The sequence below is a fragment of the Schistocerca piceifrons genome, unplaced genomic scaffold, assembly GCF_021461385.2.
Source record: "Schistocerca piceifrons isolate TAMUIC-IGC-003096 unplaced genomic scaffold, iqSchPice1.1 HiC_scaffold_2341, whole genome shotgun sequence".
Lineage (NCBI taxonomy): Eukaryota > Metazoa > Arthropoda > Insecta > Orthoptera > Acrididae > Schistocerca > Schistocerca piceifrons.
The window spans coordinates 896,679-967,596 of NW_025728275.1; the positions used below are offsets into that span (position 1 = coordinate 896,679).

The 70,918-nt window shown below is 49.7% G+C and overlaps 1 protein-coding gene across 1 annotated transcript; it reads right to left on the minus strand.

Moving 5' to 3' along the window:
- Positions 1–27,346: 27,346 nt before the first annotated feature.
- LOC124742878 (repetin-like) lies at positions 27,347–45,847 on the minus strand. The gene is made up of 3 exons (XM_047248819.1): positions 45,782–45,847; positions 30,802–32,866; positions 27,347–30,741 (listed from the first exon to the last, which is right to left on the minus strand). Exons 1-3 carry the CDS (start codon positions 45,845–45,847, stop codon positions 27,347–27,349), a joined length of 5,526 nt encoding a protein of 1,841 aa, XP_047104775.1.
- Positions 45,848–70,918: the final 25,071 nt, after the last annotated feature.

Consider the following 70,918-nt stretch of genomic DNA (forward strand, 5'->3'; position numbering starts at 1 on the left):
CTATTATTAATTTATTTATGGCTGTAACATAAAAGATGACCTGTAAATTCAGGAGACTCATTTCAAATTCGAGAAAGAAATACTACATGTAGTGGTGGTGCACATCATCTAATAAATACAACAGATGCATAAGAAATGAAGCATTTAACAGCTGTTAGAATTGGAACAAAAAGTCCCACACTTTGCTCTTCATAGCAGACGGCTAGGATATCGGTTGGACTTTTTATCACCTACAACAGTGAAGCAAGTAGAGTTTATGAATTAACGTCCATGAAATGTCGATATTTCAGTTTTTAGATTTCATTAGTATCGGAAATGAAACCTGAAACCAGAAATACAGAAGGCCGACAGACTTTACATCTTTCTATGTGCCATACGAAACCAGACGGATTCCTTAAGAAATGGAACAAGTGCTTCTTTTCTTGCATCTCTATTGCTATACTCCTCTCACGATGTGTTCCACTAACATCTGAATCCTTTAAATTCCTCTAAAAACTCCGCCCTTAAAGTTTCGTCCGCCACGCACCCTGTCATGTATATCAGAGCAGTATTTAATCTTGCGCGCAGTGACGAAACGCGAGCGGTTGCCACGAAAGCGCTACACACGACACGTTCGCTGAATCGGGTTAAAGAAAACGAGCGTACGGCATCGTGGGCCTGGTGTCCCCCATTCGGGGAAGCTCGGCCGCCGAGGGCAACTGCTTATTGCATTCGACTCCACATTGGACGACTTGCGCGTCGGAGATGGAGATGAAATGATGAGGACAACACAACACCCAGTCGGTGAGCAGAAAATTCTCCTGTACCAGCCAGGAATCGAACTCGCGCCCTTTCGTGTGGCATTCTGCCGCGCTGACCACTCAGCTATGCGCGGCCGCTGTGTCAGAGAGCCAGGGGGGTGGCTGTTGGCTGGCGCTACGCGCCCGACATCCTGGCGCTGCACGTTCGTCGGTCGGTCGGGCAGTCTACCGACATAGCTCCAATTAGATGGTCGGCCGCTTGGTGCGTATGTAGGGCCGTGAAGCGCCATGAGAGGCGCCGCTGGCGAGTCACGTGGTCTGGCTCACTGCCGCGACCTACGAAACAAAGGGTTGTGAGTCATTCCGCTTCCTGACAGTGACCGTTAACGTTTGCGCGATTTCTGAAGAATATAGTGGATCAGTGTGTGCTGTTATTGTGTGCATAGTGTTGTAGTTGTCTCAGTACAGTTGCTGCGTCAATACAGCAGTTTTTGTGGCAGTACAGTAGTTGGGTGTTAGTTGTTGTGGTGTCAGGGTGGTATCAGTACTGTAGCTCTAGTGTGTGTCAAGTAGCTCTAGTGTGTGTCAAGTAGCTCTAGTGTGTGTCAAGTAGCTCTAGTGTGTGTCAAGTAGCTCTAGTGTGTGTCAAGTAGCTCTAGTGTGTGTCAAGTAGCTCTAGTGTGTGTCAAGTAGCTCTAGTGTGTGTCAAGTAGCTCTAGTGTGTGTCAAGTAGCTCTAGTGTGTGTCAAGTAGCTCTAGTGTGTGTCAAGTAGCTCTAGTGTGTGTCAAGTAGCTCTAGTGTGTGTCAAGTAGCTCTAGTGTGTGTCAAGTAGCTCTAGTGTGTGTCAAGTAGCTCTAGTGTGTGTCAAGTAGCTCTAGTGTGTGTCAAGTAGCTCTAGTGTGTGTCAAGTAGCTCTAGTGTGTGTCAAGTAGCTCTAGTGTGTGTCAAGTAGCTCTAGTGTGTGTCAAGTAGCTCTAGTGTGTGTCAAGTAGCTCTAGTGTGTGTCAAGTAGCTCTAGTGTGTGTCAAGTAGCTCTAGTGTGTGTCAAGTAGCTCTAGTGTGTGTCAAGTAGCTCTAGTGTGTGTCAAGTAGCTCTAGTGTGTGTCAAGTAGCTCTAGTGTGTGTCAAGTAGCTCTAGTGTGTGTCAAGTAGCTCTAGTGTGTGTCAAGTAGCTCTAGTGCGTGTCAAGTAGCTCTAGTGCGTGTCAAGTAGCTCTAGTGTGTGCTGGTTTCTTTTTTGGCGTGTGTGTGTGTGCGAGAGAGAGTTGCTCTTCGTGTATATGTTTCATTTTGGTGTGCGTGGTTTTGCTATTTTTGTCAGTTTTTTGCCTCAGCACTAAAGTCTTTTTTTTCTGCAGAGGAGATACAAAATTTCAGGCACGACAGCCACAGTAAGTGAACTCCGTTATGTTTCTTGTAAATCGTATTTTGCAGTGCTATTAAGTTCTTGAACAAGTAAACCAATTGCTGAGTAAAGTGCTCATTCCGAATAATTTCTTTGAAAATTAATAGCAAAATGAATTTATATTTTTTGTTCCCCTGTTCAGATTTGTTAGATTGTTGAAATTTTTTAATCAGCAATGGTAGCACTGTTTATTTTTACTTTGTTTTATTGTGGTTGGTAGGTGTCGTGTATTCTGGTTTACCATCTTTGGATAGGTTGTTTTTGATATTAGTTATGTGGGAGACTTTTCGATATCGTACAGTGGACTTCGTGTTATATAAGTAAGGTTGCATGACTGATTTGAAGAGTTCAGTGTGTTGGTTTCTGGTACAGTGTGTGCTTCGTTTTAGCTGCCAAATGGGTCAAGTTTTAGTTTGGGTTATTCGTATCCTTTGCATCACGTAAGTGATAAGGGAACTGTCATACCATTCAGCATATGCACACCAGTTAGATACATAACTATAATAAAATTAACATTTTACAATATATTAAAAATCAGAAAGAACCATTGCATTGGCTTCACACATGCTCTGACGACTTGCATACATGCAGTGCACTTTGAGAAAGTTATCACGTCATTTGCAGTTAACAAAATATAAAATTAAGACTAGTAGCATGACAGAATGATGAAGAAAATAAGTGTTAGTGCCACCAGGATTGAAGTTCATGTATGTTATAAAAACGTTTAACGGTCATTTCTGGAAACTATTAAATTTTCTCTCGTCTTCAATTCCGTTGATGCAAATTGACAGAATTACACAGCTTTATTCCCTAATGGTTCAAATGTTTACGAGTTTTGGTATTTCTGGGTCTTTCTACATGCAGATTATTACTTCTACGTGCAGATTATCACTTCTATATTTATTGTAGTTACGTAAATCTGAATACAAACGTAAACTACTAAAGTGCGCTCTTGTATACAGTACACCTTTGAATATGTACAAAGATGGTACTGTGAGTATTTTTAACTGCATCTGCGTTCTTACTTAAATTGCTGGGAGTCGACGAGTTTCGTAATTATCTTATACGGGATGAACCATGCATGAGAGGAGCTGTAAGCTGCGAGGAAAGGCTGTCAACTGCATTATGATTCGTAGTTACTGGCAGAAGTTGAGGGCCTCAAATTCACTGCTGTTGCATCCCCCACAATTATTAACTCGTTTTCTGAAACCTGCCCTGTGATTTATAGCTCATGGAGGAATAAAATCATGGTTATGGAAAATAAATAAAACATTCATGTAAACGTTATCACAAGGGCGTCGCAAGGGGGAAAGGGGCTTTGAAATTCAATTTTTTTTTTTTTTTTAAATTCCTATTGGCCGCCCAGTTGGTGACACAGCTCAGATCTCCTGGTCATGGCTACATTCATTTGAAGAATAGTTGAAAATTAAAATTAAATACTTCTGTATCTCGAAGTCAAATCGCACTGCAAGCCAAGAAAGTAGACACATTTGAAAACGGGCCCTACCGGCGAGATGCACTGTTGCACTGTGTAGTGTGGGTTGTCCGCTTTCACTTAACCTTCGTTACCCTAAGTTACACTAATTTCGGTCGTTGAATGTTGTTTGTAGTATAATAGATGATCTTTCAGTTAAACTAATTTCTGATTATTCGAAGAAAACACATGGAGGTGGCGTGCATCATCTAATGAATACAACAGATATATAAGAAAAGCAACTGTCCGAATTGTAAAAAAAAAATCCAGCACTTCCCTACTCGTAGCAGAGAACATGGATATAGGTTGGACGTTTTAAAACTTATTACAATGAAGCAAGTATGTTTTATGAATTAACGTCCATTGAATGTCGATATTTCTGTTTTTAGAATTCGTGTGCGATAAGTATCGGAAATAAAACATTAAAAGAGAAATACTGAAGACCGTCGTAGTTTTATTCTATGTGCCTTACAAAACTATTAGCGATTCGTTAATAAAACTGACAGTGTCTCATTTCTTGCACCTGTGTCGCTGTACTTGTCGCACGACATTTACCACAAAGCATATGCAGTCTTTAAATTTCTCCAGCAACTCTGTCCTTAAAGCTCCCCTGTTATTGAATTATTGTGTGGTGGTGGGGCTCTGTCCACCCCACACCTCCATGTCGGTCGGTCGGTCGGTCGGTTAGTGCTGTGTACGGCCCTTCACTACTGACAAGCGAGTAGAACGTCTTTTCGATTGGCTTTCAAATTCTGACGTTCCTGTGGTCGCTTGCTAAGAGGCCAGATGGCGTGGTGGTACACTGGGACCACGTGTTATTTCCCTTCTCGTCGTTGAAGGGTTTCCTGTTTTCTGTCGTGAGCGATTATAGTATTTCGAGGAATTTGCTTGAAGAATGGAAAACGTGATGAACGTATTTGAAATTTGTAAGTTGTCAAGCATTGTTATTGTTTTAAATCTAGAATAACGCTTTTGGAGGTACGATAAATGAACTTCGTTTTTGCTTTTTTTCCAACAGTAGTTTGCTCAGGGCTCTCACTTGTTTCATTCTACGAGAATGTTGTTCCATGTGTCCAGTTCCTTATAGTTCGTATACTTTTGTCCCGAAAGCCTGCCTTTTCTCTTCATTCCTTAAGCAGTATAATAGGATACAGTACATCACGAGATTCACCGCAGTTTAACGTATCATACGTTTCTTCGAAAATCATTATTCGGTCACGTAGAAACGGTTGACATATAAGAACTCCTCGTCAGTAAGTTACTACATCGACAAGCGTTTCACCCCCGTCTCAATGGCTGAGTGGATAGACTGACGGTTTACGAACGTGAAGGACGGACTTTCAAATGTAGCTGGAGTCAACTGTCGTTTTTTATTTAAACATGTGCAGGTAATATTTTAAAACTTAATTCGCTACAAATTGTGCAATTCTAGGCTTTCCTAGGTTCCACATTTTTTCAAAAGAGTTAATGTCTGCTCTATTGTTGGCCTGTGGGTTGTACAACGTAGAGGAGTTTCTGATCATCGATGACTGTACTAGATCTCTTAAAGAAATTGCGGGACGTTGTCGGCAGAATTTTGCCACACTTACGTTTTACTTACTGTACATGGTCTCCTTCGAAATACTCCCGTCCACCATTGATACACCGCTCCCTACATAGATTCCACTTCCGGAAACTACTTGTCGGATCGCGCGAAGCGCAGTCCACGAATTTTCTTTTAACTCCTCTGTCGTTGCAAATCTTCGTCCTTGCAACGGGGTTTTCAGCTTTAGAAATAAAGGACCGGAAGGGCGTGGTCTGCAGAGTACGGAGGCTGAGGCAGCACCGTGGTATCATTTTGTGTGCAACAGTCAGGCAGTAACGGGGATGAATGTGCGGGTGCGTTATCGTAATACAAGAATCGTGAACTGTCTCGCTACATTTAAAGCCGTTTCCTCCTCACATTTTCACGCAGGCTTCGCAACGTCCCGGTAGTACCACTGATTAACAGTGTGGCCCTGTGGCACGAATTCGTGACGAACTAATCCTTCAGTGTCAGAGAAAACTAGGAGCATGGCTTTGATATTTGACCTGACGATAATTTTTTTTATTATTGGAGAATCTTTTCCGATACATTGTGAAGATTGAACCTTGGTCACAACATCATAACCGTAGACCCACGTCTCATCACCAGTTAAGATACTCTTAAGGAACATCTCGTTCTCATTCGCGCGATTATAAGCTCTTCATACATTGCAAGGTGAAGGTCTTTCTGGCCTTGAATCGTGAACCGTGGGATGAACTTGTTGGAAACACGATGCATTCCTAGGTGCTGTGTCAGGATTTCTTGACATGACCAAAGTGAAATATTACATTCCTCTGCAATCTCTCAGGCAGTCTGTCTTCGACTGACAATCACAGTTTCGTCGATGTTCCTGAAGTGAGCGTCGTCGGTAGACGTCAGAGTCCGTCGTGATCGTGTCAGATTTATCTTCCCTCCGGCCATTTTTAAACCGTGTGAATCATTCACAGCATGTATTGCGTCTTAAGCACTCATCACCGTAGGCTTCCTGCAACGTTTGGTGTGTCTGTAAAGGTTTTCTCGAGTTTCACCCAAAATGTAGTACAGACGCGTTGCTCCTCTAACTTTGCCATCACGAACTTCGCAAGCTGTGCGACACAGCGTTCTCTTCAGTACAGCACTGAACAATAACTGACATAAAACAATGAGTCTTCCTTTTTTAATTTCTTTTTAATAGAGGTGGCGCCCCCTCCACGCCCACACGGGCATGACGACCAACACAATAGGTCTACTGCCATCTCCGCATAAGGGTTAGTTTTCACTAAAGTGAGGTGTCGCAGGATGTGGGTACTGCGATGTTCGCGTACGTCTGGTTAAGGTTAACCATTAATACGCGCTCATCTGGAGACAGATTGGGTTGAAATCGAAGGAAGGGTAGCGGTTTGAAGGGCAGAGGAAAAAAAGTGCTAAGGCAGCGGCCAAGGGAAAAAAAAAAACCTCTGCGATAGTTAGGTCGGGTGGGAAGAGCAGTAGCGGATGTCTTGCTGCCTGCGATAGGTGGGTGTCATGCATGTCGACACCTTGACGTTGTGCGGTTGTGCTGCTTGGGGACTGGCGCTCGGTGCTGGTGCAGAGTCCGCGTTCAGCGTCAGCAACCTGCAATAGTTAAGTTTATTATAGTTTTTGTGTCCGATAGGTCATATATCGGAAGCACAGTGTAAGGTAATGTTGGCGGTTTGTTTGTGCGTCAGTGGGCGAGCTCGTCAGTGTCCCTGCTGTAGCCTGTTGGTCGGCTCTAGTAGCAGCTGGTAATTACCAGTCAGTGTTGCTGATATGCAGGGGCATGCCGACGGTTGTCGCTTGTTTGCATATGTTAGTTTACCATAGGTGGCTATGCCCTCGCTAGCAGTGTCTATGGCCTCTTGTACTTCCACCTATGGTTGTGATCGTATTTTCCCAGAGTGAGGATGAAAGGATTGTTAGTGTCTCGAGTTCCTGTATAGTCGTGTGGCGTGTTTTTTGACTACTTCCTTGAGGGTATCAAGGCGGTATTCATGGTGAAGATCCACAGTGCGTGTGTAGCGTGGAGCGTTGCTAATGTGTAGCACTTTGTTCTGTATGATCTGCAGGCGGCGCAGTCGTGTAGGAGCTGCATATCCCCAGACGGGAGCTGCATACGTCATCAGAGGTCTAATCAGTGTCATGCATATGGACCTCGACACCCTCCTATTCAGTGTGCTTTCCCTGTTGAGCATTGGGTACAGCTGTTCGGGCCTCGCGTGCTCTCGGTTGGCAACGTACTCGATATGGTACCCCCGCCCCCCCATGTAAGTTTCCGGTCCAGCCAGACACCTAGGTATCCGACTATCTCTCGGAAACGTGTTGGGCGTGTATGTAGTGTTATCGGTCTACAGTGTTTGTGCAGTAGTTTCGGTCTGCGTGTGAACAGATCTGCTTCGCACTTGCGACGTTTACTTTAATACGCCATGGCTCCAACCAAGGCTCAGCTGTTCTGAGTGCTGTCTGTATTCGTGAATTGATATTCTACGGTTTCCAATCTTGCACAAGGATGGCGGTGTCATCCGCGTAGATGGCTAACGTCGTGTTTTGCTTGCTGGGAAGTCATTAATGTACAGGTTAAACAAGATGGGCCCTAGGACGCTTCCTTGGGGTATTCCAGCTTGGATACCATGTTGTGTTGTTTATCCTGCACGTTAATGTTGAAACACCTGTTCGTGAGATATGAGTGTGTGAGACGTGAGAGTCCGTCCGGGAAACCAGCTTCGCTTAGTTTGCGTATGAGCCCGTTGTGCCAGAGACAGTCGAAAGCCTTTTCGATGTCCAGGAACACGGCCCCTGTGGCTTTGTTCATGTTGTAGCCGTGTCCTATATGTTAGACTACGCGGAGGAGTTGTGTTGTCGAGTGGCGATTCCTAAAGCCGAATTGCTCCGGTCTTAGGGTGTCACTGGTGATGCAATGCCTAGTGATACGTTTTAATATTACCTTCTCAACAATCTTGCTGAGGGAACACAGCAGACTCATGGGTCTGTAATTTTGTGGGAGGGAGTGGTCTTTCCCTGGCTTCTTGAACATCAGGACTTTGGCCGCCTTCCAAAAGCCAGGGACGTGTTAGTGTTTCAGGACTGCATTCGTTAAGTGTGTAAGGTATTCTACGGCTTTATCCGTGAACTCCTGGAGGACACGGTTTTGAATGCCATCAGGCCCAGGGGCTTTCCTAGCGTTGGTGTGATAGTCCTGGCAGTTGCGCATTAAATACAGGCGTGTGCAGAGATGCCAACCCCACTTCACTGCAACGCACTATTGGCGCGAAATTACGAATGTTCCGGAATTTTTTTGAACAGACCTTGTATTAGTGTGTTACCGTGAATAAATACACCATTTATGAGGTCTTAGTGATTAAAAGTCTAGTTGTAATCAAGGCTTGAATCAGGGTTACGATTCCAAAACTGTAGCTCACGATTTTTGTATATTTCGTTTCGTTTTATAAATAAAAAGTCTGTTTCCGAAGGCGAGTGGCTGGTGCGACAGACCCTTACGTGGAGGACCCAGGTCCGATTTATGGTGCTGCCAGAGATTTTTCCTCCGTGGGAGGACTGGACGGGGGTGCTCACAGCCTCGTGGTTACATTTGAGACGCTACATGATCGAGAGGCAGCGCCTCTAAGGTCGTAACGTCAACGGCCGGGAGGGGGGTGTGCTGACCCCATACGCGTCCCGATTATCGAGGATGACACAGCGATCGGTCGACTATCGCGTGGTCTTCAGCACCTGATCGCCGGTCCCCTTTTCGTTTATAAATTTTGGTAGCCATAGTTCCAAGCTGCCTGTTTAAACCAAGTTTTTGATCACTTAAGGAAACCGAAGAATTTCAATCAAATGAAAGTTACGTAAGTAAAATCTGAGACTGAACTGAGGAACCTTGCTTGTTATGATATACTGAAGGAATTATGACTTGGTTTCAGATAAGTAGTAAATTTAAATGCGAGATTTTAGTAGGAAAGAGACAGCTATTTTATAAAGAGGTTTGAACCAGTTCAACTTCATACGTTAATCATCCCAACGTTAAGATTGTCTGCTCTGCGTTAGTGAAGCTCGTTTCGGAAGAATGAGCTGAGCTGCGGAAAGAGGCACTACATTATATTAAAATTTTAATTCGTTGGCAGCTACAAAGTAATCCCATTGCCAAATAAAGAAACATTTAACTATGTATTTGGGAAACTCTCTTTTGCATACCAAATGCTATTTGTATAAGGTCACCCGAAAACAAACCATGCACATAGAATTAAAAAATAAATGTGCTTTCAAATTAAAAGAAAAACATGAGCCTTTATGAGGTCCTATTTAACAAATTGGACCTCCCTTTGGACAAAATCCTGGCTACGTCCTTCGCTCTAAAACATCTACACTGGTGGTGGTATGCTGTTGGAAGTGGGTCATACTTCAGGATTAAATATTTTGTTACCATGTTACAGCCCCCACCCTCGTGAACCGTGGACGCTGAAGTTGATGGGGAGGCTTGCGTGCCTCAGTGATACCGACAGCTGTACTGTAGGTGCAGCTACAAAGGAGTATCTGTGGACAGGCCAGAGAAACGTGTGGTTACTGAATAGGAGCAGTAGCCTTTACAGTAGTTGCAGGGACAACAGTCTACATGATAGTCGGAACTGGCCTTGCAGCATCTGTCAAAATAGCATTGCTGTGCTGGGACTTTGAACAGCTGAAAAGAAGGCGTAGCTAGAGCCATAATTTTCCCCAAGGGCATGCAGCTTTACTGTATGGTTAAATGATGGCGTTCTCGTGGGTAAAATATCCGAGAGATAAAATAGTGCCCCATTTGGATCTCCAGGTGGGGACTAGACAGGAGGATGTCGTTAACAGGAGAAAGATAACTGGCGTGACTCTGAAGTCACAGTTTGCAATTTTTATCTCCCTCCTGACAGGACTCTTAGACCTGCTGCCCTAATTGCTTCTTCAGCAAGTTCCTCCTGGGCCAGCCGGTGTGTCCGAGCGGTTCTAGGCGCTTGTCTGGAACCACATGACCGCTATGGTCGCAGCTTCGAATCCTGCCTCGGACATGGATGTGTGTGTGATGTCCTTTGGTTAGTTAGGTTTACGTAGTTCTAAGTTCTAGGGGACTGAAGACCTCAGATGTTAAGTCCCATAGTGCTCAGAGCCATTTGAACCATCCCTCCTCCGTGGGGATGTTAATGTTCATCATCCCTTGTTGGCAGTGCATTTTCATCCAGTCGGGGTCTCCTCATAGACCACGACTTGTGCCTTCTTAATGATGGCTCCCCTACCCATCAATGCCAGTCATGGTACCTTTTCTGCCATTAATCTTTCTTTCTCTTCCCTTCATTACATTGGTCGTCACACGATGACCTCCCCCCATGGGGTCCACAACTCTTTTGTGGACACGTGCGTAGCGAGCACGGGACCCCGAGCTAATGTGGCCCTCCTTCCTTTCCGGGCTGCATACCTTCCCTTCCCTTTCCACATCCCTCCCCGTCCCCCATCTTCGCCCCCCCCCCTCACCTCTGTCTCTTTCCTTCCCTTTCTCCCCCTCTGGGAGTATGGTTTGTGCCTACGTCCGGAGACGGACGCTCGAAACTGTTCCAAATTCCTTGCTTATACACTTGCAAGTCCTCATCCTTCCTCTGTCCTTCTCTTTTCCTTCCCTCTTTTCCTTGCCCCTTTCTCCGCTGCGGCGTTTGAGACCCCCTTTTCTTTCCTTTCCCTTTCTCTTTTTTCCTCCCTGTGTGTGTCTGAAGGCCGACCCACGCACTTCCATGCGTAGCCGGTGACGGGGTAACGCGTAATTCCCCGCCCCGGGTAGACAGGTAGGACATGTACGTACCCCCTGGTAAGGGCCAGGCCCAGGGAAGGGTGATTACCCGAGCTGATACCTTCCGAAAGTGCCGATTGGTCCCTCCGTCCGTTTGTCGGGAGGCGTGACCTGAGGTGTGAACAATCACCTAAGGCGGGTGTGCCCTCGGTGAGGGCCCCCACAAGGGAGGAGCGCGCCATCGGAGACGCCGGTAATCATGGGGGATTCTTCCGCAATGGTTTCCTCACCTTCCACTATGTCTGCTCACAAACGTAAGTTCACTGAGTCTCAGCCACAGACTGTTCTTCCATCGTTGCCACAGTTCCTTGTTGTTTCTCGGTCTGACGAAGGTCACGACTTTTCCACGGTCAACGCTTTCATTATTCAGAAAGGTGTCGACGTAATTGCGGGTCCTGTAAAGTCTTGTTCCAGATTACGGAACGGCACCCTGTTGTTAGAAACACACAGTGCCCTCCAGGCTCAAAAATTGCTGCGTACTTCTCTGCTCCACACCTTCCCTGTCCGGGTGGAACCGCACCGTACCTTAAATTCCTCGCGTGGAGTCGTTTATACACGCTCCCTCGATGGATTGTCTGACGAAGAAATTCAGCACTACCTGTCTGACCAGGGCGTCACCGCTATTCATCGGGTTATGAAAAGGGTTGACTCGAACATCATTCCAACCCGCACTGTCTTCTTGACATTTGACAAAGTTCAACTCCCATCAAAAATCAAAGCAGGCTATGAGATAATTTCCGTTCGCTCTTATGTCCCAAACTCTACGCGTTGCTATCGATGTCAGCGGTCCAATCACACCAGCCAGTCCTGTTCCAATCCGGCCAAATGTGTTACGTGTGGCAAGGATGCCCATGAGGGTGCTTGTCCACCTCCATCCCCTCACTGCATCAACTTATGGGTGACCACGCTGCTTCCTCTCGAGATTGCCCCGTTTTTAAGGATGAAAAGCTCATCCAGGAAATAAGAGTGAAGGAAAAGGTGTCGACCTTTGCTGCTCGAAAGTTACTCGCCAGTTGACAGCCCACCGTGCCTCAGAAAGGAAAATACAGCACTGTCCTTGCTTCTCCTCGGCCAACAAAGGAGGTGGCCACGCAGACTTGCGACCTCACATTTAGTACCACGGTCGTCAGATCGGCCAGCGCAAAGATCGCCCGTTCAACCTCACCTCTTTCGCCTGCCCACTCTATGGCTCACCCTTCGTCGGGTTCTGCTAAATCTCGAGCCCAAAAGTCAGACGCCAAGTCTTCGAAAAAAGAGCATTCCCGTGAAGAGTTTTTATGTACTGCAACTTCACAACCATCGGTTCCTCCTTCATCTAAACATCATACCTCCAAGAAGGCTACGAAGAAACAGTTCCTCTCCTTCTCCGCCAAGGTGTGTCCCATCTACAGCACCACCTGGCGGAAATCGCCCTCGGCCATCTTCTGTGTCGCCGAGGCGCACTGCTGGTGGCCGGTCAACTGGCCAATCGTTTGTGGCAGGAGCTGCTCCTGACCAACCTATGGATCAGGATCTTCTGCCTTCGACTGAATGCCATTCCATGATGTCGGTCGCAAGCTCTGAGCAGTCGTTGAGTTGACAGCACCCTTTGTCCATTATCCACTGGAATATCCGCGGCATTCGCGCCAATCGGGATGCATTGTCGATCCTCTTACGATCCTACTCGCCGGTCATCTTCCGTCTTCAGGAAACAAAGCTGCGTCCCCATGACCGCTTTGTTCTCCCTCATTTTCAGTCCCTCCGATATGACCTCCCCTCTGTTGAAGGCACTCCAGCCCATGGAGGACTCATGATTCTGCTCCATGATACTCTCCATTATCACCCAATCCCCTTAAACAGTTCCTTCCAAGCTATCGCCGTCCGTCTTTCCCTTTCTGGATACACGTTCTCTCTTTCTACGGTATACATTCCATCGTCTACACCAATGGCACGAGCTGATCTCCTTCATCTTCTTGATCAGCTTCCACCCCCCTATTTGCTGGTTGGGGACTTCAATGCCCACTACCCGCTTTGGGGATCTCCACATCCTTGTCCACATGGCTCATTATTGCTAGACGTCTTCCACCAAGCGGATCTAGTCTGCCTCAACACTGGGGTCCCCACATTTTTGTCTGCCTCCACGGCAAATTTATCTCATTTGGACCTTGCAGTCGGTACTGTTCCGCTAGCTCGGCGCTTCGAATGGTTCGCCCTTGATGATACACACTCGAGTGACCACTTTCCATGTGTTCTTAGACTGCAGCCTCAACTGCCATATATGCGCTCGCGACGCTGGAAGTTTGCCCAAGCCGATTGGACACTTTTTTCGTCTCTAGCAACATTCGATGACCGTCGCTTTCCCAGCGTCGACGATGAGGTCACTCATTTTACCGACGTTATTCTCACAGCTGCGGAACGTTCAATACCACGCACCTCAGAATTGCCCCGGCGCCCCCCAGTTCCTTGGTGGAACGAGGCATGCCGTGACGCAATACGTGAGCGGCGACGTGCTCTTCGCATTTTCCGTCACCATCCAGCTTTGGCCAACTGTATCCGATATAAGCAGCTCCGTGCGCGATGCCGTCGCGTCATCCGCGATAGCAAGAAGGCAAGCTGGAAATTCTTTATTAGCTCATTTAACACCTTTACTCCCTCCTAGGAAGTTTGGAGTCGGCTTCGACGGTTCTCAGGCGCGCCTAGTTTCTTCCCAGTCTCTGGGCTCACTGTCGCGCATGATACCTTAGTGGACCCCGTCGCAATTTCTAACTCATTGGGTCAGCACTTTGCTGAGATTTCGAGCTCTTCAAATTACCCGCCAGCGTTTCTCCCGAACAAACGTGCAGCGGAAGTGCGACATCTTGCTTTCTCCTCTCAAAATCGCGAAAGCTACAATACTGTTTTCTCCATGCGCGAACTCCAACATGCACTCTCTTCTTCTCGCTCCTCCGCCCCAGGACCGGATGGTATCCATGTCCAAATGTTGCTGCATTTATCAACCCATAGCCTGCGTTACCTCCTTCGCCTTTATAATCGAATTTGGACCGACAGTACCTTTCCCAGGCGATGGCGGGAAGCTATTGTCGTTCCCGTTCCGAAATCTGGAAAGGACAAACATCTCCCCTCTAGCTATCGCCCCCATTTCTCTCACGAGTAGTGTCTGTAAGGTTTTGGAGCGTATGGTGAATTACCGTTTAGCTTGGTGGCTGGAATCCCGCAGTCTTTTAACACCAGCCCAATGCGGATTCCGACAGCATCGTTCTGCCGTTGACCATCTTGTTGCTCTCTCCACTTACATCATTAACAATTTCCTCCGGAAACGCCAAACGGTAGCAATATTTTTTGATCTGGAGAGAGCATACGATACCTGTTGGAGGACAGGCATCCTCCGCACACTGTTCTCTTGGGGCTTTCGAGGCCGGCTGCCCCTTTTTCTTCGCGAATTTATGGCAGAGCGCACATATAGGGTGCGGGTGAACACAACTCTCTCCCGTACTTTCTCCCAAGAAAACGGGGTACCCCAGGGCTCCGTGCTGAGTGTTGTACTGTTTGCCATCGCCATTAATCCAATTATGGATTGTCTCCTCCCTGATGTCTCGGGCTCCCTCTTTGTGGACGATTTTGCGATCTACTACAGCTCTCAACGGACCAGCCTTCTTGAAAGACGTCTTCAAGGATGTCTCGATCGCCTCCACTCGTGAAGCATCGAAACCGGCTTCCGTTTCTCACCCAGTAAGACCGTTTGTGTTAATTTTTGGCGACGTAAGGAGTTTCTTCCGCCCTCCTTACATCTAGGTCCTGTCAACCTTCCGTTTTCCGACGTCGCTAAATTCTTGGGTCTTATGTTTGACAGAAAACTGTGCTGGTCCTCTTACGTTTCCTATCTTTCGGCTCGCTGTCTGCGTTCCCTCAACATCCTCCGTGTCCTGAATGGTACCTCCTGGGGAGCGGACCGAGTGGTCCTTCTCCGCCTCTATCGCGCCTTAGTGCGTTCGAAATTGGATTATGGAAGCATAGTCTACTCCTCTGCTCGGCCGTCTATTCTTCGGCGTCTTGACTCTATCCACCACCGTGGATTACGTTTAGTGTCTGGAGCTTTTTACACCAGCCCTGTGGAAAGCCTTTATGCTGAGACTGCTGAACCTCCGCTGTCCAATCGGCGGGCAGTCCTTCTGAGTCGTTATGCTAGCCATCTGTCTTCCATGCCTGCTAATCCAGCCCTTTACCTTTTTTTCGACGCCTCCTTTGATGTCGGGTATGCAGGCCGCTCCTCCTCCCTACTACCCCCGGGAGTCCGCTTCCGTCAACTGCTCCATTCTCTTTCCTTCCGCTTTCCTAAAACGTTCTTGACAACTTGGGGTACAGCACCGCCTTGGCTCCGTCCCCGGATCGACTTGCTCAGAGACCTATGTCAATTTCCCAAGGATGGTACCCCTACACTTGTTTACCGTCGGGCATTTGCTGCTCTATGTGCACAAATGACGGAAGCCACATTTATTTACACCGATGGCTCGAAAACATCGTTAGGTGTAGGGAGTGCCTATATTGTTGGCGTCACCCCAAATCACTTTCGGCTTCCCGACCAGTGTTCGGTTTATACTGCGGAGCTTTACGCTGTTCTCCAGGCTGTCCACTACATCCGCCGCCATCAGCGGATACAGTACGTAATCTGCTCAGATTCTCTCAGCTCTCTAAGTCTCCAAGCTCTTTACCCTGTGCACCCTCTGGTCCACCGGATTCAGGACTGTCTGCGCTTGCTCCACCTGGGGGGCGTCTCAGTGGCGTTCCTCTGGCTTCCGACACACGCTGGTATCTGTGAAAATGAGGCGGCTGATATAGCGGCCGAGGCTGCAGTCTCTCTTCCTCGGGCAGCTATTCAGTCTCTTCCGTTTACCGATCTACGGAGCGGTTTATGTCGCCAAGTTGCTCATTTATGGCATGCGCATTGATCAACACTTCCCCATAATAAATTGCGGGAAGTGAAAGCCCTTCCCTGCGCTCCGACCTCTTCCTCCCGAACGCGTCGTCGGGAGGAGGTAATTTTAGCTAGACTCTGGGTAGGGCAGTGTCTTTTTAGTCATCGACATCTTTTAAGCGGTGATCCTCCCCCACTCTGTCCCCACTGCTCTCAGCTGTGGACGGTCAGACACCTTTTAATTGAATGCCCCTATTTTACTCCGTTACGCTCCAGTCTACAGCTATCGCCTGACCTATCGTCGATTTTAGCAGATGACACGCGCTCAGCTGACCGCGTTCTACAGTTTATTAGTTACAGTGAAATGACGTCAGTCATTTGAAGCTTTTTTTGGGGGACAACCAACCACTTTCTATAGTGGATTTTTAAGCATTCCTTCTGCCTTTAGTTTCTCAAATTTTATGACTTTGTTCCCATTGCTGCTGATTTTAAATTTCGTTTTTTTCCTGTTTTCTACGTCATGGGCTGGGCGCTAATGACCATAGAAGTTTTGCGCCCTAAAACCACAAAAAAAAAGATGACCTTTCCGAAAGTGACCACTTCACGTTGATTCTCTCGCTCCCCTCTCGCTCCCCTCTCGCTCCCCTCTCGCTCCCCTCTCGCTCCCCTCTCGCTCCCCTCTCGCTCCCCTCTCGCTCCCCTCTCGCTCCCCTCTCGCTCCCCTCTCGCTCCCCTCTCGCTCCCCTCTCGCTCCCCTCTCGCTCCCCTCTCGCTCCCCTCTCGCTCCCCTCTCGCTCCCCTCTCGCTCCCCTCTCGCTCCCCTCTCGCTCCCCTCTCGCTCCCCTCTCGCTCCCCTCTCGCTCCCCTCTCGCTCCCCTCTCGCTCCCCTCTCGCTCCCCTCTCGCTCCCCTCTCGCTCCCCTCTCGCTCCCCTCTCGCTCCCCTCTCGCTCCCCTCTCGCTCCCCTCTCGCTCCCCTCTCGCTCCCCTCTCGCTCCCCTCTCGCTCCCCTCTCGCTCCCCTCTCGCTCCCCTCTCGCTCCCCTCTCGCTCCCCTCTCGCTCCCCTCTCGCTCCCCTCTCGCTCCCCTCTCGCTCCCCTCTCGCTCCCCTCTCGCTCCCCTCTCGCTCCCCTCTCGCTCCCCTCTCGCTCCCCTCTCGCTCCCCTCTCGCTCCCCTCTCGCTCCCCTCTCGCTCCCCTCTCGCTCCCCTCTCGCTCCCCTCTCGCTCCCCTCTCGCTCCCCTCTCGCTCCCCTCTCGCTCCCCTCTCGCTCCCCTCTCGCTCCCCTCTCGCTCCCCTCTCGCTCCCCTCTCGCTCCCCTCTCGCTCCCCTCTCGCTCCCCTCTCGCTCCCCTCTCGCTCCCCTCTCGCTCCCCTCTCGCTCCCCTCTCGCTCCCCTCTCGCTCCCCTCTCGCTCCCCTCTCGCTCCCCTCTCGCTCCCCTCTCGCTCCCCTCTCGCTCCCCTCTCGCTCCCCTCTCGCTCCCCTCTCGCTCCCCTCTCGCTCCCCTCTCGCTCCCCTCTCGCTCCCCTCTCGCTCCCCTCTCGCTCCCCTCTCGCTCCCCTCTCGCTCCCCTCTCGCTCCCCTCTCGCTCCCCTCTCGCTCCCCTCTCGCTCCCCTCTCGCTCCCCTCTCGCTCCCCTCTCGCTCCCCTCTCGCTCCCCTCTCGCTCCCCTCTCGCTCCCCTCTCGCTCCCCTCTCGCTCCCCTCTCGCTCCCCTCTCGCTCCCCTCTCGCTCCCCTCTCGCTCCCCTCTCGCTCCCCTCTCGCTCCCCTCCAACGCGCCGATTGGCCTCTACAGAGTGGTCCAATGATAGTGACTGGGCCAAATATCTCACGAAATAAGCATCGAACGAAACTCGTGTAGCTTGAAGGGGGAAGCCAGATGGCGCTACTTTTGGCCTGCTAGATGGCACTGCCATAGGTCAAACTGATATCAACTGCGTTTTTTTAAAAATAGGAACCCCATTTTTACTATATATTCGTGTAGTACGTAAAGAAATATGTTTCAGTTGGACCACGTTTTTCGCTTTGTGATAGACGGCGCTCTATCAGTCACAAACGTATAAGTACGTGATATCACGTAACATTCCGCCAGTGCGGGCGGTATTTGCTTCGTGATAGATTACCCGTGTTAAAATGAACTGTTTACCAATTGCGGAAAAGGTAGATATAGTGTTGCTGTATGGCTATTGTGATCAAAATACCCAACGGGCGTGTGCTATATATGCTGCTCGGTATCCTGGACGACATCAAAGTGTCCGGACCGTTCGCCGGATAGTTAAGTTATTTAAGGAAACAGGAAGTGTTCAGCCACATTTGAAACGTCAACCACGACCTGCAACAAATAATGAAGCCCAAGTGTTTTAGCTGCTGCCGCGGCTAATCCGCACATCAGTAGCAAACAAATTGCGCGAGAATGGGGAATCTCAAAAGCGTCTGTGTCGAGTATGCTACATCAACATCGATTGCACCCGTACCATATTTCTATGCACCAGGAATTGCATGGCGACGACTTCGAACGCCGTGGACAGTTCTGCCAGTGGGCACAAGAGAAATTACAGGACGATGACAGATTTTTTGCACGCGTTCTATTTAGCGACGAAGCGTCGTTCACCAACAGCGGTAACGTAAACCGGCATAATATGCTCTATTGGGCAACGGAAAATCCACGATGGCAGTGACAAGTGGAACATCAGCGACCTTGGCAGGTTAATGTATGGCTCGGCATTATGGGAGGAAGGATAATTGGCCCCCATTTTATCGATAGCAATCTAAATAGTGCAACGTATGCTGATTTCCTACGTAATGTCCTACCGATGTTACTAAAAGATGTTCCACTGGACGACAGAATGGCGATGTACTTCCAATATGATGGATGCCCGGCACATAGATCGCCTGCGGTTGAAGCGGTATTGAATAACGTATATTATGACAGGTGGATTGGTCGTCGAAGCACCATACCATGGCCCGCACGTTCACCGGATCTTAGTCCCCGGATTTCTTTCTGTGGGGAAAGTTCCACCAACAACGCCTGACAACATGCGTCAGCCCGTTGTCAATGCATGTGCGAACATTACGGAAGGCGAACTACTCGCTATTGAAAGGAATGTCGTTACACGTACTGCCACATGAATTGAGATTGACTGACATCATTTTGAGCATTTATTGCATTGATGTGGTATTTACAGATCATCACGCTGTAACAGCATGGGTTCTCAGAAATAAGTTCACAAACGTACACGTATCACATAGGAACAATCGAAATAAAATGTTCAAACTTATCGACATTCTGTATTTTAATTTAAAAAACGTACCTGTTACCAACTGTTCGTCTAAAATTGTGAGCCATGTGTTGGTGACAATTACAGCGCCATCTATCACAAAACGAAAAGAAGTGGTGGAACTAAAACAGGTTTCTTTACCTACTACAAGAATATGTAATAAAAAGTGGGGTTTCCTATCTAAAGAAACGCAGTTGATATCCGTTTGACCTATGGCAGCGACATCTAGCCTGCCAACCATAGCGCCATCTGGTTTCCCCCTTCAAGTTAGATATGTTTCGTTCTTTGTAGTTCCTTAGTTTGACGCTCATTTTGTGAGATATTTGGCCCGGCTACGATCAGTGGACCACCCTGTATATACTGCACAGGTCGTTTTTTCTCCCTGTTTGTCGGGTTTATTAATGACGTCCTACATGACCTATCAGATGCGATTGTTCGTGCTGCCAGTCTTGCTGTCCCACGTTTATCTGGACCATTCAGCAGCCAGTAAGTCGGTGGAGAACGGCTATTGACATTGCCATCCGTGATCGCCGTCGAGCTTTGCAACACATTAAGTGGCACCAATCCGCTTCCAATCTTAATACCTTTAAACGCATTCTCGCCAAAGCCCATTACTTAATCAAATGAAGCAAACGGGTGTATTAGGAAAGCTTTGTTTCTTGCCTCTGTTCTACTGTCCCTATGTCACAGGTATGGGCTACGCTTCGCGCTCTCCAAGGTTGCCATCAGCAGCCTTCGCATGGACCCACTGATTTTCGTGTAACATCTTGCGAACCATTTTGCATCGGCATGAACCTGCTACCCAGCTGCTTTCCTTCACCAGAAACAGTGGACTGAAGGTTCAGCCTTACGTTCTACCCCTTGCCTGCCTGCCTGCCTGCCTGCCTGCCTGCCAATGAGCCTTTTACTGAATGGGAACTCTTCTCTGCACTTTGTTTTTCTCATGATAAGGCCCCTGGCCCAGACATCATTCATAACCAATGGCTTAAATATCTGAGTGCTTAACCATATTTGACTCCAGGGTGACTTCCCTTCTCAATGGAGGGAGAGCATCGCGGTTCCCATCCCTAAGCCTGGTAAGAACGCCCTGTTTATCGAAAGCTATCGGCAAATTAGTCTGATTAAGTTATTTGAACAGATGGTAGCCCGTTGGCTAAATTGGACAATAAGCTCACTGGGATGCCTCATATCAGATAGGATGTTTCCGTAAACTCAATGTCCTTCGCTTCCTTGCCCTCAACTCTTCGGATGAGGGTCGTTCCACTCTTCTCCGCCTTTATCAGGCTCTAGTGCTATCTTATTTGGACTATAATTGTCAAGTTTATGGTTTGGCTGCTCCTTCCACACTACACTTCCTGGATGTGGTCCACCATCATGGTATCCATTTGGTCATTGGTGCCTTCCCTACTACCCTGTTGATAGTCTCCTGGTTGAAGCTTTAATCCCTCCCTCCCCCCCCCCTTCTGTTCGGCGGTCGCAGCTTCTGGTTTCTTATGCAATCGCTGTCTGTTCTCCCACTCATCCTTCCTATTCTATCTTGTTCCCAGACCAAGGACGTCACCCACCTATTTCCTACCGTAGGGTGGGTTTACTGGTTGGCTCTACCTTGCATCTCCTCGCCATGATTTCCAGCTTCCTTCTTTGTCCTGTCTCGCAAGTTCCCTCCTGAACAACCCCGCTTGGTTAGTTCCTTGGCCCCGGATTCGGACGGATCTCTGCTGAGGTCCGAAAGATGCCGTTCCCCGATCGTGTTCCGTTGCTTTTTCGGCCGAATTTTACGGGAGTTCCGGGATGCAGTTTTTTTTACACCGATGGCTCTGTCTGCTGGTCGTGTGGGATATTCCTTCACGTCCTCTGTTGGCATGGAAAATCATCTGCCAACTGTATGTGGGGTGTTTACTGCAGAAGTGATAACTTCCCACGCCCTTACCTTTATTAAACAGACCTGACTCAACCATGTTTTGTTATGTACACACTCAGTCGCCTTCAGGCTGTTGATCAGTATTTTTCCCGCCATCCCTTGGTCTTGGCCAACCATGACTGTCTCGCTGATCTTCACCATGCTGCTTGTTCCACTGACTTCCTTCGGGTCCCTGGCCATGTGGGTATCCCAGGTATAGAGCTTGGTGATCGTTTGGCTGGGAGAGCAGTCACTTACCCCCCCTTCCCTGTAACCCCTCCGGCGGCGGGTTTACGGCTTCATATCAAATCCTACTTTTGTACAATCATGTGCCAACTCTTGGGACACTACCTCCCTGTCTGACAAACTTAGTGCGATTAAGGTGACACCTGTCCTGTGGTGTTTTTCTTTCCCCGTTTCCCAAAAGGACTCTACCAACCTGTGTCGTCTCCACACCAGCTATACAAGGTTGATCCATGGTTTTCTTTTGCGTAATGAGCTACCCCCACTTTGCAGTTCTGGGGCCTTCCAGTCGGTAGCCCACATTTCGGTGGAATGTCCCCCTTCTTTTGGCTCTCTATACCAAGTATGGACGTCCTCTCACTTTACCTTGAATACTGGCAGACGATTCCCAGATTGTTGAACTGGCTCAGTTTCCTCCGTGAAAGTGGTTTTTGTATCGAGTTGTAAGGTTTTTAATCTCCCTTTGTAGTAGGGGCAAGGTGATGAGGGTTGGGATGTCTCCCACTGTAAGCTGTGTTAGGAGATTCCTGACTCTCCTCCCTGGCCAAGATCCTCTTTTCTCTCCCTCTTGCTTTGTTTTTATCGCTTTTTAGATTTGGTTAGTCTCCTTTTACAATACACAATTTTACATTCTAGTGGTTCAACGCCTTTGAATGTGAGGCGGTCTTGCCTGTACTGCATCACAGGTGGAATATTTCCTGCCTCTAGTATAGCCTTGGGGTTGCCCACTTGCTGACTTTTGTTTTCACCATTGACAAAACTACTGCACTTTTACGTTTTTTTAGATTTTTACCTTTTATCGTTATGACTTGTCAGAAATGCAAATCCACCCGAATGGACCACTTCGGAAACAAAGGACTGATATCCATGTTGTTTGGTCCCTTCAATCCCAATTAACCAAGCAACCAACATATGCCAACTAGATCTGCAGATGAGGATGAGATTGAAGAAATGTATGATATGATAAAAGAAATTATTCAAGTTGTTCAGGGAGACGAAAACTGAATAGTCATGGGGGACTGGAATTAGACAGTACGAGAAGGAAGAGAAGGAATAGTAGTAGGTGATTATGGACTAAGGTAAGGAATGAAAGAGGAAGTCGCCTGATAGAATTTTGCACAGAACGTAACTTAAACATTAACACTTGGTTTAAGAATCATGAAAGAAGGTTGTACACATGGAAGATAACTGGAGACACCAGAATTTTTTAGATTGATTATATAATAATAAGACAGATTTGGGAACCAGGTTTCAAATTGTAATACATTTCCAGGGGCAGATGTGGACTCTTACCGCAACTTGACTATGAACTGTAGGCTAAAACTGAAGAAACTGTAGAAACGTAGATATTTATGGTGATGGGACGTGGATAAACGGAAAGAACTAGAGGTTGCAAAGTGTTTCAGAGGTAGTATTAGGGAACGATTGACAAGAACAGAGGAAAGCAATACGGCAGGAGAAGGTGAATGGATAGCTTTCAGAGGTGAAATAGTGAAGGCAGAAGAGGACCAAGCAAGTAAAACGATGGGGGCTAGTAGGAACTCTTGGGTAACACAAGATACATTGAATTTAAATGATGAAAGGAGAAAATACAAAAATTCAGTATATGAAGCAGGTAAAAGGCATACCAACGTCTCCAAAATGAGATCGATAGAAGTGCAGAACGGCTAAACTGAAATGGCTAGAGGACAAATGTAAGAATGTAGAAGCGTATGTCATTAGGGGGTAAGGTAGTTGTTGCCTACAGAAGCATTAGAGAGACTTTTGGAGAAATGAGAAAGACCTGAATAAATAGGAAGTTCTAAGCAAAGGAGGGAAAGCCGGGAGGTGGAAAAAGTGTATAGAGGGTCTATACAACGGTGATGTACCTGACGGTAATGTTATGGAAACGGAAGAGGTCATAGATTAAGATAAGATGGAGGATGTGATACTGCGCGAAGAATTAGACAGCACTAAAAGACCTAAGTAGAAACAATGCCCCTGGGGTAGACAACATTCCGTTGGAACTACTGATAGCCTTTGGAGTTATAGCAATGGCCAGGCTCCTCCATCTGGTGGACAAGATGTAAGAGACAAGCGAAATACCCTCAGACTTAAAGAACAATATAAAAATTCCATTCCCCAAGAAAGCAAGTGCTGACAGGTGTGAGAAATACCGAACCATTAGTTCAATAAGTCACTGTTCCAAAATACTAACACGGATTCTTTAAAGACGAATGGAGGCTTAGAGAAAGCTTTTGACAATGTTGACCGGAACACTATTTCAAATTCTGAAGGTGGCAGCAGTAAAATACCTTTAACTTCTTTAAATTCAAAACTCACAGCTCGAGGGGTGTGCTTCTGTATATTCAGTGCAGTTCTAAAGTTTGTGTTGTTGAAGAGTATCTTCTTTCGTTATGACAATTCGCAAAACTAGCGCTGTAAACATCTACAGCAGTAAACACGTACCACATTATCACGTGTTAAACAGCTCAGTAGTTCGTTTTGTTTGTCATTGGATTGTACTGCAACTTGACAAGGCGTAATTATAACACGTGGTAATAGTTTAACGGGTCAAAACTTCGTATTGTACAAAGTCTTGCTGTTAATTTCTTATTTTAAGACAGTTTAGTGATTTTTGCACTACCCTATACTATCATAGCTAATAACGAGAGGATGTTACGCTTTCTGTCTGGACCTCGGCGAAGCGTGTGGTATTGTTGATTTGCCAAATATTATTTAATTCTCTTTAAGAATTGATATTCGAGGCCATATTGTTTCCCTGCTTGTCTCTTTTTACGTCACAACTGTAACTGCTCGCATCACTGGTTTGGTCTCCACGTTGGTGCGGGCGTGGAGGGGCCCCATCTCTCTTTTTACTGCCGGTTAGTTGGAACAAGTGGCAAGCTGGTGCTGTCAAAATGCGCCGGTGAAGCTGTTGCCCCTATTCATCGATGTTCGCGTAATGCGCAGCGTAAAACATATCCTTATCGTATTTTAGTGTACTGGAGTCAGCTTGGCTTCCCGCCCATGTGAAACGAAAGCCAACGATATTTCAGCAAACGCAGAATAATACATGGTGTAATGTAATCAGGTCTATTTTTATGATTAACACAGTAGACCTGCGCAAACAAAGGTCGCGGAGCGGAAATGTAATGTACTCCAGCTAGCTGGCGGACGGTCGACAAAATTCACGCCAGAACACACTTACTGTAATCTTTTTGTTGATTTCCGCTTGTAAGTCTGGTTTGCATATCTTGAAATATTTTGGTTTCCTGTTCTGTTTTTAGGCCATCTACTGTAATTTCGAGTTCTTAAGTCTTCAATAATTTTTGTGATTCATTTCATGTTGATGGTAGTATTCTACATTTCTTCTATTAATATTCTCACTAATTACATTTTCTGGTGCTCTCATCAGAATGTTTGTTCTCGATGGTGGCCATTACTAGTTCTGTTTCTTGTATTTTGTTCCAATTGAAGCTTTTTTTCAAGTGCCTGCTTACTTGTTATCGTATGTTTATGCATGTCATAATTATTCTTCTTTCTATCTGTAGTATTTTATCAATTTTTGTTGTATTAGGCCTACTAGTATCGAATATGCTTTCAGCTGCGTATGTTATTTCTGGTTGAAGAATTGCTTAATGTAGTTTCAATTTTGCAATTACAAGTAGGCGTTCTGTACTGGACCGGTATGTTTTAGGTAATGTGATTCACTTTTTTCAGATTTTCGTTCTAGTTTGCCTTGTTGGTTTCATTTCGATTATGCGTTATTTCACCTAAACATTTAAATCGATTAACAATTTTGATTTCCTGTTATATTGTAATTTTGTTTGCAATTGATGGACCAGTTAGCATAATCTGTTTCTTTAAATGATATTCTAAGCCCAGTTTTCTGTTTCATGTAGTGATTTAACATGTCCGGTTTTTTAACATAGTTGACTAGGGGAGAGAGGGCATCAGCGAATCTCAAGCAGTTTACTTGCCATTTCTCGCGGTTCTTTTTCTTATGCTGAGTAATCCTTGTATCATTCGCTCATTATATATTCCAGTGACCAGTTGAACAGTAGTGGTCATCTTGCCTTAAGCCTGTTCGAATGGGAATGGTTCACAAATTATTCTACTAAACGTTTTTCAATTTTGTGTAGGAGTAACGTCTTCTACTTTAATTACTGCCACCAAGTGATAGCTTTTGCAATCGTCATCCGTTCTTTCAGTTATAAATTAATATAAATAATACTGAAATGTGGTAGTGGTACATACTATATTCATCATAATATTCATAATATATTAAATGTTGGGAAAGAGATCCTTTAGGTTAGAATTCACTGTATTGATATAAACATTTATTTACAAGGAAAGCTGGCTGCACGTGGAAGAGGTTTGCTTCATAATGTTTCAGACTGAGGTAGCTTGTTAAATCATATCTGCCCATTACCGTAGGGTTACTTTTAATTTTGTCGTCTGCATGATGTAGTTATCATTACTCCGGGTGTTGTCATGGCGTATCACTGCACTTATTTATTTACATTTTTTGCGTGTAGACCATCAAGCTGACGTCTTTCGTAAACGTCATACATAGGTTGAGCATATTACTATAGATAGAACTTACATATAGTAATGGTATATGCATTTGTCCCAGTATATCAATTACATTACGTCTGACAAGTAGATTAGAATTCACTGAGTGAATATCAACATATATTTAATAAGGTTTTTAACTTCCGTAGGAACAGCTATGGTGCACAAGTTTTCAAAGCTTGTGGCAGCTTGTTGAACCACATTTGCCCATTAATATGAGGACTATTGTCAGATATTTTTTATTTTGTCCTCTGCCTGAAATACTGAGCTTAAATCTAGTATCATAATTATGCGTATCGCTGCACTTAAGTTTCTTTTTACAATCCAGAAAAAGATAAGTTTATACAAATACAAGGAATATACAGTGAGATATTTGTTGGACAAGGGTTTCATGACAGGACTCTCTGGACTTCAGTCCATCCATTAACCTAATGGCTCTTTCTATAACACTAACATTCTATTCAGGTGCGGGTCTGCCACACAATCCAATAATTCAATACCATAATTAAGAAATGGATAATGTTCCATAGTACACAATTTTTAGTGTTTGGATGGGCACTATTTATGCCAACTGGTTCGTAAGATACAGGCTACTGCTGGTTTTCTCACACACAGAAGTAATGTGGTTTGCCCAGCGGAGATTTTCGTCGAGGTGAACACAGATTTAATGTTACCTATTTCTGCTGATGGAATACGACAAATATTGTTTATTTCAACCAGTTACTTTAAATGTCAGTAGCAGAGATTTTTTGAGGTTAGTGTTTAGGCCCTGATGTAGAAAATAGGCGGTTACTTCCATCACACGCTTAGTTGAAACTATGTAATGTATCGAAGACTTGAAACTTCCTGGAAGATTAAAACTGTGTGCCCGACAGAGACTCGAACCTTTGCCTTTCGCGGGCAAGTGCTCTACCATCTGACCTACCGAAGCACGACTCACGGCCGGTACTCACAGCTTTACTTCCCCCCCTGCGGGTCCTGGGTAAGAAGAGGCTGGAGGTATTCCTGCCTGTCGTAAGAGGCGACTAAAAGGAGTACCTCCCCCTCAAGGGGGTAGTTAGCCCTGCGTCCGGATACGGACGGTTCCACGACCTCTATTTGCGGTCATTTTGCTTTTTCACTTCTCGTTTCTTCCTTCCTTTGGTTGGTTCCTTCCTTTGCTCTTCTGCACCTCACTGTCTTCCTTACTATTTCCTTTGCCTTCTTCTCCTTGCCTTCTCATTGCCTTCTTCTCCTTGCCTTCTCATTGCCTTCTTCTCCTTGCCTTCTCATTGCCTTCTTCTCCTTGCCTTCTTCTCATTGCCTTCTTCTCATTGCCTTCTTCTCATTGCCTTCTTCTCATTGCCTTCTTCTCATTGCCTTCTTCTCATTGCCTTCTTCTCATTGCCTTCTTCTCATTGCCTTCTTCTCATTGCCTTCTTCTCATTGCCTTCTTCTCATTGCCTTCTTCTCATTGCCTTCTTCTCATTGCCTTCTTCTCATTGCCTTCTTCTCATTGCCTTCTTCTCATTGCCTTCTTCTCCTTGCCTTCTTCTCCTTGCCTTCTTCTCCTTGCCTTCTTCTCCTTGCCTTCTTCTCCTTGCCTTCTTCTCCTTGCCTTCTTCTCCTTGCCTTCTTCTCCTTGCCTTCTTCTCCTTGCCTTCTTCTCCTTGCCTTCTTCTCCTTGCCTTCTTCTCCTTGCCTTCTTCTCCTTGCCTTCTTCTCCTTGCCTTCTTCTCCTTGCCTTCTTCTCCTTGCCTTCTTCTCCTTGCCTTCTTCTCCTTGCCTTCTTCTCCTTGCCTTCTTCTCCTTGCCTTCTTCTCCTTGCCTTCTTCTCCTTGCCTTCTTCTCCTTGCCTTCTTCTCCTTGCCTTCTTCTCCTTGCCTTCTTCTCCTTGCCTTCTTCTCCTTGCCTTCTTCTCCTTGCCTTCTTCTCCTTGCCTTCTTCTCCTTGCCTTCTTCTCCTTGCCTTCTTCTCCTTGCCTTCTTCTCCTTGCCTTCTTCTCCTTGCCTTCTTCTCCTTGCCTTCTTCTCCTTGCCTTCTTCTCCTTGCCTTCTTCTCCTTGCCTTCTTCTCCTTGCCTTCTTCTCCTTGCCTTCTTCTCCTTGCCTTCTTCTCCTTGCCTTCTTCTCCTTGCCTTCTTCTCCTTGCCTTCTTCTCCTTGCCTTCTTCTCCTTGCCTTCTTCTCCTTGCCTTCTTCTCCTTGCCTTCTTCTCCTTGCCTTCTTCTCCTTGCCTTCTTCTCCTTGCCTTCTTCTCCTTGCCTTCTTCTCCTTGCCTTCTTCTCCTTGCCTTCTTCTCCTTGCCTTCTTCTCCTTGCCTTCTTCTCCTTGCCTTCTTCTCCTTGCCTTCTTCTCCTTGCCTTCTTCTCCTTGCCTTCTTCTCCTTGCCTTCTTCTCCTTGCCTTCTTCTCCTTGCCTTCTTCTCCTTGCCTTCTTCTCCTTGCCTTCTTCTCCTTGCCTTCTTCTCCTTGCCTTCTTCTCCTTGCCTTCTTCTCCTTGCCTTCTTCTCCTTGCCTTCTTCTCCTTGCCTTCTTCTCCTTGCCTTCTTCTCCTTGCCTTCTTCTCCTTGCCTTCTTCTCCTTGCCTTCTTCTCCTTGCCTTCTTCTCCTTGCCTTCTTCTCCTTGCCTTCTTCTCCTTGCCTTCTTCTCCTTGCCTTCTTCTCCTTGCCTTCTTCTCCTTGCCTTCTTCTCCTTGCCTTCTTCTCCTTGCCTTCTTCTCCTTGCCTTCTTCTCCTTGCCTTCTTCTCCTTGCCTTCTTCTCCTTGCCTTCTTCTCCTTGCCTTCTTCTCCTTGCCTTCTTCTCCTTGCCTTCTTCTCCTTGCCTTCTTCTCCTTGCCTTCTTCTCCTTGCCTTCTTCTCCTTGCCTTCTTCTCCTTGCCTTCTTCTCCTTGCCTTCTTCTCCTTGCCTTCTTCTCCTTGCCTTCTTCTCCTTGCCTTCTTCTCCTTGCCTTCTTCTCCTTGCCTTCTTCTCCTTGCCTTCTTCTCCTTGCCTTCTTCTCCTTGCCTTCTTCTCCTTGCCTTCTTCTCCTTGCCTTCTTCTCCTTGCCTTCTTCTCCTTGCCTTCTTCTCCTTGCCTTCTTCTCCTTGCCTTCTTCTCCTTGCCTTCTTCTCCTTGCCTTCTTCTCCTTGCCTTCTTCTCCTTGCCTTCTTCTCCTTGCCTTCTTCTCCTTGCCTTCTTCTCCTTGCCTTCTTCTCCTTGCCTTCTTCTCCTTGCCTTCTTCTCCTTGCCTTCTTCTCCTTGCCTTCTTCTCCTTGCCTTCTTCTCCTTGCCTTCTTCTCCTTGCCTTCTTCTCCTTGCCTTCTTCTCCTTGCCTTCTTCTCCTTGCCTTCTTCTCCTTGCCTTCTTCTCCTTGCCTTCTTCTCCTTGCCTTCTTCTCCTTGCCTTCTTCTCCTTGCCTTCTTCTCCTTGCCTTCTTCTCCTTGCCTTCTTCTCCTTGCCTTCTTCTCCTTGCCTTCTTCTCCTTGCCTTCTTCTCCTTGCCTTCTTCTCCTTGCCTTCTTCTCCTTGCCTTCTTCTCCTTGCCTTCTTCTCCTTGCCTTCTTCTCCTTGCCTTCTTCTCCTTGCCTTCTTCTCCTTGCCTTCTTCTCCTTGCCTTCTTCTCCTTGCCTTCTTCTCCTTGCCTTCTTCTCCTTGCCTTCTTCTCCTTGCCTTCTTCTCCTTGCCTTCTTCTCCTTGCCTTCTTCTCCTTGCCTTCTTCTCCTTGCCTTCTTCTCCTTGCCTTCTTCTCCTTGCCTTCTTCTCCTTGCCTTCTTCTCCTTGCCTTCTTCTCCTTGCCTTCTTCTCCTTGCCTTCTTCTCCTTGCCTTCTTCTCCTTGCCTTCTTCTCCTTGCCTTCTTCTCCTTGCCTTCTTCTCCTTGCCTTCTTCTCCTTGCCTTCTTCTCCTTGCCTTCTTCTCCTTGCCTTCTTCTCCTTGCCTTCTTCTCCTTGCCTTCTTCTCCTTGCCTTCTTCTCCTTGCCTTCTTCTCCTTGCCTTCTTCTCCTTGCCTTCTTCTCCTTGCCTTCTTCTCCTTGCCTTCTTCTCCTTGCCTTCTTCTCCTTGCCTTCTTCTCCTTGCCTTCTTCTCCTTGCCTTCTTCTCCTTGCCTTCTTCTCCTTGCCTTCTTCTCCTTGCCTTCTTCTCCTTGCCTTCTTCTCCTTGCCTTCTTCTCCTTGCCTTCTTCTCCTTGCCTTCTTCTCCTTGCCTTCTTCTCCTTGCCTTCTTCTCCTTGCCTTCTTCTCCTTGCCTTCTTCTCCTTGCCTTCTTCTCCTTGCCTTCTTCTCCTTGCCTTCTTCTCCTTGCCTTCTTCTCCTTGCCTTCTTCTCCTTGCCTTCTTCTCCTTGCCTTCTTCTCCTTGCCTTCTTCTCCTTGCCTTCTTCTCCTTGCCTTCTTCTCCTTGCCTTCTTCTCCTTGCCTTCTTCTCCTTGCCTTCTTCTCCTTGCCTTCTTCTCCTTGCCTTCTTCTCCTTGCCTTCTTCTCCTTGCCTTCTTCTCCTTGCCTTCTTCTCCTTGCCTTCTTCTCCTTGCCTTCTTCTCCTTGCCTTCTTCTCCTTGCCTTCTTCTCCTTGCCTTCTTCTCCTTGCCTTCTTCTCCTTGCCTTCTTCTCCTTGCCTTCTTCTCCTTGCCTTCTTCTCCTTGCCTTCTTCTCCTTGCCTTCTTCTCCTTGCCTTCTTCTCCTTGCCTTCTTCTCCTTGCCTTCTTCTCCTTGCCTTCTTCTCCTTGCCTTCTTCTCCTTGCCTTCTTCTCCTTGCCTTCTTCTCCTTGCCTTCTTCTCCTTGCCTTCTTCTCCTTGCCTTCTTCTCCTTGCCTTCTTCTCCTTGCCTTCTTCTCCTTGCCTTCTTCTCCTTGCCTTCTTGTCCTTGCCTTCTTGTCCTTGCCTTCTTGTCCTTGCCTTCTTGTCCTTGCCTTCTTGTCCTTGCCTTCTTGTCCTTGCCTACTTGTCCTTGCCTACTTGTCCTTGCCTACTTGTCCTTGCCTACTTGTCCTTGCCTACTTGTCCTTGCCTTCTTCTCCTTGCCTTCTTCTCCTTGCCTTCTTCTCCTTGCCTTCTTCTCCTTGCCTTCTTCTCCTTGCCTTCTTCTCCTTGCCTTCTTCTCCTTGCCTTCTTCTCCTTGCCTTCTTCTCCTTGCCTTCTTCTCCTTGCCTTCTTCTCCTTGCCTTCTTCTCCTTGCCTTCTTCTCCTTGCCTTCTTCTCCTTGCCTTCTTCTCCTTGCCTTCTTCTCCTTGCCTTCTTCTCCTTGCCTTCTTCTCCTTGCCTTCTTCTCCTTGCCTTCTTCTCCTTGCCTTCTTCTCCTTGCCTTCTTCTCCTTGCCTTCTTCTCCTTGCCTTCTTCTCCTTGCCTTCTTCTCCTTGCCTTCTTCTCCTTGCCTTCTTCTCCTTGCCTTCTTCTCCTTGCCTTCTTCTCCTTGCCTTCTTCTCCTTGCCTTCTTCTCCTTGCCTTCTTCTCCTTGCCTTCTTCTCCTTGCCTTCTTCTCCTTGCCTTCTTCTCCTTGCCTTCTTCTCCTTGCCTTCTTCTCCTTGCCTTCTTCTCCTTGCCTTCTTCTCCTTGCCTTCTTCTCCTTGCCTTCTTCTCCTTGCCTTCTTCTCCTTGCCTTCTTCTCCTTGCCTTCTTCTCCTTGCCTTCTTCTCCTTGCCTTCTTCTCCTTGCCTTCTTCTCCTTGCCTTCTTCTCCTTGCCTTCTTCTCCTTGCCTTCTTCTCCTTGCCTTCTTCTCCTTGCCTTCTTCTCCTTGCCTTCTTCTCCTTGCCTTCTTCTCCTTGCCTTCTTCTCCTTGCCTTCTTCTCCTTGCCTTCTTCTCCTTGCCTTCTTCTCCTTGCCTTCTTCTCCTTGCCTTCTTCTCCTTGCCTTCTTCTCCTTGCCTTCTTCTCCTTGCCTTCTTCTCCTTGCCTTCTTCTCCTTGCCTTCTTCTCCTTGCCTTCTTCTCCTTGCCTTCTTCTCCTTGCCTTCTTCTCCTTGCCTTCTTCTCCTTGCCTTCTTCTCCTTGCCTTCTTCTCCTTGCCTTCTTCTCCTTGCCTTCTTGTCCTTGCCTTCTTGTCCTTGCCTTCTTGTCCTTGCCTTCTTGTCCTTGCCTTCTTGTCCTTGCCTTCTTGTCCTTGCCTTCTTGTCCTTGCCTTCTTGTCCTTGCCTTCTTGTCCTTGCCTTCTTCTCCTTGCCTTCTTCTCCTTGCCTTCTTCTCCTTGCCTTCTTGTCCTTGCCTTCTTGTCCTTGCCTTCTTGTCCTCGCCTTCTTGTCCTCGCCTTCTTGTCCTCGCCTTCTTGTCCTCGCCTTCTTGTCCTCGCCTTCTTGTCCTCGCCTTCTTGTCCTCGCCTTCTTGTCCTCGCCTTCTTGTCCTCGCCTTCTTGTCCTCGCCTTCTTGTCCTCGCCTTCTTGTCCTCGCCTTCTTGTCCTCGCCTTCTTGTCCTCGCCTTCTTGTCCTCGCCTTCTTGTCCTCGCCTTCTTGTCCTCGCCTTCTTGTCCTCGCCTTCTTGTCCTCGCCTTCTTGTCCTCGCCTTCTTGTCCTCGCCTTCTTGTCCTCGCCTTCTTGTCCTCGCCTTCTTGTCCTCGCCTTCTTGTCCTCGCCTTCTTGTCCTCGCCTTCTTGTCCTCGCCTTCTTGTCCTCGCCTTCTTGTCCTCGCCTTCTTGTCCTCGCCTTCTTGTCCTCGCCTTCTTGTCCTCGCCTTCTTGTCCTCGCCTTCTTGTCCTCGCCTTCTTGTCCTCGCCTTCTTGTCCTCGCCTTCTTGTGCTTGCCTTCTTGTGCTTGCCTTCTTGTGCTTGCCTTCTTGTGCTTGCCTTCTTGTGCTTGCCTTCTTCTGCTTGCCTTCTTGTCCTTGCCTTCTTGTCCTTGCCTTCTTGTCCTTGCCTTCTTGTCCTTGCCTTCTTGTCCTTGCCTTCTTGTCCTTGCCTTCTTCTCCTTGCCTTCTTCTCCTTGCCTTCTTCTCCTTGCCTTCTTCTCCTTGCCTTCTTCTCCTTGCCTTCTTCTCCTTGCCTTCTTCTCCTTGCCTTCTTCTCCTCGCCTCCTTCCCCTTGCCCTCTTCGGTCTCCGCCTCGGCGTTTGAGACTGTCTGTCCTCTCTCTCCCCCCCTGCGGGTCCGTGGTAAGAATATATCCGAGGTATTCGTGCCTGTCGTAAGAGGCGACTAAAAGGAGTTTCAACCGTTTCGGCCTTCCATGTAATGGTCCCCCTTGGGGTTTGACCTCCATTTTTCAAAATTTTACAGAAGTACGAGCCTTTTGGGGAAGGACACCTTTCACGGTGTACCACTGGTCCTAAGTGCACTAAGACCTTGGCACTCAGCATTGCACCGGCGTTGTAATTATACCCACTATTCCTCAAATTGGGCCTAAACGCCTGATGGGTTGTCCAAGTTACGCCCATAGTGCATCTCCATCTGCACCAGCGATCATGATGGACTTTCCATGGCACCAGAAATCCAGCACTGTAGCCAGCCCGTTGTGGTGGGGCCGACATTTACCCTCTAGGTTGTAGCCCCCTGACAACACAGGGATCGTACTGCCGATACCTGAGCTGCACCCTCCCCACGTCGGCCAAGGAGTAGATGCCCGTCTACTTGGGGCATCAGGACTCCCGGCAATGGTCATCCTGCCAGGTGGCCCTTGCTGCAGCTGGGTGGCGCCCATGGGGAGAGCCCCTGGTCGGAGTGGGTGGTATCGGGGCGGACGTTTCGCAGATGAAATGTCAACATGTATCAGGTTGCTCTGCGGCCGAGTCTTTCAAAGGAAAAGGTACCGTTTCTAGTTCTGGTTCTCCTGCCCTTTACCCCTTGGCCACTCCATGGGAGGAGGGACAGGCCCGCCGGCTTGGGGCGAAGTATTTCCCCCGCTATTTGGTCTGTTCTCGAACCGATGGGGGGACGTTCGCCACCTCCAAGCCCATGTTCTTTGTTCAGCACATTGAGGACGTCTTCGGGGAAATCGAGGCTCTCAGTAAAATGCATTCGGGGTCCGTTCTTATAAAGACCACCTCTGCCACACAGTCGGCAGTGCTCCAGGCATGCGACAGACTAGGGGACATCCCAATGTCCATTGTCCCGCATGTGGCACTGAATAGGACGCATGGGGTTATTTTTCAACGGGACCTCCTGCTGCAATCTGATGAGCTCAAGGCCAACCTGGAGCGCCGAGGCGTGTATTTCGTCCGGCGAGTCCAGCGCGGCCCCAAAGACCGTCGCATCGACACCGGGGCCTTTATCCTCGCCTTCGAGGGGGACGTTCTCCCAGAGAAGGTAAAGGTGATGTGCTACCGGTGTGACGTGCGACCTTACGTCCCGCCTCCTATGCGCTGTTTTAGGTGTTTGCGCTTTGGGCACATGTCATCATGGTGTGAGGTTGAGCCCCTTTGTGGCGATTGTGGACGTCCTCTTCGTGAGGAACATACATGCACCCCACCACCTCGGTGCGTCAATTGTCCTGGCGTCCACTCGCCTAGATCCTCAGACTGCCCCGCATATCAGGAGGAAAAGAAGATACAAGAAATCAAAACTTTGGATCGGCTCTCTTATTCTGAGGCCCGGAAGTAGTACGACCGCCTCCATCCTGTGCCATTGACCACCTCATTTGCCTCAGTTGTGTCCACTCCTTCCGCGGTATCCTCACCCCTATCCTGTCCCCCCTACGCTTCCTCCGCCCATCAGGGGGCTCTGCCTCCCCTCCCAAATCCCTCCCTTCCAAATTCTCCTCCCCCGTAGACCCCACCCCCTCTGCCCCAGGGGCCACCCATCCTCCTCCTCCTCCCCCCCACGCCACCTGAGAAGCGATCCTCTTCTCAGGCGTCCATCGGGGAAACGTTCTGGACCCCAGCTTCCGAGGTCCGGCGTTCCAAAACGGACCCCGTGCGTGAGGACCTTTTTCGGATCCAGCCCACCATCCCTGTGCCTCCTCGGCCTTCCTAGAAGGCCTCCAAGAAGTAGTCTCTATCCCCTTCTCCACCCCGACGCGTTTCGTCTGACGCTCCGTCTGTGAGTCGCTGCTCCCGGCCGTCCTCAGTTTTGCTGGGACGCTCTGCTGCCAGGCGCTCCGCCAGCCTTTCGTCGGCAAAGATGCGGCCCGTCCTACACAACCAGGGACAGCGGCCGCAGCTGGCGATGAGTCGATGGAACTGGATCCGCCTGCCGTCGGTTGTAGCGTAGTTCCCTCACAACCTGGCCCTCTGCGGCCGTCGAGGTGACCAGCTCTTCCCTCGTCTCGTTCCCCCAACCTTTTGACTAGCGATGGCGTTGTTTCATTGGAACATAAGACGTATTCGATCTAATCAGGAGGAATTACAACTGCTCCTCCGCCTGCACTGTCCGCTCGTTCTTGGTCTCCAGGAAACGAAGTTGCGCCCGACTGACTGTATTGCCTTTACCCACTATACCTCGGAGCGGTATGACCTCACCACTGTGGACGGTATCCCAGCTCATGGTGGGGTCATGTTGCTCGTTCGGGACGATGTTTATTACTATCCCATCCCATTGACCACCCCACTCCAAGCAATAGCTGTCAGCATTACTCTATCTGCTTGTACCTTTTCAGTTTGTACCATCTACACTCCACCATCATCTGCTGTTAGTCGGGCTGACATGATGCACCTGATCGTTCAGCTTCCCCTGCCGTTTTTATTGTTTGGCGACTTCAATGCCCATCATCCCCTTTGGGGCTCTCCTGCGTCCTGTCCAAGAGGCTCACTCTTGGCGGATGTCTTCAACCATCTCAATCTTGTCTGCCTCAATACCGGCGCCCCGACTTTCCTTTCGGACTCTACTCATACCTACTCCCACTTGGACCTCTCGATCTGTTCTACCACTCTTGCCCATCGGTTTGAATGGTATGCCCTTCTGACACACATTCGAGCGACCACTTCCCCTGTGTCGTTCGTCTCCTGCACCATACCCCATCCCCAAGTCCTTCGAGCTGGAACATACTGCAAGCTGACTGGGGACTGTACTTCTCCCTGGCGACCTTTCCCGACCACGATTCTCCCAGTTGTGACAGTTAGGTCGAATACCTCACGGCTGTTATCACCAATGCTGCCCAACGTCCCATTCCTCGTACTACTTCTTCACGTCGCGTTTCCGTCCCCTGGCGGAACGAGGCTTGTAGGGCCGCATCCGTGCTCGACAACGTGCTTCACGCACCTTTCGCCGCCATCCTACGTTGGCGAATTGTATAGAATACAAACGACTCCGAGCGCAATGCCGTAGAGTCATCAAAGACAGCAAAAAAGCTTGTTGGGCCTCTTTTACCAGCTCCTTTAACAGTTTCACTCCCTCTTCTGTCGTTTGGGGTAGCCTGCGCCGGCTGTCGGGCATTAAGGCCCACTCCTCGGTACCTGGCCTGACCTCAGGTAATGAGGTCCTTGTTGATCCTGTGGCTGTCTCCAACGCCTTTGGCCGCTTTTTCGCGGAGGTTTCAAGCTCCGCCCATTACCATCCTGCCTTCCTTCCCAGGAAAGAGGCAGAAGAGGCTCGGCGACCTTCCTTCCACTCGCTGAATCTGGAAACTTATAATGCCCCCTTTACTATGCGGGAACTCGAACGTGCGCTTGCATTGTCTAGGTCCTCTGCTCCGGGGCCAGATGCCATTCACGTTCTGATGCTGGCACACCTTTCTCCGGCGGGCAAAAGCTTCCTTCTTCATACCTACAATCGCGTCTGGATCGAAGGTCAAGTCCCCATGCGTTGGCGTGACGCCGTTGTTGTTCCTATACCCAAACCCGGGAAGGATAGACACCTTCCTTCTAGTTACCGCCCCATTTCTCTTACAAGCTGTGTCTATAAGGTGATGAAGTGCATGGTTAATGGTCGGTTAGTCTGGATTCTTGATTCTCGACGACTACTTCCTAATGTCCAATGCGGCTTTCGTCGCCGCCGCTCCGCTGTTGACCACCTTGTGACCTTGCCGACGTTCATCATGAACAACTTTTTGCGAAGGCGCCAAACGGTAGCCATGTTCTTAGACTTTGAGAAGGCTTATGATACCTGTTGGAAAGGAGGTATCCTCCGCACTACGCACAGGTGGGGCCTACGCGGTCGCCTGCCCCATTTTATTGATTCCTTTTTAACGGATCGAGAGTTTTGGGTAGGTGTGGGTTCCGTTCTGTCCGACTTCTTCCTCCAGGAGAATGGAGTGCCTCAGGGCTCCGTCTTGAGCGTAGCCCTTTTTGCCATAGCGATCAATCCAATTATGGATTGCATTCCACCTACTGTCTCAGGCTCTCTCTTTGTCGATGACTTCACGATCTACTGCAGTGCCCAGAGAACATGCTACCTGGAGCGCTGCCTTCAGCATTGTCTAGACAGCCTCTACTCATGGAGCGTGGCAAATGGCTTCCGGTTCTCTGAAGAGAAGACAGTTTGTATCAACTTTTGGCGATATAAAGCGTTCCTCCCGCCATCCTTACATCTCGGTCCCGTTGTTCTCCCATTCGTGGACACAACTAAGTTTCTAGGGCTCACGTTGGACGGGAAACTGTGTTGGTCTCCACATGTTTCTTATTTGGCGGCCCGTTGTACACATTCCCTTAATGTCCTCAGAGTTCTTAGCGGTTTATCTTGGGGAGCAGATCGCACTGTCCTGCTTCGCTTGTATCGGTCCATAGTCCGATCGAAGCTGGATTATGGGAGCTTCATCTACTCGTCCGCTCGGCCATCCCTCTTACGCCGGCTCAACTCCATCCACTATCGGGGGATACGTCTTGCGACCGGAGCCTTCTACACTAGTCCTGTCGAGAGTTTTTATGCTGAAGCTGCCGAGTTACCATTGACCTACCGGCGCGACGTACTGCTGTGTCGGTATGCCTGCCTGCTGTTGTCTATGCCCGACCACCCCTCTTACGAGTCCTTCTTCGCTGATTCTCTCGACCGTCAGTACGGGTTGTATGTGTCTGCCCTGCTGCCCCCCGGAGTCCGCTTCCGTCGCCTGCTTCGACAATTGGATTTTGCCCTCGCTACCACCTTCAGAGAGGGTGAGAGCCCGACACCACCTTGGCTCCAGGCTCCGGTTCCTATTTATCTCGACCTCAGCTCACTCCCGAAGGAGGGTACTCCGGCTGCAGTGTATTGCTCACGGTTTGTCGAACTTCGTGCTCGACTTGCCGGTCACACCTTTATTTACACCGATGGCTCCAAAGCTGATGATGGTGTCGGCTGTGCCTTTGTCATCGGGGCCGCCACCTTTAAATACCGGCTCCTCGACCAATGTTCCAGCTTTACGGCCGAGCTTTTTGCTCTCCATCAGGCTGTTCAGTATGCCCGCCGCCACCGCCATTCATCGTATGTACTCTGCTCTGACTCCCTCAGTGCTCTTCATAGCCTTGGAGCTCCCTATCCGGTCCATCCCTTGATTCAACGGATACAGCAGTCCTTCCATTCTTTCGCTAATAATGGGGGTTCTGTCAGCTTTCTGTGGGTTCCCGGACATGTAGGCGTGCCTGGGAATAAGGCTGCGGATGCTGCAGCCAAGGCTGCAGTCCTCCTGCCTCGACCAGCCTCCCATTGTGTCCCGTCGTCTGACGTTCGTGGGGATGTATGTAAGAGGATTGTGTCGTTGCGGTGGTATGCTTGGTCATCCCTCCAAGGAAACAAGCTCCGGGCAGTAAAACCACTCCCAACTGCTTGGACAACATCCTCCCGACCATCTCGGTGTTAGGAGGTCCTTCTGACCAGGTTGTGGATTGTGCATTGCCGGTTTAGCCACCGCTACCTGTTCTCCGGTGATCCAGCCCCGCAGTGCCCTTGTGGTCAGGCATTAACTGTGCACCATGTTTTATTGTCGTGTCCCCGCTTTAGTCAATCTCGTGTTATCCTGTCCCTGCCATCTACTTTACCGGATGTTTTAGCTGATGACGCTCGAACAGCTGCTCATATTCTGCGATTTATAACTTAAACTGTCTTGTCCAAAGACATTTAACCTTTTTACTTATTTTATCTGCATCTTTGTCAGGTCCTTCTGGTGTCCCCCCATCCCCTTGAGTTGTAACAGATTCCATGTGCTCTAACAACAGTGACTGGGCGCTAATGACCTCAGCAGTTGAGCGCCCTCAAACCCTACCAAAAAAAAAAAATTCTCTCCCTCTCTTCTTTTTCCTTCGTCCCTGTGCATGCCTGAAGGCAGACCCATGCGTTCGCATGCGTAGCCGGTAACGGGGTAACCCGTAATTCCCCACCCTGGGTAGACATGTAAGGCATGCACGTACCCCCTGGTAAAGGCCAGGCCCAGGGAGGGGTGATTGCCTGAGCTGATACCTTCTGACCATGCGGATTGGTCCCTCCGTCTGTTTCTCGGGAGGTGTGACCTGAGGTGTAAACTTTCACCTAAGGTGGGAATGCCCTCTGAGAGGGTCCCCATAAGGAAGGAGCACGCCATCGGAGACGATGGCAATCATGGGGGATTCCTCCACAATGGATTTCTCTTCTCTCTCCACTTCTGCCTAAAAACGGAAACTTGCGCAGCCACCAGTGACAAAAGTACTACCACATGCCCCACAGTTCCTAGTCGTTTCTCGATCTGAGGACGGAAAGGATTTTTCCTCCGTTAACCCTTTCGTTATCCAGAAGGGCGTAGATGCCATAGCCGGATCTGTCAAATCTTGTACCAGGTTGCGTAACGGTACATTATTACTTTAAACTGAGAGCGCCTTTCAGGCATAAAAACTGCTTCGGGCCACACTCCTGTACACGTTCCCTGTCTGGGTGGAGGCTCACCGAACTTTGAATTCGTCTCGTGGTGTAGTCTATACAAGCTCCCTCGACGGATTGACTGACGAGGAGATTCAATCTTTCCTCGCTGAGCAGGGCGTGACGGCTGTCCATAGGGTCATGAAAAAGGTCAACAAAGACCTTGTACCGACCCGGACACTTTTCTTGACCTTCGATAGTGTTCAGCTGCCATCGCGCATCAAGGCAGGCTACGAGGTTATTTCTGTTCGCCCCTATGTCCCGACACCTACGCGCTGCTACCAGTGTCAGCGTTTCAATCACACTCGACAGTCTTGTTCCAATGCGGCTAAATGTGTCACTTGTGGCAGGGATGCCCATGAGGGTGACTGTCCACCTCCGTCTCCTCGTTGTGTGAACTGTCAGGGTGACCATGCCACATCTTCCCGCGACTGTCCTGTCTGTTAGGAAGAACGCTGTATCCAAGAAATTCAGGTCAAAGAGAAAGTGTCCACCTCGGCTGTTCGCAAGCTATTGGCTAGTAGGAAGCCCACGCTGCTCCCAGCGGGGAAATACAGTACTGTCCTCGCCTCTCCTCGGACTACCAGGGAGGTGGCAACCCAGACATGCGATCTGACCTTCAGCACCACGGTCGTCCGTTCGGCCAGTGCTAAGATCGAGCGGTCGACGTCTCCTCTTCCTCCCATCACCCCACAGACACCAGCCCCTTCATCAGCTTCTGCTAAGACGAAGGCCCAGAAGTCAGATGCACGGGCCTTCAAGAAGGAATCGTCCCGTACAGACTTCCTACGTACCTTGACCTCCTAGCCTTCGACCGGTACTTCCGCCAAACGTCCTTCCAAGAAGGCTCATAGGAAGCACAGTTCTCCTTCTCCGCCATGGCGCATTTCTTCTCCTGCGCCACCCAGCGGTTGCTGCCCCAAGCCGTCATCCGTTTCGCCTGGCCGCACCGCTGGTAGCCGAACATCTGGCCGTTCTCTGGCGGAGGAAGCTCCCCTCCCGGCCATCTTCCCAAGATGGCCGATGACCCTATAGACCCAATAGACGATGACTGTCCGCCTACTGATAGCGGCGGCAGTGCTCGCTCGAAGCCAGGCCCTCAGAGGCCTTCGAGGTGACCCCTTCTTTCATCTTCCTTTTCTTCTTACGATGGCACTTATTCACTGGAATATTCGCAGCATTCGCTCCAACCGAGAGGACTTGAAGTTGCTGCTCCGCTTGCACCGTCCACTCGTCGTAGCCCTCCAGGAAACGAAGCTACGCCCATGCGACCAAATTGCCTTGGCACACTACACCTCTGTGCGTTTTGACCTACCCCCTGTGGAAGGTATTTCGGCTCATGGAGGGGTTATGTTGCTGGTCCGGGATGATATTTACTATGATCCCATCACATTGCACACCGGCCTGCAGGCTGTTGCCATCCGCATTACTCTCCCCAATTTTACATTTTGCGTTTGTACCATGTACACTCCATCATCATCTGCCGTTACCTGGGCAGACATGTGCAGCTTATTGCTCAGCTACCTGCCCCATTTGTGTTAACTGGAGACTTCAATGCCCACCATCCCCTTTGCGGCTCTCCGGCATCCTGCCCGAGGGGCTCCCTGTTAGCAGACCTTTTCAACCAGCTCAATCTTGTCTGCCTCAATACTGGCGCCCCTACTTTTCTTTCGGACACATCTCACACCTATTCCCATTTAGACCTCTATATGTACTACCCAACTTGCACGCCGGTTTGAGTGGTATGCACATTCTGATACATATTCGGGCGACCACTTCCCGTGTGTTATCCATCTCCTGCAGCACACCCCCTCCGCGTGCTCACCTAGTTGGATCATCTCCAAAGCAGACTGGGGGCTCTTCTCTTCCAGGGTGACCTTTCAGGATCAAACCCTCACTAGCTGCGATCGTCAGGTCGCACACCTCACGGAAGTTATTCTCGCTGCTGTTGAATATTCCATCCCTCACCCTACTTCTTCTCCACGTCGCGTACCAGCCCCCTGGTGGACCGCAGCATGTAGAGACTCTTTACGTGCTCGTCGACGTGCTTTACGCACCTTTAAACGCCACCCTACAGTGGCGAATTGTATCAATTATAAACGATTACGTGCACAGTGTCGTCGTATTATTAAAGAAAGCAAGAAAGCCAGCTGGGCTGCTTTCACAAGCACCTTCAACAGTTTTACTCCTTCTGTTGTCTGTGGTAGCCTGCGCCGACTATCTGGCACTAAGGTCCACTCACCAGTTTCGGGCTTGACGGTCGCGAATGACGTCCTTGTGGCCCCTGAGGATGTCTCCAATGCCTTCGGCCGCTTTTTCACAGAGGTTTCGAGCTTCGCTCATTACCACCCTGCCTTCCTCCCCCGCAAACAGGCAGAGGACGCTAGGCCACCTAACTTCCGCTCCTCGAATTGTGAAAGTTATAATGCCCCATTCACCATGCGGGAACTCGAAAACGCACTTGGCCGATCACGGTCGTCCGGTTCAGGGCCTGATTCTATTCATATTCAGATGCAGAAGAACCTTTCTCCTGCGGGTATAGGTTTTCTTCTTCGTACTTAAAATCGCATCAGGATTGAGGGACATGTTCCCGCATGCTGGCGCGAGTCCATTGTTGTCCCTATTCCTAAGCCGGGGAAGGACAAGCACTTGCCTTCCAGTTATCGACCCATCTTGCTTACCAGCTGTGTCTGTAAAGTGATGGAGCGAATGGTTAACTCTCGTTTGGTTTGGCTGCTTGAGTCTCGACGCCTACTTACCAATGTACAATGTGGATTTCGTAGGCGCCGCTCTGCTGTTGACCATCTGGTTACCTTGTCGACCTTCATTATGAATAACTTCTTGCGGAAGCGCCTGACCGCGGCTGTGTTCTTTGATTTGGAGAAGGCTTACGACACCTGTTGGAGGGCGGGCATTCTCTGCACCATGCATACATGGGGCCTTCGCGGTCGCCTCCCTCTTTTTATTCGTTCCTTTTTAATGGATCGACAGTTCAGGGTACGTGTGGGTTCTGTCCTGTCAGACACCTTTCGCCAGGAGAATGGGGTGCCACAGGGCTCAGTTTTGAGCGTCGCTCTCTTCGCCATAGCGATCAATCCAATAATGGATTGCCTCCCAGCTAATGTATCAGGCTCCATTTTCGTGGACGATTTTACCATCTATTGCATCACGCAGCTTACGTGTTTCCTGGAGCGCTGTCTTCAGCGTTCTCTTGACCGTCTTTACTCCTGGAGTGTCGCCAATGGCTTCCGTTTTTCTGCCGAGAAGACGGTCTGTATTAACTTCTGGCGCTACAAAGAGTTTCTCCCACCGTCCTTACGACCCGGTCCCGTTGCTCTCCCATTCGTGGAGACAACAAAATTTTTAGGTCTTACATTTGACAGGAAACTTAGTTGGTCTCCACATGTCATATTTGGCTGCCCATTGTACCCGTTCTCTAAATGTTGTCCGTGCTCTGTGTGGTATGTCGTGGGGAGCGGATCGAACCGTCCTACTTCGCCTATATCGGTCGATCGTCCGCTCCAAGCTGGATTATGGGAGCTTCGTATACTCTGCACGGCCATCCATCTTACGCCGCCTCAACTCCATACAACATCGGGGCTTACGACTTACGATCGGAGCGTTTTATACTAGTCCCGTAGAGTGTCTTCATCCTGACGCTGGTGAGTTGCCACTCACCTACCGGCGCGATATACTGCTTTGTCGGTATGCCTCTGGGCTACTGGAAATGCCCGACCACCCGTCTTATCGTTCCTTTTTTGATGACTCTCTAGACCGTCAATACGGGTTGTATGTCTCTGCCCTGCTACCCCCTGGAGTTCGCTTTCGTCGCCTCCTTTAACACCTTAATTTTTCACTCCCTGCAACCTTTCGAGTGGGCGAGAGCCACACGCCACCTTGGCTCCAGGCTCATGTTAGCGTCCACCTTGACTTCTGCTCGCTCCCGAAGGAGGTTACCCTCGGTTCAGTCTACCACTCCCTTTTTGTCGAACTTCGTTCGAAGTTCATTAATATGACCTTCAATTATACAGATGGATCAAAGACCAATGACGGGGTCAGGTGTTCTTTTATTGTCGGGGCACAAAGTTTCAAATATCGGCTCCATGGCCATTGTTCGGTCTTCACAGCTGAGCTCTTTGCCCTCTACCAGGCTGCTCTTTACATCTGCCGCCACCGCCATTCTGCTTATGTCGTCTGCTCCGATTCCCTTGAGCGCTATCCAGAGCCTCAGTGATCCCTACCTGGTGCACCCTTTCGTGCACCAGATCCAATGCTCTCTTCAGCAGCTGGTGGACGTCGGTTCTCCGGTTAGCTTTGTGGGTTCCTGGCCATGTCGGTATCCCTGGGAACGAAGCTGCTGATGCCGTGGCCAAGGCTGCGGTCCTGCAGCCTAGGACAGCTTCTTGTTGTGTCCCTTCATCAGAATGTTGCTGGGTCATTTGTCGGCGCATTTTATCGCTGTGGCATGCCGATTGGGCTGCACTTACAGACAACAAGCTTCGGGTCCTGAAACCTCTTCCCGTGGCTTGGACGTCCTCCTCACGCCCTTCTCGGCGGGAGGAGGTCGTCGTTTTGGCCCGGTTACGAATTGGACACTGCCGGTTCAGCCATCGCCATCTGCTGACGACTGTGCCGGCGCCGTTCTGCCCATGTGGGCAATTGCTGACGGTCCGCCACATTTTAACGTCCTGTCCGGATTTTAACACCCTGCATCTTGATCTTGGCCTGCCATGTACTGTAGAAGCCATTTTAGCGGATGACCCACGAGCAGCTGCTCGCGTTCTTCATTTTATCAATTTGACAACCCTCTCATTTGATTATGCTATTTTCTTTTTTTTTAATCCTATGCCTGTCAGTCTGTCTTTTATCGTGTTTTCCGTTTCGTTGCTGTTTTAAACTTGACTCGCGGTGCATTCCTAACGTCGTCTGGGCGCTAATGACTGTTTAAGTTGTGCGCGCTAAAACCACAAAAAAAAATCTGCACTTACGATCATGTTGGACTTTCCATGGCACCCGAAATCCGGCACGGTAGTCAGCCCGTTGTGGTGGGGTCGTCATGTACCCTCTAGGTTGTAGCCCCCTGACAACACAGGGATTGTACAGCCGATACCTGAGCTGCACCCTCCCCACGTCAGCCAAGGAGTAGATGCCCGTCTCCTTGGGGCATCAGGACTCCCGGCAACGGTCATCCTGCCAGGTGGTCCTTGCTGTGGCTGGGTGGCGCCCTTGGGGAGAGCCCCTGGTCGGAGTGGATGGCATCGGGTGGACGTTTCGCAGATGAAATGTCAACATGTATCAGGTCGCTCTGCGGCTGAGTCTATTAACAAGAAAGGTACTGTCTCTAGTTCTGGTTTTCCTGCCCTTTCCCCCTTGGCCACTCCCTGGGAGGAAGAACAGGCCCGCCGGCTTGGGATGGAGTACTTCCCCTGCTATTTAGTCTGTTCTTGGACAGATGGGGGGACGTTCGCCACCTCCAAGCCCATGTTCTTTGTCCAGCACATCGAGGACGTCTTCGAGGAAATCGAGGCTCTCAGTAAAACGCGTTCGGGGTCCGTTCTTATAAAGACCATCTCCGCAACACAGTCGGAAGTGCTCCAGGTGTGCGACAGACTAGGGGACATCCCAATGTCCATTGTCCCGCATGTGGCACTGAATAGGACGCATGGTTATTTTTCAACGGGACCTCCTGCTGCAATCTGAGGAGCAGCTCAGGGCCAACCTGGAGTGCCGAGGCGTGCATTTCGTCCGGCGAGTCCAGCACAGCCCCAAAGACCGTCTCATCGACACCAGGGCGTTATCCTCGCCTTCGAGGGGACGTTCTCCCGGAGAAGGTAAAGGTTATGTGCTACCGGTGCGACGTGCGACCTTACGTCCCACCTCCTATGTGCTGCTTTCGGTGTTTGCGCTTTGGGCACATGTCGTCACGGTGTGAGGCTGGGCACCTTTTTGGCGATTGTGGACGTCCTCTTCGTGAGGAACATACATGCACCCCACCACCTCGGTGCGTCAATTGTCCTGGCACCCACTCGCCTAGATGTTTAGACTGCCCCATGTATCAGATGGAGAAGAAGACTCAAGAATTAAAAACTTTGGATCGTATCTTATTCTGAGGCCAGGAAGAAGTATGTCAGCCTCCATCCCATGATGTTCACAAGATCGTTTGCCTCAGTCGTGTCCCCTCCTTCCACAGTATCCTCACCCCATCCTGTCCCACCTCCACCTCCTCCCTCCATCCGGGGTCTACGCCTGTGTCCCAAATCCCTCCCTTCCAAATCATCCTCCACGACGCCCTCCGCTCTCTCTGCTCCAGGGGCCACCCTACCTCCTCCTCCCCTCCCCCGCCCCCGCCCCCGCCGCCTGAGAAGCGATCCTCCTCACAGGTGTCCATCGGGGAAACGTTCTGGACCCCGGCTTCCGAGGTCCGGCGTTCCAAAATGAAAATGGACCCCGCGTGTGAGGACCTTCTTCGGGTCCAGGCCACCATCCCTGTGCCTCCTCGGACTTCCAAGAAGGCCTCCAAGAAGTAGTCTCTATCCCCCTTTCCACCCCGGCGCATTTCGTCTGACACTCCATCCGTGAGTCGCTGCTCCCGGCCGTCCTCAGTTTCGCTGGGACGCTCTGCTGCCAGGTGCTCAGCTGGCCTCTCGTCAGCGAATGATGCTGCCCCTCCTACGCAACCCGGGACAGCAGCCGCAGCTGGCGACGACTCAATGGAACAGGATCCGCCCCCCGCCGGTTGTAGCGTTGTTCCCCCGAAAGATGGCCCTCCCCGGCCGTCAAGATGACCAGGTCTTCCCCGTCTCGTTCCCCCCTTTTTTTTGACCAGCGATGGGCTTGTTACATTGGAACATAAGAGGTATTCGATCTAATCTGGAGGAGTTACAACTGTTCCTCTGCCTGCACTGTCCGCTCGTCCTTGGTCTCCAAGAAACCAAGTAGTGCCCAACTGACCGTATTGCCTTTACCCACTATACCTCGGAGCGGTATGACCTCACCCCTGTGGACGTTATTCCAGCTCATGGTGGGGTCGTGTTGCTCGTTCGGGACGATGTCTATTACCATCGCATCCCATTGACCACCCCACTCCAATAGCTGTCCATATTACTCTTTTTGCCTTTCCTTTTTCTGTTTGTACCATCTACACTCCGTCATCCGCAGTTAGTCGGGCTGACATGATGCACCTGATTGTTCAGCTTCCTCCGCCGTTTTTATTGTTTGGCGACTTCAATGCCCATCATCCCCTTTGGGGCTCTCCTGCATCCTGTCAAAGAGGCTCCCTCTTGGCGGATGTCTTCAACCACCTCAATCTTGTCTGTCTCAATACTGGCGCCACGACTTTCCTCTCGGAATCTACTCATATTTACTCCCACATGGACCTTTCGATCTGTTCTACCACTCTTGCCTGTCGGTTCGAGTGGTATGTACTTTCTGACACCTATTCGAGCGACCACTTCACCTGTGTCGTTCGTCTCTTGCACCACACCCCATCCCCACGTCCTTCATGCTGGAACATACCGAAAGCTGACTGGGGACTTTACTCCTCCCTGGCGACCTTCCTGGACCACGATTTTCTCAGTTGTGACAGTCAGGTCGAATACCTCACGGTTGTTATTGTCAATGCTGACGAACCTTCCATTCCTCGTACTACCTCTTCTTCACATAGTTTCCATTCCCTGGTGGAATGAGACTTGTAGAGACGCTATCCGTGCTCGACGACGTGCTCGACGACGTGCTCGACAACGTGCTTTATGCACCTTTCGCTGCCATCCTACGTTGGCGAATTGTATTGGATACAAACGACTCCGAGCGCAATGCTGTAGGGTCATCAAAGACAGCACATATGCTTGTTGGGCCTCTTTCACCAGCTCCTTTAACAGTTTTAATCCCTCTTCTGTCATTTGGGGTGGCCTGCACCGGCTGTCGGGCATTAAGGCCCACTCCTCGGTAACTGCCCCCCCCCCCCCCCCCAGGGGGTCCACAACTCTTTTGTGGATACGTGCGTGGTGAGCACGGGGCCCCGAGCCATTGCAGCCTTCTTTCTCTCCCGGGCTGCATTTCCTTTCCCTTCCCCTCCTTTCCCCTCCATGCTCCTTTCCCCTCGCCCTCTCCTCTCCCTCTATTGGTGTCCTTGCTTATGTTGGCCCCCGCTATCCTCATGGTTCTGTTGGTTTTACATTCCGGCTTTGTTGCGTAATCGTCTCCTCCTTTTGGCATTCCTTGCTCCCCCTCTGGGGTTTGTCCTCCATTACAAAATTTCTCCTCCGTAGTGTGAGTCACTAGGGGAGGAGCACCTTACCTAGTGTCTCCGACGTGCGCCCTCCTAGTACATTCCACCTTTCCTTTCATGTCGTTGTTTGATGCTAGGGTGCATTGCCGGCACGGTAGCCAGCCCGTGTGGTGGGGTTGCTATGTACCCTTTTGGTTGAGCGCCCTGAACACACAGGGATCACACTTCTGATAGCTGAGCTGTGACCTCCTCATGCATGCCTTGGAGTGGTTGCTCGTCATCCTGGGGCATCGGAACTCCCGGCAATGGCCAACGTGCCAGACGGACCTTGCTGTGGCTGGGTGGCGCCCGTGAGGAGTGCCCCTGTTTGGAGTGGGTGGTATCAGGGCGGACTCTATGCAGATGAAACGCATACGGGTCCAAAACTCTGGCCATTCTTCTGCAGCCGTCTCTCTGCGTGGTACTGATTCCTCAAGTGCTGCTTCCCTTGCCCCTTCGGCATTCCCTTCCATGGCTACCCCTTGGGAAGAGGGTCAGGCCCGTCGTCTAGGGGCAAAACCTTTCCCCCGTTATCTAGTTTGCACCAGGACTGATGGAAATACTTTCACCAGTGTCAAACCTTTCTTTGGGGAACACATTGCAGACAAGTTCGGCGAAGTGGACTCCCTGAGCAAGATTCGGTCGGGTTTGTTGCTGATAAAAACTGGTTCAGCTGCCCAATCTGCGGCCCTTCGTGCCTGTACACATCTTGGCACAATTCCTGTGTCCATTACCCCTCACGTCTCTAAATATGGTACAAGGTGTGATTTTTTTTTCACAGGGACCTCATCCTTCAAACTGATGAGGAACTTTGGGACAATCTCAGATGGCGGTGTGTTCAATTCGTTCGGCGTGTTCAGAAGGGTCCTAAGGATAACCGTATTGATGCTGGTGCCTTTATCCTGGCCTTTGAAGGGGATACCCTTCCTGAGGTAGTTATTATGGTCTATTGCTGTGATGTGAAGCCGTACATCCCAACTCCTATGCGGTGTTTTAAGTGCTTGCGTTTTGGCCACATGTCTTCTCGCTGTTCTCAGGACCCACTCTGTGGTGACTGTGGACGTCCACTCCATGAGGGGAGTCCCTGTGTTCCCCCTCCTGTATGTGTAAATTATCATGGTAGTGATTCTCCACGTTCACCAGATTGCCCAGTATATAAGAAAGAAAAAAAGATACAGGAGTATAAGTCCCTCGATCGTTTAAGCTACACAGAGGCCCGTAAGAAATATGCAGGACTGCACCCTGTGTCCATGACATCTAGTTAGGCCTTGGTTACATCTTCACCCCTTCCTCCCCCTTCCTTACCCCCATCCCGGACCCCTCTCCTCCCCCTCCCCTGCGGCTCCCACACCTTCTCCTCTGGGCGCTGCTCCCCCTCCCCAGCCGGAGGAGTGTTTCACTCCTTCGGCGTCCGCCGGTCAAGGGCGCCTCTCTCGGGATGCCCCTTCCCAGCACCTTCCAGGTCAAAGGTCTGCTGCCACACGGCGACCGCGAGACCCGCGGGCTGTTGGCCCCCAGGTCGCCCGGTCTCATTCTGTTCCTGATATTGCTGCAGTTGGCTTCTTTATGCCACACAGCCCTCCTCGATCTCAGCCTGAAAAGAAGAAACATAAGTCCCGGGACAAAGAGCCTCTGGTGTCACCGGAGGTCCCTTCCCCGACTTCACAACCGGATTCTGACCTGTCGTTCATGGATGTCGCCCCTTCCTTGTCGGTGACGGGTGGGGACCCGGCGGTATGACTGGCTTTAGCGTGTTCAGCCCTCATTTAAACCATCATTCTGTGGTTCTCCAATGGAATTGTAATGGCTACTATCGTCACCTTCCGGAATTGAAATCCCTTCTTTCTTCCTACTCTGCAGCTTGTGTGGTTCTCCAGGAATCTCATTTTACTGACGCTCTCTCACCGACCCTCGTGGTTTCCGTGTTTTCTGTCGAAATCGGGTCGGACCCTTGCGGGCTTCTGGTGGCGTTTGTACGTTGGTCCGTACAGACATTGCTAGCACGTGGATTCCTCGCCAAACTACATTGGAAGCGGTTGCTGTTAGGGTCCACCTGGACTTCGAGGTCACGGTTTGCAATCTTTATCTCCCTCCTGACAGGCCTCTTACACCTGCTGCCTTAACCACCCTTCTTCAGCAACTTCCTCCTCCCTTCCTCCTCCTTGGGGATTTTAATGCTCATCATCCTTTGTGGGGCAGTGCATCTCGACGAGGTCAATTTATTGCAGACCACGACCTGTGCCTTCTTAATGATGGCTCCCCTACTCATTTCAGTGCCGGTCATGGTACCTTTTCTGCCATTGACCTTTCTTTTTCTTCTCCCTCTCCCCTCCCTTCCTTACACTGGCCGCCACACGACGACCTTTGTGATAGTGACCATTTCCCGTTGATTATCACGCTCCCTCCCCGCTCCCCGATGGACAGGTTACCTCGTTGGTCTTTCCACCGCGCCGATTGGCCTCTACACACTGCACAGGTCGAGTTTTCTCCCTCTTTGTCAGGTTGTATTGATGACGTCCTACATGACGTGTCTGACGCGATTGTTCGCGCTGCTAGCCTTGCTGTCCCGCGCTCATCTGGACCATTTCATCGCCGGCAAGTCCCGTGATGGAGTAAGGCCATTGCCATCCGTGATCGCCGTCGAGCTTTGCAACACTTTAAGAGGCACCCATCCGTAGCCAGCCTTACTACCTTTAAACGCCTTCGCGCTAAAGCCCGTTATTTAATCAAACAGAGCAAGCGGCCCCCCTGCGGGTCCGGGGATTAGAATAGGCCCGAGGTATTCCTGCCTGTCGTAAGAGGCGACTAAAAGGAGTCCATCCCCCTCACGGGGGTAGTTAGCGCCTGCGTCCGGTGACGGACGGTTTCACGACCTATAATCGTGGTCTTTTTGGTTTTTCACTTCTCGTTTCTTCCTTCCTTTTGTTGGTTCCTTTCTTTGCTCTTCTCCACTTCACTGTCTTCCTTACGCTTTCCCTTGACTTCTCCTTGCCTTCTCATTGCCTTTTTCTCCTTGCCTTCTCATTGCCTTTTTCTCCTTGCCTTCTCATTGCCTTTTTCTCCTTGCCTTCTCATTGCCTTCTTCTCCTTGCCTTCTCATTGCCTCCTTCTCCTTGCTTTCTCATTGCCTTCTTCTCCTTGCCTTCTCTGGTCTCCGCCTCGGCGTTTGAGACAGTCTATCCTCTTTCTCCCTCTCTCTTCTTTTTCCTCTTCTTCCTTCCTCCCTGTGCGTGTCTGAAGGCCGACCCACGCGTTGGCATGCGTAGCCGGTGACGGGGTAACGCGTAAGTCCCCGCCCTGGGTAGACATGTAAGGCACGCGCATACCCCCTAGTAAAGGCCAGGCCCGGGGAGGGGTGATTGCCTGAGCTGATACCTTCTGACCATGCGGATTGGTCCCTCCGTCTGTTTCTCGGGAGGTGTGACCTGAGGTGTAAACATTCACCTAAGGTGGGAGTGCCCTCTGAGAGCGTCCCCACAAGGAAGGAGCGCGCCATCGGAGACGCTGGCAATCATGGGGGATTCCTCCGCAATGGATTCTACTCCATCGCTTTCGACTTCGACCCACAAACGGAAACGTGACCAGCCAACAGTGACAAAAGTACTACCGCCTGCCCCACAGTTCCTCGTAGTTTCTCGGTCTGAGGACGGATAGGATTTTTCCTCTGTCAACCCTTTCGTTATTCAGAAGGGCGTAGATGCCATAGCCGGATCTGTCAAATCTTGTACCAGGTTGCGTAACGGTACCTTATTACTAGAAACTGAGAGTGCCTTTCAGGCACAAAAACTGCTTCAGGCCACACTCTTGTACACGTTCCCTGTCCGGGTGGAGGCCCACCGCACTTTGAATTCGTCTCGTGGTGTAGTCTATACTAGCTCTCTCGACGGACTGACTGACGAGGAGCTTCAATCTTTCCCCGCTGAGCAGGGCGTGACGGCTGTCCATCGGGTCATGAAAAAGGTCAACAATGACCTTGTACCGACCTGGACACTTTTCTTAACCTTCGATAGTGTTAAGCTGCCATCGCGCATCAAGGCGGGCTACGAGGTTATTTCTGTTCTCCCCTATGTCCCGACACCTACGCGCTGCTACCAGTGTCAGCATTTCAATCACACTCGACAGTCTTGCTCCAATGCGGCTAAATGTGTCACTTGTGGCAGGGATGCCCATGAGGGTGACTGTCCACCTCCGTCTCCTCGTTGTGTGAACTGTCAGGGTGACCATGCCGCATCCTCCCGCGACTGTCCTGTCTATAAGGAAGAACGCTGTATCCAGGAAATTAGAGTCAAAGAGAAAGTGTCCACCTCGGCTGCTCGCAAGCTATTGGCTAGTAGGAAGCCCACGCTGCTCCCAGCGGGGAAATACAGCACTGTCCTCGCCTCTCCTCGGACTACCCGGGAGGTAGCAACACAGACATGCGATCTGACCTTCAGCACCACGGTCGTCCGTTCGGCCAGTGCTAAGATCGCGCGGTCGACGTCTCCTCTTCCTCCCATCACCCCACACACACCAGCCACTTCCTCAGCTTCTGCTCAGTCGAAGACCCCGAAGTCAGATGCACGGGCCTTCAAGAAGGAACCATCCCGTGCAGACTTCCTCCGTCCCTCGACCTCCCAGCCTTCGACCGGTACTTCCACCAAACGTCCTTCTAAAAAGGCGCATAGGAAGCACAGTTCTCCTTCTCCGCCGCAGCGCCTTTCTTCTCCTGCGCCACCGAGCGGTTGCCGCCCCAGGCCGTCATCCGTTTCGCCTGGCCGCACCGCTGGTAGCCGAACATCTGGCCGTTCACCGGCGGAGGAAGCTCCCCCTCCCGGCCATCCTCCCGAGATGGCCGATGACCCTATAGACCCCATGGACGATGACTGTCCGCCTCCTGCTAGCGGCGGCAGTGCTCGCTCGAAGCCAGGCCCTCAGCGGCCATCGAGGTGACCCCTTCTTTCATCTTCCTTTTCTTCTTACGACGGCACTTATTCACTGGAATATTCGCAGCATTCGCTCCAACCGAGAGGACTTGAAGTTGCTGCTCCGCTTCCATCGTCCGCTCGTCGTAGCCCTCCAGGAAACGAAGCTACGCCCATGCGATCAAATTGCCTTGGCACACTACACCTCTGTGCGTTTTGACCTACCCCCTGTGGTAGGTATCCCCGCTCATGGAGGGGTTATGTTGCTGGTCCGAGATGATATTTACAACGATCCCATCACGTTGCACACCGGCCTGCAGGCAGTTGCCATCTGCATTACTCTCCCCACTTTTACGTTTTCCTTTTGTACCGTTTACGCTCCATCATCATCTGCCGTTACCAGGGCAGACATGATGCAACTTATTGCTCAGCTACCTGCACCATTTTTGTTAACTGGAGACTTCAATGCCCACCATCCTCTTTGGGGCTCTCCAGCATCCTGCCCGAGGGGTTACTTGTTAGCAGACATTTTCAACCAGCTCAATCTTGTCTGCCTCAATACTGGCGCCCCTACTTTTCTTTCCGACACATCTCATACCTATTCCCATTTAGACCTCTCTATATGTACTCCCCAACTTGCACGCCGGTTTGAGTGGTATGCACTTGCTGATACATATTCGAGCGACCACTTCCCGTGTGTTATCCATCTCCTGCAGCATACTCCCTCTCCGTGCTCCTCTCGTTGGACCATCTCCAAGGCAGACTGGGGGCTCTTCTCTTCCAGGGCGACCTTTCAGGATCAAACCTTCACAAGCTGCGATCATCAGGTCGCACACCTCACGGAAGTCATTCTCGCTGCTGCTGAATGTTCCATCCCTCACCCTACTTCTTCTCCACGTCGCGTACCGGTCCCCTGGTGGACCGCAGCATGTAGAGACGCTTTACGTGCTCGTCGACGTGCTTTACGCACCTTTAAACGCCACCATACAGTGGCGAATTGTATTAATTATAAACGATTACGTGCTCAGTGTCGTCGTATTATTAAAGAAAGCAAGAAAGCCAGCTGGGCTGCTTTCACAAGCACCTTCAACAGTTCTACTCCTTCTTCTGTTGTCTGGGGTAGCCTGCGCCGGCTATCTGGCACTAAGGTCCACTCCCCAGTTTCTGGCTTGAAGGTCGCGAATGAAGTCCTTGTGGCCCCTGAGGCTGTCTCCAATGCCTTCGGCCGCTTTTTCGCCGAGGTTTCGAGCTCCGCTCATTACCACCGTGCCTTCCTCCCCCGCAAACAGGCAGAGGTGGCTAGGCCACCCGACTTCCGCTCCTCGAATTGCGAAAGTTATAATGCCCCATTCACCATGCGGGAACTCGAAACCGCACTTGGCCGATCACGGTCCTCCACTCCAGGGCCTGATTCTATTCATATTCAGATGCTGAAGAACCTTTCTCCTGCGGGTAAAGGTTTTCTTCTTCGTACATACAATCGCATCTGGATTGAGGGACATGTTCCCGCATGCTGGCGCGAGTCTATTGTTGTCCCGATTCCTAAGCCGGGGAAGGACAAGCACTTGCCTTCCAGTTATCGACCTATCTCGCTTACCAGCTGTGTCTGTAAAGTGATGGAGCGAATGGTTAACTCTCGATTGGTTTGGCTGCTCGAGTCTCGACGCCTACTTACCAATGTACAATGTGGATTTCGAAGGCGCCGCTCTGCTGTTGACCATCTGGTTACCTCGTCGACCTTCATTATGAATAACTTCTTGCGGAAGCGTCCGACCGCGGCTGTGTTCTTTGATTTGGAGAGGGCTTACGACACCTGTTGGAGGGCGGGCATTCTCCGCACCATGCATACATGGGGCTTTCGCGGTCGCCTCCCTCTTTTTATTCGTTCCTTTTTAATGGATCGACAGTTTCGTGTACGTGTGGGTTCTGTCCTGTCCGACACCTTTCGCCAGGAGAATGGGGTGCCACAGGGCTCAGTTTTGAGCGTCGCTCTCTTCGCCATCGCGATCAATCCAATAATGGATTGCCTCCCAGCTGATGTATCAGGCTCCCTTTTCGTGGACGATTTTACCATCTATTGCAATGCGCAGTGTCCACATGTCCTGGAGTGCTGTCTTCAGCGTTCTCTTGACCGTCTTTACTCCTGGAGTGTCGCCAGTGGCTTACGTTTTTCTGCCGAGAAGACGGTCTGTATTAACTTCTGTCGCTACAAAGAGTTTCTCCCACCGTCCTTACGACTCGGTCCCGTTGCTCTCCCACTCGTGGAGACAATCAAATTTTTAGGCCTTACCTTTGACAGGAAACTTAGCTGGTCTCCACATGTGTCATATTTGGCCGCCCGTTGTACCCGTTCATTAAATGTCCTCCGTGTTCTCAGTGGTATGTCGTGGGGAGCGGATCGAACCGTCCTACTTCGTCTATATCGGTCGATCGTCCGCTCCAAGCTGGATTATGGGAGCTTCGTATACTCCTCTGCATGGCCATCCATCTTACGCCGCCTCGACTCCATACAACATCGGGGTTTACGACTTGCGATCGGAGCATTTTATACCAGTCCCGTAGAGAGTCTTCATGCTGACGCTGGCGAATTGCCACTCACCTACCGGCGCGATATACTGCTTTGTCGGTATTCCTGTCGGCTACTGTCAATGCCCGACCATCCGTCTTATCGTTCCTTTTTTGACGACTCTCTTGACCTTCAATACGGGTTGTATGTCTCTGCCTTGCTACCCCCTGGAGTTCGCTTTCGTCGCCTCCTTCAACACCTTCATTTTTCACTCCCTGCAACCTTTCGAGTGGGCGAGAGCCGCACGCCACCTTGGCTCCAGGCTCAGGTCCGCGTTCACCTCGACCTCAGCTCGCTCCCAAAAGAGGTCACCCCCGGTTCGGTCTACCACTCCCGTTTTTTGGAACTTCGTTCGAAGTTCAACAACATGACTTTCATTTATACAGATGGCTCTAAGACCAATGACGGGGTCGGGTGTTCCATTATTGTCGGGGCACAAAGTTTCCAATACCGGCTCCATGGCCATTGTTCGGTCTTCACAGCTGAGCTCTTTGCCCTCTACCGGGCTGTTCTTTACATCTGCCGCCACCGACATTCTGCTTATGTCATCTGCTAAGATTCCCTGAGCGCCATCCAGAGCCTCAGTGATCCGTACCCGGTTCACCCTTTCGTACACCGGATCCAACGCTCTCTTCATCAGCTGGTGGACGTCGGTACGCCGGTTAGCTTTATGTGGGTTCCTGGCCATGTCGGTATCCCTGGGAACGAAGCTGCAGATGCCGCGGCCAAGGCTGCGGTCCTCCAGCCTCGGACAGCTTCTTGTTGTGTCCCTTCGTCCGATTTTAGCAGGGTCATTTGTCGGCGCGTTGTGTCGCTGTTGCATGCCGATTGGGCTGCACTTACCGACAACAAGCTTAGGGCCTTAAAACCTCTTCCCGTTGCTTGGACGTCCTCCTCACGCCCTTCTCGGCGGGAGGAGGTCGTTTTAGCAAGGTTAATAATTGGACACTGCCGGTTCAGCCATCGCCATTTGCTGACGGCTGCGCCGGCGCCGTTCTGCCCATGTGGGCACTTGCTGACGGTTAGACACATTTTAATGTCCTGTCCAGATCTTAACACACTGCGCCTCGATCTTAACCTGCCTAATACTTCAGATGCCATTTTAGCGGATGACCCACGAGCAGCTGCTCGTGTTCTTTGTTTTATCAATTTGACAAACCTCGCTAAGGACATTTGATGATGTTTTTTAATCCTCTGCTTGTCAGTCTTTTATTGTGTTTTCCCTTTTAGTTGTTGTTGTCCACTTGTGCCTCGCGGTGCATTCTTAGCGTAGTCAGGGCGCTAATGACCATTGAAGTTGTGCGCCCGAAAACCACAAAAAAAAAGAGCAAGCGGATATGTTGGGAACGATTCGTTTCTCCCCTTGGTTCCACTGTCCCTCTGTCACGGGTATGGGCTACACTTCGCTCTCTCCAAGGTTGCCATCGGCAGTCCACCCTCCCAGGCCTTCACCTCCCAGATGACATTTGTACGGACCCATTAGTTCTCGTAGAACAGCTTGCGACCCATTTTGCAGTGGCATCAGCGTCAGCCTCCTATCTAGCTGCTTTCCTTCATCAAAAACAGCAGGCTGAAGCTCTCACCTTATGTTTCACCACTTGTGAGCCAGAATCTTACAACGAACCTTTTAGTGAATGGGTATTTCTTTCTGCTCTACTTTCTTCTCATGATACGGCCCCTGGCCCAGATTCCATTCATAACCAACTGCTTCAACACCTCAGTGCTCCACAACAGCAACATCTTCTTCGGGTGTTTAACCGTATCTGGCTCCAGGGTGACTTCCCTTCTCAGTGGAGGGATAGCATTGTGGTTCCTGTCCTTAAGCCTGGTAAGAACCCCCTATCTGTTCACAGCTATCGGCCAATTAGTTTGACCAATGTTGTTTGTAAGTTACTTGAATGGATGGTAGCCCGTCGCCTCACTTGGGTCCTCGAATCTCGGGATCTATTGTCCCCTTACCAGTGTGGCTTTCGAGAGGGACGATCTCCAATCGATCATTTACTTCACTTGGAATCAGCAGTTCGGCAGGCTTTTTCCCAGCGCCGCCATTTGGTTGCAGTGTTTTTTGACCTTCGCAAGGCCTATGACACGGCCTGGCGCCATCACATCTTACTAACCCTTCATCAGTGGGGTCTTTGGGGCCCACTTCCGATTTTTATCCGCCAGTTCCTGATCCATCGGTCATTCAGAGTTCGAGTTGGTACTGCTTTTAGTTCTCCACGGACCCAGGAGACGGGCATCCCACAGGGTTCTGTCTTGAGTGTCCTTCTTTTCCTCATTGCTATCGATGGACTTGTGGCCTCTGTCGGTCCCTTGGTCGCCCCTGCCCTGTATGTGGATGATTTCTGCATTTGGGTTAGTTCCTCCTCGATGCCATCTGCAGAACGGCAGCTCCAGGTGGCTATACGGCGTGCCTCTGCATGGACCCTCTCACACGGGTTTCAATTCTCTCCTTTAAAATCGCGGGTGGTCCACTTCTGTCGCCGTCCTACGGTCCACCCTGATCCAGAGCTCTATCTCGCTGCACAAAGATTGCCTGTGGTTCCACAGTTTCGTTTCCTAGGTCTTCTTTCCGACAACAAGCTCACTTGGCTGCCCCATATCAGACTCCTGAAGGTAGGATGTTTCCGTAAACTCAATGTCCTTCGCTTCCTTGCCCACTCCTCTTGGGGTGCGGACCGTTCCCTCCTCGTGCTCTAGTTCTGTCACGTTTGGACTATGGTTGTCAAGTTTATGGTTCAGCTGCTCCTTCCACGCTGCACGTGCTGGATCCGGTCCACCATCGTGGTATCCGTTTGGCCATCGGTGCCTACCCTACTAGCCCTGTTGATAGTCTCCTGGTTGAGGCTGGGATCCACCCCCCCTTTCTGTTCGGCGGTCCCAGCTTCTGGTGTCTTATGCCCTTACTATCCGTTCTTCTCCCGCTCATCCTTCCTATTCTATCCTATTCCCAGACCATGGACGTCGCCCGCCTGACTCCCGCCCTCGGGCGGGTTTACCGGTTGGGCTGCGCCTTGCATCTCTTAACCGTGATTTTCGGCTTCCTTCTTTGTCCTGTCTTCCTCGCTCCCTCCCCTCCACCCCTCCTTGGTTAGTTCCTCGGCCTCGAATTCGGATGGATCTCCGCCGCGGTCCGAAAGATTCCATCCCCCCGGTGGTGTTCCGTTCCTTTTTCCGCCAAATTTTAAGGGAGTTTCGGGATGCTGTTGTTTTTTACACTGATGGCTCTAAATCTGCTGATCATGTTGGGTATGCCTTCACGTCCTTTGTTGGAACGGAAAATCATCTACTGCCACCCTCATGTGGGGTGTTTACTGCGGAATTGATGGCAATTTCCCGGGCCCTTACCTTTATTAAACAATCCCAACACAACCGCGTTTTGTTATGTACGGACTCGATGAGTGGCCTTCTTGCTATTGACCGGTGTTTTTCGCGCCATCCCTTGGTCTCTGCCATCCATGACCATCTCGCTGATATTCACCGTGCTGGTTGTTCTATTGACTTCCTTTGGGTCCATGGCCATGTGGGAATCCCGGGTAATGAGCTCGCTGATCGTTTGGCTGGGGGAGCAGTTACTTACCCCCCGTTTTCTGTAACCCCTCCTGCAGCGGATTTACGGCTTCACATCAAATCCCACTTCGAACAGACATGGGCCGATTCTTGGGAGGCTACTCCACTGTCTAATAAACTTCGTGCAATTAAGGTGACACCAGGCCCATGGCGTTCTTCCTTTCACCACTCCCAAAAGGACTCGACCTCACTGTGTCGTCTCCGCATTGGCCATACCAGGCTGACCCATGGTTTTCTTTTGCGTGATGAGTCACCCCCGCTATGTGGTTGTGGAGCCTTCCAGTCTGTGGCCCACATTTTGGTTGAATGCCCCTTCTTTTGGCTCTGCGTGCTTAGTACAGACTCCCCCAACACTTTACCTTTGATGTTGGCTGACGATTCCCGGATGGTCTCTCTGGTTCTCGGTTTCCTCCGGGAGAGTGGTTTTTATTCTCAGTTTCAAGGTTTTTAATCTCTCTCTGGTGTGGGGGCAGGGGGGTGAGTGTGTGGGTGTCTCCAACTGTAAGCAGTGTTCAGAGATTCCCGATTCACCTCCCTGACCAGAATTCTTTTTTCTTCCCCTTTTACTCTGTTATTACCCCCCTTTTTTTTAAGGCTTGGTTAATTTTTCTATTCCCATTCGTACTTTGTGCATTATAGCAGTTGGGTTCGTTTCTCTTGCCAAATTCCCTCATTTGTTTTTTAACAATGACAACGTGACTGCCCTTTTACGTTTTTCCCTTTTTCCGTTTTATTGTTCTGACTTTTCTGAGATGTGCCGATAGCAGAATGGAGTATATCTGAAACAAGGGACTGATGACCTTGCTGTTTGGTCCCTTACACCTCAAACAACCAACCAACCAACCAATCGGTAACTGGCCTGACCTCAGTTAATGAGGTCCTTGTTGATCCTGTGGCTGTCTCCAACGCCTTTGGCCGCTTTTTCGCGGAGGTTTCAAGCTCCGCCCATTACCACCCTGCCTACCTCCCCAGGAAAGAGGCAGAAGAGGCTCGGCGACCTTCATTCCACTCGCTGAATCTGGAAACTTATAATGCCCCGTTTACTATGCGGGAACTCGAACGTGCGCTTGCACTGTCCCGGTCCTCTGCTCCGGGGCCAGATGCCATTCTCCTTCAGATGCTGGCACACCTTTCTCCAGCGGACAGAAGCTTCCTTCTTCATACCTACAATCGCGTCTGGACCGAAGGTCAGGTCCCCATGCGTTGGCGTGACGCTGTTGTTGTTCCTATACCCAAACCCGGGAACGAAAGACACCTTCCTTTTAGTTACCACCCCATTTCTCTTACAAGCTGTGTCTATGAGCATACGATATCTGTTGGAGGACAGGCATCCTCCGCACACTGTTCTCTTGGGGCTTTCGAGGCCGGCTGCCCCTTTTTCTTCGCGAATTTATGGCAGAGCGCACATTTAGGGTGCGGGTGAACACTACTCTCTCCCGTACTTTCTTCCAAGAAAACGGGGTACCCCAGGGCTCCGTGCTGAGTGTTTTACTGTTTGCCATCGCCATTAATCCAATTATGGATTGTCTCCTTCCTGATGTCTCGGGCTCCCTCTTTGTGGACGGTTTTGCGATCTACTACAGCTCTCAACGGACCAGCCTGCTTGAAAGACGTCTTCAAGGATGTCTCGATCGCCTCCACTCGTGGAGCATCGAAACCGGCTTCCGTTTCTCACCCAGTAAGACCGTTAGTGTTAATTTTTGGTGACGTAAGGCGTTTCTTCAGCCCTCCTTACATCTAGGTCCTGTCAACATTCCGTTTTCCGACGTCGCTAAATTCTTGGGTCTTATGTTTGACAGAAAACTGTGCTGGTCCTCCCACGTTTCCTATCTTTCGGCTCGCTGTCTGCGTTCCCTTAACACCCTCCGTGTCCTGAATGGTACCTCCTGGGGAGCGGACCGAGCGGTCCTTCTCCGCCTCTATCGCGCCTTAGTGCGCTCGAAATTGTATTATGGAAGCATTGTCTACTCCTCTGCTCGGCCGTCTATTCTTCGGCGTCTCGACTCTATCCACCACCGTGGATTACGTTTAGTGTCTGGAGCTTTTTACACCAGCCCTGTGGAAAGCCTTTATGCTGAGACTGCTGAACCTCCGCTGTCCAATCGGCGGGCAGTCCTGAGTCGTTATGCTAGCCATCTGTCTTCCATGCCTGCTAATCCAGCCCATGACGTTTTTTTTCGACGCCTCCTTTGATGTCGGGTATGCAGGCCTCTCCTCCTCCCTACTACCCCCGGGAGTCCGCTTCCGTCAACTGCTCCATTCTCTCTCCTTCCGCTTTCCTAAAACCTTCTTGACAACTTGGGGTACCAGCACCGCCTTGGCTCCGTCCCCGGATCGACTTGCTCAGAGACCTATGTCAATTTCCCAAGGATGGTACCCCTACACTTGTCTACCGTCGGGCATTTGCTGCTCTATGTGCACAAATGACGGAAGCCACATCTATTTACACCGACGGCTCGAAAACATCGTTAGGTGTAGGGAGTGCCCATATTGTTTGAGACACCCCAAATCACTTTCAGCTTCCCGACCAGTGTTCGGTTTATACTGCGGAGCTTTACGCTGTTCTCCAGGCTGTCCACTACATCCGCCGCCATCAGCGGATACAGTACGTAATCTGCTCAGATTCTCTCAGCTCTCTAAGTCTCCAAGCTCTTTACCCTGTGCACCCTCTGGTCCACCGGATTCAGGACTGTCTGCGCTTGCTCCACCTGGGGGGCGTCTCAGTAGCGTTCCTCTGGCTCCCGGGACACGCTGGTATCTGTGGGAATGAGGCGGCCGATATAGCGGCCAAGGCTGCAGTCTCTCTTCCTTGGCCAGCTATTCAGTCTCTTCCGTTTACCGATCTACGGAGCAGTTTATGTCGCCAAGTTGCTCATTTATGGCATGCGCATTGGTCAACACTTCCCCATAATAAATTGTGGGAAGTGACAGCCCTTCCTTGCGCTTGGACTTCTTCCTCCCGAACGCGTCGTCGGGAGGAGGTAATTTTAGCTAGACTCCGGATAGGGCACTGTCTTTTTAGCCATCGACATCTTTTAAGCGGTGATCCTCCCCCACTCTGTCCCCACTGCTCTCAGCTGTGGACGGTCAGACGCCTTGTAATTGAATGCCCCTATTTTAATCCGTTACGCTCCCGTCTACAGCTATCGCCTGATCTATCGTCGATTTTAGCAGATGACACGCGCTCAGCTGACCGCGTTCTACAGTTTATTAGTGACAGTGAAATGACGTCAGTCATTTGATTTTTTTGGGGCCAACCAAACCCTTTCTATAGTGGATTTTTAAGCATTCCTTCTGCCTTTAGTTTCTCAAATTTTATGACTTTGTTCCCCTTGCTGCTGATTTCAAATTTCGTTTTTTTCCTGTTTCCTACGTCACGGGCTGGGCGCTAATGACCATAGAAGTTTTGCGCCCTAAAACCACGAACAAAAAAAAAGCTGTGTCTATAAGGTGATGAAGTGCATGGTTAATGGTCGGTTAGTCTGGATTCTTGAATCTCGACGACTACTTCCTAATGTCCAATGCGGCTTTCGTCGCCGCCGCTCCGCTGTTGACCACCTTGTGACCTTGTCTACATTCATCATGAACAACTTTTTGCGAAGGCCCCAAACGCTCGCCGTGTTCTTCGACTTGGAGAAGGCTTATGATACCTGTTGGAGAGGAGGTATCCTCCGCACTATGCACAGGTGGGGCCTACGCGGTCACCTGCCCCTTTTTATCGATTCCTTTTTAACGGATCGAAAGTTTAGGGTACGTGTGGGTTCCGTATTGTCCGACTTCTTCCTCCAGGAGAACGGAGTGCCTCAGGGCTCCACCTTGAGCGTAGCCCTTTTTGCCATTGCGATCAATCCAATTATGGATTGTATTCCACCTATTGTCTCAGGCTCTCTCTTTGTCGATGACTTCGCGATCTACTGCAGTGCCCAGAGAACATGCCTCCTGGAGCGCTGCCTTCAGCGTAGTCTAGACAGCCTCTACTCATGGAGTGTGGCAAATGGCTTCCGGTTCTCTGAAGAGAAGACGCTTTTGTATCAACTTTTGGCGATATAAAGCGTTCCCTCCACCATCCTTACATCTCGGTCCCGTTGTTCTCCCATTCGTGGACACAACTAAGTTTCTAGGGCTCACGTTGGACAGGAAACTGTGTTGGTCTCCGCATGTCTCTTATTTCGCGGCCCGTTGTACACGTTCCCTTAATGTCCTCAGAGTTCTTAGCGGTTCATCTTGGGGAGCGGATCGCACTGTCCTGCTTCGCCTGAATCACTCCATAGTCCGATCGAAGCTGGATTATGGGAGCTTCGTCTACTCGTCCGCTCGGCCATCCCTCTTACGCCGGCTCAACTCCATCCACCATCGGGGGATACGTCTTGTGACCGGAGCCTTCTACACTAGTCCTGTGGAGAGTCTTTATGCTGAAGCTGCCGAAATACCATTGACCTACCGGCGCGACGTACTGCTGTGTCAGTATGCCTGCCTGCTGTTGTCTATGCCCGACCACCCCTCTTACGAGTCCTTCTTTGCCGATTCTCTCGACCGTCAGTACGGGTTGTATGTGTCTGCCCTGCTGCCCCCCAGAGTCCGCTTCCGTCGCCTGCTTCGACAATTGGATTTTGCCCTCCCTACCACCTTCAGAGAGGGTGAGAGCCCGACACCACTTTGGCTCCAGGCTCCAGTTCATATTTATCTCGACCTCAGCTCACTCCCGAAGGAGGGTACTCGGGCTGCAGTGTATTGCTCACGGTTTGTCGAACTTCGTGCTCGACTTGACGGTCACACCTTTATTTACACCGATGGCTCCACAACTGATGATGGTGTCAGCTGTGCCATTGTCGTCGGGGCCGCCACCTTTAAATACTGGCTCCTCGACCAATGTTAGAGCTTTACGGCCGAACTTTTTGCTCTCCATCAGGCTGTTCAGTATGCCCGCCGCCACCGCCATTCATCGTATGTACTCTGCTCTGACTCCCTCAGTGCTCTTCATAGCCTTGGAGCTCCCTATCCGGTCCATCCCTTGATTCAACGGATACAGCAGTCCCTCCATTCTTTCGCTGATAATGGTTCTCCTGTCAGCTTTCTGTGGGTTCCCGGACATGTAGGAGTGCCTGGGAATAAGGTTGCTGATGCTGCGACGTTCGTGGGGTTGTTTGTAAGAGGCTTGTGTCGTTGTGGTGGGATGCTTGGTCATCCCCTCAAGGAAACAAGCTCTGGGCAGTAAAACCGCCGCCAACTGCTTGGACAGCCTCCTCCCGACCATCTCGGCGAGAAGAGGTCCTTCTGACCAGGTTGCGGATTGGGCATTGCCGGTTTAGCCACTGCTACCTGCTCTCCGGTGACCAAGTCCCGCAGTGCTCTTGTAGTCAAGCATTAACAGTGCGCCATGATTTATTGTCATGTCCCTGCTTCAGTCAATTTCGTGTTGTCCTGTCCCTGCCATCTACTTTACCGGATATTTTAGCTGATGATGCTCGAGCAGCTGCTCGTGTTCTGCGTTTTATAACATTGACTGGCTTGTCCAAAGACATCTAACTCTTTTACTTACTTTATCTGCATCTTTTCAAGGACTTTCGGGTGTCCCCACCTCCCCTTGTGTTTTACTAGATTCTATGTGCTCCAACAATTGTGACTGGGCGCTAATGACCTCAGTAGTTGAGCGCCGTTAAACCCTACTAAAAGAAAAAAAAAATTATCACCCAATCCCCTTAAACACTTCCTTCCAAGCTGTCGCTGTCCGTCTTTCCCTTTTTGGATATACCTTTTCTCTTTGTACTGTATACATTCCATCGTCCATACCAATGGCACGAGCTGATCTGCTTCATCTTCTTGGTCAGCTTCCACCCCCCTATTTGCTGGTTGGGGACTTCAATGCCCACCACCCGCTTTGGCGTCTGCACATCCTTGTCCATGTGGCTCACTATTGCTAGAGATCCTCCACCAAGTGGATCTAGTTCGCCACAACACTGGGGTCCCTACATTTTTGTCTGCCTCCACGACAAATTTCTCTCATTTCGACCTTTCGGTCGGTACTGCTCCGCTAGCTCGGCGTTTCGAATGGTTCGCTCTTGATGATACACACTCGAGTGACCACTTTCCATGTGTCCTTAGACTGCAGCCTCAACTGCCATATATGCGCCCGCGACACTGGAAGTTTGCCCAAGCCGATTGGACACTTTTTTTTCGTCTCTAGCGACATTCGATGAGTCACTATCCTAGCGTCGACGATGTCACACATATTACACACGTTATACCTATAGGTGCGGAATGTTCAATACCACGCACTTCCGAATTGCCCCGGCGCCCCCAGTTCCTTGGTGGAACGAGGCATGCCGTGACGCAATAAGTGAGCGGCGACGTGCTCTTCGCGTTTTCCGCCACCATCCTACTTTGGCCAACTGTATCCGCTATAAGCAGTTGCGTGCGCGATGCCGTCGCGTCATCCGCGATAGCAAGAAGGCAAGCTGGAAATTCTTTATTAGCTCATTTAACACCTTCACTCCCTCCTCGGAAGTTTGGAGTCGGATTCGACGGTTATATGGTGCACCTAGTTTCTCCCCGGTCTCTGGGCTCACTGTCGCGCGTGATACGTTAGTGGACCCCGTCGCAATTTCTAACTCATTGGATCAACACTTTGCTGGGATTTTGAGCTATTCAAATTACCCGCCTGCGTTTCTCCCGAAGAAACGTGCAGCGGAAGTGAAACCTCTTGCTTTCTTCTCTCAAAATCGCGAAAGCTACAATACTGTTTTCTCCATGTGGTAACTCCAACATGCACTGTCTTCTTCTCGCTCCTCTGCCCCAGGACCGGGTGGTATCCACATCCAAATGTTGCTGCATTTATCAACCCATAGGCTGCGTTACCTCCTTCGCCTTTATAATCGGATTTGGACCGACAGTACTTTTCCCAGACGATGGCGGGAAGCTATCGTTCCTGTTCCGAAACCTGGAAAGGACAAACATCTCCCCTCTGGCTATCGCCCCATTCCTCTCACGAGTAGTGTATGTAAGGTTTTGGAGCATATGGTGAATTGCCGTTTAGCTTGGTGGCGGGAGTCCTGCAGTCTTTTAACACCTGCCCAATGCGGATTCCGAAAGCATGGTTCTGCAGTTGACAATCTTGTTGCTCTCTCCACTTATATCATGAAGAATTTTCTCCGGAAACGCCAAACGGTAGCAATATTTTTTGATCTGGAGAGAGCATACGATACCTGTTGGAGGACAGGCATCCTCCGCACACTGTTCTCTTGGGGCTTTCGAGGCCGGCTGTCCCTTTTTCTTCGCGAATTTATGGCAGAGCGCACATTTAGGGTGCGGGTGAACACTACTCTATCCCGTACTTTCTCCCAAGAAAACGAGGTATCCCAGGGCTCCGTGCTGAGTGTTGTACTGTTTGCCATCGCCATAAATCCAATTATGGATTGTCTCCTTCCTGATGTCTCGGGCTCCCTTCTTGTGGACGATTTTGCGATCTACCACAGCTCTCAACGGACCAGCCTTCTTGAAAGACGTCTTCAAGGATGTCTCGATCGCTTCCACTCTTGGAGCATCGAAACCGGCTTCCGTTTCTCACCCAGTAAGACCATTTGTGTTAATTTTTGGCGACGTAAGGAGTTTCTTCCGCCCTCCTTACATCTAGGTCCTGTCAACATTCCGTTTTCCGACGTCGCTAAATTCTCGGGCCTTATGTTTGACAGAAAACTGTGCTGGTCCTCCCACGTTTCCTATCTTTCGGCTCGCTGTCTGCGTTCCCTTAACACCCTCCGCGTCCTGAATGGTACCTCCTGGGGAGCGGACCGAGTGGTCCTTCTCCGCCTCTATCGCGCCTTAGTGCGCTCGAAATTGGATTATGGAAGCATAGTCTACTCCTCTGCTCGGCCGTCTATTCTTCGGCGTCTCGACTCTATCCACCACCGTGGATTACGTTTAGTGTGTGGAGCCTTTTACACCAGCCCTGTGGAAAGCCTTTATGCTGAGACTGCTGAACCTCCGCTGTCCAATCGGCGATCAGTCCTGAGTCGTTATGCTAGCCATCTATCTTCTATGCCTGCTAATCCGGCCCATGACATTTTTTTCGACGCCTCCTTGGATGTAGGGTATGCAGGCCGCCCTTCCTCCCTACCACCACTGGGAGTCCGCTTTCGTCAACTGCTCCATTCTCTTTCCTTTCGCTTTCCTAAAACCACCTTGACAACTTGAGGTACAGCACCACCTTGGCTCCGTCCCCGGACCTGCCTGCTCCGTGACCTTTGTCAATTTCCCAAGGATGGTACCCCTTCACTTGTTTATCGTCGCACATTTGCTGCTCTATGTGCACAAATGAAGGAAGCCACATTTATTTACACTGATGGCTCGAAAACATCGTTAGATGTAGGGAGTGCCTATATTGTTGGCGACACCCCAAATCAATTTCGGCTTCCCGACCAGTGTTCGGTTTATACTGCGGAGCTTTACGCTGTTCTCCAGGCTGTCCAATACATTCGTCGCCATCAGCGGATACAGTATGTTATCTGCTCATATTCTCTCAGCTCTCTCCTCAGTCTCCAAGCTCTCTACCCTGTCTACCTTCTGGTCCACTTGATTCAGGACTGCCTACGCTTGCTCCACTTGCGGGGCATCTCTGTGGCGTTCCTCTGGATCCCAGGACACGTTGGTATCTGTGGAAATGAGACGGCCTATATAGCGGCCAAGGCTGCAGCCTCTCTTCAGCCAGCTATTCGCACGATTCTCTTCGCCGATCTACGGAGTGTTTCATGTCGTCATGTTACTCTTTTATGGCACGCACATTGGTCGACACTTCCCAATAATAAATTGCGGGACGTGAAAGCTCTTCCCTGTGCTTGGACCTCTTCCTCCCGAACGCGTCGTCAGGAGGAGGTAATTTTAACTAGACTCCGGGTAGGGCACTTTCATTTTAGCCATCGACATCTTTTAACCGGCGATTCTCCCCCACTCTGTCCCCACTGTTCTCAGCTGAGGACGGTAAGACACCTTTTACTTGAGTGCGCCTATTTTGCTCGGTTACGCGTCCGTCTACAGCAGTCTCCTGATATATCTTCCATTTTAGCAGATGACACGCCCTCGGCCGATCGCGTATTCGAGTTCATTAGTGCCAGTGAGGTGACGTCAGTCATTTGAAGTTCTTTTTGGGGACAACCAACACCTTTCTGTAGTGGATTTTTAACCTTTCCTTCTGCTTTTAGTTTCTCCAATTTTTTGAGTTTCGTTCCCATTGCTGCTGCCTTTCATTTTAGCTTTTACCGTTTCCTATTCACAGCCCGGGCGCTAATGACCATAGCAGTTTTACACCCGAAAACCAAAACAAAACAAATTCCTGATGGACTGCCCCTTTTTGACCATTTACATTCCAGCTTGGGTGTGCCATATGATTTGTCAACTGTTTTAGTGAATGACACAGGGGCTGTCGACTGTTTTACTTTTCACATGCTGAAGCAATATGGCGAAGGCCATTAATTTTTTACATTGGATCTCCGTCTGTTTTAGCCCTTTGTCCACATGTCTGTTCTGTCTTCTATTATGTCAATTGGGCCTGACATATAGTCGTTTTTAACTCTTTGTTCGTGTTCTATACTTTTGACTAGGGCACTATGACCCCAATTGTTTTTTGTGCCCTAAAGCACACAACAAATAAACAAGCTTGACTTGCACTAATGAACTCAAAGCAAGTCAACCTCCAATACACAATAGTGAAACAGAATCTGCTCATCCATGATATGGTTGTGTGGGGAACGACTACTACAGATCAAAACAAAATCAGAACTTAATGCTGATTCCAAGTAATCCTCCAACACAACCCATTACATTGCAGGAAATATGTTAGCATCCATTATTCGTATTAATGTAAGATAGAGAGACATTAAACTATTCAGAGTCCTTTGGTATCCTCGGACTGACAGAACTAATGTCCAGTGACATGCTGAAAGTAGCTAAACTGTATCCTCAAGCCTGGTAAAGACCCATATTAATTTCTTTAGAAATTAGCTGAAGCAACTCATTAAACTACTGTATTCATTGGCATGCAAACTGCCATGCTGACGTATTCGCTCTCTTAATATCAACTCTATTGTGCCCAGACAACTCTTTGATGCTCTGACCAGTCAGTCTGCTGTTCAGACCATATTAAATTTGATAAACATTTAAATTCGGACAAATGAGCAGCAGTACCACCACTTTCAAAAATTCAACATTGTATGTTATGGCTGTCAATAAATTTTTCAGCACTCTGCTGCAGCTCGATGTAGACTCTAAACTGCTGGTGTTGTTCATGTCTGAAAACACCCAACATCCACAGCTCTCAGTATCTTCTTACTCTGATTCCATCGATTAAAATTTCTTCACAACAATTTACATAAAGACACCACAAATATACATACAACAGCCATGCCTCCATGTTTGTGGTAGACTGCCACTGATTGCTTCCGTTTGTTTTGTTGACTGTGCTATATTAGCACAGGACCCATTCATTGAGAAAGCTGTCGATCTTGGACACCAGCTACAGTGTATTAGTACTGCACAATTTCCCAAGCAAGCTTTTCACTTTTTGCTCAAATATGATTGGAGATGGTAATTCACATGTAATTATTCACATTGATGAGAAGACAGTAAGTAGTAATGACTGCCTCTGTAATGTGACATGCCAATTTGAAGTGAAACACAGGTAATTAATTTAAATTAAATTAGGAAAGACACACACAAATATTGAAATCTTTGCACACTGTCGTTCGAGCCATAAATCATTATAGTGTAAGTTGTCAATTACAAAGTTTGTTAGCGGATGATAGTGTTCTGTGGTATCTGATGTTGAAGTTCACCAAAAAATGTTCAAAAGTCAAGTAGTTGTTAGCATATGTATCAGTGTTTCTAACAACATTCAGCATTGTTCCTGTGCCCTTTCAATATTACTGCATGGTTTGTTCTTGTTTGTTTGGCCCCAACCCATTAGGATGACGTATGAATACTCATTACATCATCTACCAGTGAGGAAGGTTGAAACATCAGTTTTGAGTTCCACCCAAGAATTGAACCACTAAGTTCTTCAGAGAAACACATGGTTCCTAATGTGTAGAAAACCGTTGTCTCCAAAACAGCCAATGACCAACATCATGAAAACAGCTGTATCTACAGGTATGTGTTATTCTTCGGTGTAACCTGTAATAAGTGCACAGGAATTATATTTCAGGGAGGTGGTGTTATCTGTGAAACACTAAACTGGCGAGAGGTGAAGAAATTTCCATTTATTGAGCAGACATGGCTGAATGAGAGACATACATGAAGCGATATATGAGTGGATAGTACCATAAAATCCTCAAAACAAGTGTTTGTCTGGATTATCCACTGGTAAGAAGGCTCCATCAGTTAAAGGAAAATGACTGATGAGCGCACACATTGTGAGCAAAACAGGTTTTGTCAAAGGCTGTTTGTGGGCTTTCAGATGTAAGAGTGCAGGTTATGCTGAGATGGGCACTGATAAGTTTGCAAGGTGGTTTAAAGATGATCATACTGGCTTTAGAAAGTGCAGTATTGTTTTTGATAATGCATCGTACATTCTCGTAGAAAAGAAAAAGTTCCTAATGGTAAGTCACTAAGCAAGATGTATCAGAAGGGAGAATACGTAAAAATGCCAATTTGAAGACTGTTGAAAAAAAAAACTACTAGATATAATTAAAGATGAAATGACTAAGAATTCAGGGAAAACTGTTCCTCGGAATCATCAATACCACTGAAAATTAAATGCCACAGTTTGGGCTGGTGTCAGTCTATGCTGAAGGAAAAGCAGACAATTCAAAACTAAAAGTTAGTTCTATTAGAATTAGCAGTAATAACAAGGACTTCTGAAGAGCTGAAAATAAAAAGAGGAAATTAGACTGCATTGTAGAGGAGACTGAGACCATTTTCTTGTAAATGCATATGAAAGATTGATAGAATGAATTTAGTTTGTCGTTCTTTAACATTATTGTAGCTGGTATTGTTGTTGAAATTGCTTCTTTGAATCTGCTATGCCACGTGTCGGTTCATTAGGTTTGATTTCACTTCTTTGTAGTCAGAATTCACAATATAGTTTTTGCATGAGCAACACATGCTCTGCTGTGATGTCGGCATGACAAACTGCAAACAGGGACAAAGTATGTAGACACACCACGTGTT

What these genes read in the sequence shown, in the direction of transcription:
- LOC124742878 (XM_047248819.1), bottom strand. Translation starts at nt 45,847, where the DNA reads ATGGACACCTGTGAGGAGGATCGCTTCTCAGGCGGCGGGGGCGGGGGC. An exon ending in GCGGGGGAGGGGAGGAGGAG is followed by an intron (nt 32,867 to 45,781) that starts GTAGGGTGGCCC and finishes ACGGACCCGCAG; the next exon opens with GGGGGGAGAGAGAGGACAGA. An exon ending in GGAGAAGAAGGCAAGGACAA is followed by an intron (nt 30,742 to 30,801) that starts GTAGGCAAGGAC and finishes AAGGACAAGTAG; the next exon opens with GCAAGGACAAGAAGGCAAGG.